This window comes from Manihot esculenta, chromosome 2, assembly GCF_001659605.2.
Source record: "Manihot esculenta cultivar AM560-2 chromosome 2, M.esculenta_v8, whole genome shotgun sequence".
Classification (NCBI taxonomy): Eukaryota; Viridiplantae; Streptophyta; class Magnoliopsida; order Malpighiales; family Euphorbiaceae; genus Manihot; species Manihot esculenta.
The window spans coordinates 16,530,798-16,602,886 of NC_035162.2; the positions used below are offsets into that span (position 1 = coordinate 16,530,798).

At 36.4% G+C, this 72,089-nt stretch overlaps 2 protein-coding genes across 3 annotated transcripts; one reads left to right on the forward strand and one right to left on the reverse strand.

Moving 5' to 3' along the window:
* The first annotated feature begins 27,190 nt into the window (after positions 1–27,190).
* LOC110609636 (prefoldin subunit 1) lies at positions 27,191–31,046 on the forward strand. 2 transcript variants are annotated; one of them, XM_021749371.2, is made up of 7 exons: positions 27,194–27,685; positions 28,537–28,624; positions 28,759–28,812; positions 29,293–29,398; positions 29,626–29,632; positions 29,772–29,856; positions 30,810–31,046. In XM_021749371.2, exons 2-7 carry the CDS (start codon positions 28,601–28,603, stop codon positions 30,921–30,923), a joined length of 390 nt encoding a protein of 129 aa, XP_021605063.1. In that variant the 5' UTR covers positions 27,194–27,685; positions 28,537–28,600; the 3' UTR covers positions 30,924–31,046. The 2 variants fall into 2 exon arrangements, with proteins under 2 accessions (XP_043810285.1, XP_021605063.1); XM_043954350.1 differs by lacking the exon at positions 28,537–28,624 and having other exon boundaries at positions 27,191–27,685.
* Positions 31,047–65,561: 34,515 nt separating this feature from the next.
* LOC110609349 (patellin-3) lies at positions 65,562–68,198 on the reverse strand. The gene is made up of 4 exons (XM_021748866.2): positions 66,766–68,198; positions 66,537–66,661; positions 66,268–66,418; positions 65,562–66,118 (listed from the first exon to the last, which is right to left on the reverse strand). The coding sequence occupies exons 1-4, from the start codon at positions 68,008–68,010 to the stop codon at positions 65,864–65,866; spliced, it is 1,776 nt and encodes a 591-aa protein (XP_021604558.1). The 5' UTR covers positions 68,011–68,198; the 3' UTR covers positions 65,562–65,863.
* Positions 68,199–72,089: the final 3,891 nt, after the last annotated feature.

The following is a 72,089-nucleotide window of genomic DNA, read 5'->3' on the forward strand; positions in this document are numbered from 1 at the left end:
CTAAAACTAAAGCGATCGTACTCGCCCATGGTACGGCTAGTCTGTCTCAAACGGTAGACAGTAAAGACTTATTAAATCCGTTGAAGGCTGTGGGTTTGCCAAAAATCCAAACTACTCATGGATATAATATAAGTTTTCATAAATGGATTATAAAAAATGTATCTGATTTTGAAATTGTTGTTGAAAATGGTTACAACGATGTAAACCCATGGAGAGTTATTAAAAAATATTATCCTGAGAATTGGTACTTTACACCTAAAGATTTTTCAAAATCTCAAGAATACTATCATAGTATTTTAGAAGATACTGAGTCAGTAAAAATAAAACATAATTTTGACAAAAATGATAAAAATGTAATAGCCTACTCTTCCATATAAAATGGGTTATCCATCCTAAGAATTGGCCAACCCCGAACTTGTATACTGGTCTAACATTTAAAACTCTAAAAAAGCATTTTACTTTATATAATTATTTTGATTATATAAATGCCTGGAAAAATATTTTCAATATTCAAAATCCAAATCACACTCACTCATGGCTAATATATTTTGATCAGTCAAAAATTAAAGAAACCACCAGATTTCCAAACTGGTTTTTAAAGTGGTGGCAATACAGAGGTATTTCTGAAGAAATTCTTTCGTCTGAAGTATCTCAAGTATACTAGTATTTCAAAAGCAATTACAAACCCAACTTGAATGAAACCTATATACCCCTTTAATGTAGTTTTGTATAAACTTTTTTATTCCTTGGGTATACCAATGGTTTTTTTATTTTCAGTATATGGCGGGAACTTCTATTCCAGCTATAGTAAAGAAGCATAAAATTAAATGGTGGGGATCATTCAGAAACACCACCACAGAAATAGTTGTTAAGGAATGGATACTTAAAAAAGCATAGTTCCCTACTATGTCTTATGCTGGTAAATTAACACTGCAACAAGGAGAGCCATCATTTGGAGCCCAGAAAGCCCAATGCCAAGCCTTATTAGCAGTAGCTAAAACCCCTGAGAAATTCAAAATAATTTGTCAACAGATGTTCAATCAGCTTACTCCAGAAGAAAAAGAAAAAATAAAGCAATCCTGTGATAAAGAATCGTCAAAAGAATCTACTGATAAAGGATCATCAAGAAAGTCTTCCAGTAAAAAAGTTTCAAAGAAGCAGTCCAAGAGAAAAATTAAAAAGCAGTCTAGTTCTGAATCGGAGTCGACAGCGTCATCCCAGACGTCATCCTCCAGTAAAAACCAGATATCTTCGTACTGTGACAGTAACGAAGATGACTGTTATGGAGTTCTTCCCCCAGTAAAAATTAAAAGTAAAACAGGCAAAAGAAGAGAAAAACAGAAGGCAAAAGTAAAAAAGGAAAAGAAAGGTAAATTGAAGAAAGGTAAGAAAAAGAAGGACACCTAATCTTCATCCTCATTATCAGAATCAGAGTAAAAGACAAAAATAGTAAAAGATGTGGCAGACAAACTATTCATCTACAGTAAAAAGGAGCAGCAGTGGCAGACAAACTATTCATCCACAGTAAAAAGAAGCAGACAGATTACTATTTATGAACAGTAAATGCCGCGTGAAGCAATAGTAAAGCTCTTGTGACTCTACAGTAAAGGCTAAGAATTTCTCTATAAAAGGGAGCATCTCCCCTTGTGAAGGCACACATTTGTAAAACACAACTCATTTTCTCCTCCCCCTATCTCTATTCCTCTGTAAATTCTCTCTATTCATCCCAGAAATTCTGTACTAGTTCTTAGAAGTTTTAAATATATTAAGTTTTATTTTATATTTTATATTTGTTACTCATATAAGTCCGTGTTGATAGCACTCTTCTCTTCTCCCTCCTCACTCTAACTTAACTCTGGGGGTCTCAGGTTAAGGTTGCTGAAACCCTGACCTCTATAATAAAACTAAAACACCATAAGTATGTTCTGTAGTTGCGGCTTAGGCTGATCTTCCACATCAGAAATTTGTTTGCATGTTTTAAATCATTTTATAGTAAAATATACTCTCTAGTATATAGACTGGAAAACCAGACCTCTTCAATCCGGCAAATTGTTGTGCCGTATAAGAAACTTGGGTTACAACGTCACGTACCAGTTATAATATGGTAATTTAAAAAAGTCTGAATCAATTGTGTGTTCGATCCCGTGTGTTTGTTGACAACAGGGCGCATATCATTCTACCAAAAGCTTAAGCTGTTAGTAGAGGCGATAATTTAATCTTATATAGCCCAGTTGTTTACCCCTGCACGCGGTAACGTCTCCACGTTGGGTGCCACATTGGGGACCGGGCCCACTTCTGGCAAAATATATATATATATATATATATATATATATATGTATGTATATGTATATATTATATATGTATATGTATATATATATATATATGTATATGTATATATATATATATATGTATATGTATATATATGTGTATAATTTAGTTTTGTTAATAGAGTTTGTTATCTTACTGGTTGAGATCATTTTTAAAATCATCGGTTCTTATTTTCAAATTAGAGTTGGAGAAAGAAAAAAAAATCAATAGCTATATGCTTGAGATCATTTTTAAAACCCTCAGTTCTTATTTTCGGATTAGAGTTGGAGAAAGAAAAAAAAAAAAATCAATCGCTTTTATTTGAAATGATAAATTTTTAGAGAATTTAAATGAATTGAATTGTTTTTTCTTAATTTTTATTTTGGTAAAATTAAAAATATAAAAATTTAATTCTTTGTTAAAATTTTCAAGATTTTATAAGAAATTATTTTATTTAAAATTATTTATATCAAAATTACTTAATTAATTTTTGAAATTTTATTTTTTTTATCCTTTATTTTTTTTTATGTTAACTTCAAATGTGTTTTTATTTTATTAATTAATTAATATTTTTTTAAGAATTTAATTTAATATATATTAAGTACTAATATTTAATTCATTTATAATTGATATTAAGAAATTTATTATATATTTATTTTTTTTAAGTAATGTCCTTAATTTATAAGTGAAAAATTATATAAATTTTAAATTTTAAATATTATAAAAATAATAATAATGATGTTTAAAAATATTTTCAATAAGATAAAAATGATTGATATTGATAAAATAAATATTTATATTTAATTTAAAAATAATAAGAATAATAAAGAAAATAAATCAATTTAAATTTATTATTTAATTTATTTAAAATAAATAAATTTAATTTAATTCTATCATTTTAAAATTTATTCTAAACAAAATTTTTTTTTTATGAATTGAATTTTATTAATAGAATATTTTTTCTTGCAAGAATTACATTCGAAACAGGGGTTAAAAATAAAAATCTTATTATTAATCAATTAAAATTAAATTCCAAATTTTTAAAAAGAAATATCATATATTTTTAAATTAAACCAAATTAAAATTTTAATTAAATCGACATTATTATATTTGAGGATTTATACAATAATATTGTAATAGTTATTATTTTAATACTACTAAAATATCAGTAGCGTTTAAAATTATTATTTTAAAATTTTTAATATATATAATAATATATTTTAATAATTAATTTAATATATATTTAATAAATATAATTTTAGCCCTTTTTTAATTTATTGTAAAAAAACCGTCTTTTTATTATTGGTTTATGAATATAATTTAAATATTTAAAACATAATTTTAAGCTATTGTCTTAAATTCATTTTTATATCATTTTATTAAAATTTATTAAAATTTATTAACTATTTTAAATATTTATATTATTTAATTTCTCTAATTTAATTATACATATTATTTAAATTTTATAATTTTAAATATCTATATTATTTAGTAATCTAATTAAAATTAAAATAAATTTATTAATATTTTTTGATAAAAAATTTGATGTTATAAAATATAAAAATATTTTAATTTAATAATTTTAAAATAATAATTAATTAATAAATTTTTTAAAATAAAAAAAACGATAGTAATTATCTCAGGAAAGAGGGAGAGAAATTTCTTTTTTTTAAAAAAATAAAAAAAAATAAAAAAAAATAAAAAAAAAAACTAGGATGACGAATATGGTTGGATATTTGCAATGGCTTGACAGAGAAATGTAGGAAAATGATGATAATAATAATAAAAGAAAGTTAAAAATAAAAAAAAAAACGTGGCCGAGATGACGGTGACAACAACAAGTGGCTTTGCCTCCGTATCTATGGTGATCTGTATTCGATTCAAATAGAAAAAATTAATTGAATTAAATTAATTTTAAAATTTAATTTAATTTTTTATTCAATTCGATTTGGTTTATTTTTAATTTTAAAAATTTTAGTTATTTCAGTTCTGTTCGATTTTAATCAAAAAAAAATCAAAAAAATTAAATCGAACCGATTACTAATAATAATATGTTATTTTTAATAATATATGTTATTTTTAATAATATTGAGAAATTAAATTATATTAATATTAAAATATTTTAATTAAATTTTAAAATATTAAAAAAAATTGTAAAAAATAAAAAAATTATTAAAAATCAAAACTAATCAAACCGAACTGAATCAGACCGGTTTGATTCAATTTAATTTTTGATCAAAATCAGTTTGGTTTGATTTTTATAAATACTAAAATTTTAGTTTTTGATTTATTCGGTTCGATTCGATTTTGAACCGAACCGATAATGCTCACCCCTACCATGACCCATGTCCTCAATAATTTTCCCATTTTCCTGCCAGCTTTTTTTATTTTCACTCTTAAATTTTATTAAAAAATTCTTATAAAATTCTAAATTCTAAAAATACCTTATAAAATATCTAAATTATTTAAAAATATATTTAAAATAATTTTATAATCTTAATACAAAATAATATAAATTACAATCAATAGTATGATAATAATAATTATTTAGGATTGATTGAATTTTTCTAATAAAATTTTAGTGGTGTAAATATATATTTCACCTTTAATTTATATTATCCTAATATTTTTAAATATATAAATAAAAATAAAATTTGTTAATATAAATTTAGAAAATATTTAAAAATATTACACTACTTTTTATAATAAAAATGATAATTTTTTAAATTCATTTCAATTGAGTCAAATTTCAAATTTCGTAATTCTGAAAGAGAGATTATTATTAAATTAAAATTCATTAATGCAAAGTTAAATTTATATAGTAATGTTATTTTTTTCAAAAAAATCTTAGATTTTTTTTAGATTTTTTTTTTTAAACTTTTGAATTGGTCCTACTTTTTTTAATTTAAAAATTCGTGAATATATCTTTTAGCACATTAAGGTTTGAAACATTGCTTCAATTGTATGTTAAAATTTTTGAAGCACATAAATTTTAATATGAAAAACTAAATTAAAAAAAAATAAAAGAGAAGACTTAAAGCCAATTAATTAAATTTCTTGCTATGAGTATTAGAATGGATTTGCCTTTTTTTTTTTTTTTTTTTTTTTTTTTTTTTCTCTCATCCCATTGATTTGTTGATAGAAGAGTAGTAGCGTGAGCATCATTCAATTCACATTATTAAATTAATTCAAAATTTTAATTTAATTTTTTATTTATTTTAATTTAATTTTTAATTTTAAAAATTTTAATTATTTTTATCGGTTCAATTTTAATAAAAAAATATAAAAAATGAATCAATTAGTGCTAATAGTATATTATTTTTTATAATATAAAGAGATTATAGTATAATTAAAGTTGAAATATTTTAACTAAATTTTAAAATACTAAAAATAAAGTATAAAAAATATAAAAATTTATTAAAAAATCCAACCAATCAAATCAAATCAAATCGAATCAGAATAATTTAATTCGATTTAATTTTTATTTAAAATTAATTTAATTCGATTTTTACGAATATTTAAATTTTAAATTTCAGTTTATTCGAGTACTAAGAAATTCATCAATAAATAAAGCATAATAAATTTAATTTAATAAATAAATTTTACTTTAATAATATTGAATTTATCTTTAAAGTGGAAGTCAGTAGGAGGGAAAAAAATCATGAATTAGGATGTAAATTAGGATAGCAATGGTTAGGTATTTGTAATTATCTGATTCTATCGAGTCGAATTAAAATAAATTTAGATTTTAGGTAACATTCATAATTTTATATATTACATTTTAAATAAATAAAATTTAATTAGTTTTTAAAATTATTAAAATTATAAAATACAAATATCATGAAAAATATTTTTTATGTAAATAAACTTACATTGATTCTAATATTTTTCAAATAATAATAAACAAGTTTAAAACAAATTTAAATATAAATATTAATCATTTAAAAATGAATATAAATAGTAAATAAATTTATATTTCAATAATATTATTTTTGCAGATAATTGGAGATAAAGTTATCATTGCAGAGATCGTCAAATATCAATTATTGGACATCAACACCATTATCATAATTGGTTGTTTTGAGTTTCTGAGTTATTGTATAGTTATATTTTGGTACGTACATATTACATAGAATGAGTTATGAAGGTTATTTAAGTTAAAATAATATAATCATGTATGAATAGAAAAAGAGCTAAATGTGTTTACATGTGATAAAATTCATGAAAAAATAAAGAATGATGTTGTCATGAAATATGTGTCAAATTAAAGAACAGTAAGATTTCAAATTACAGTTGATAATTATGTATATATTTTTCATATGTATTACAGATTGAAATACTGATAAAAAAGAGGAAATTCTACCAAAATTTTGATTTAAAATCTCACATTTACTTTACTTATTTTATAAAATTTACATGAACTACCTAATAACTTGGTAATTACACATAAAAGAAATGGTTTAGTTTTGAAATATTTAAGAAAATACAGTTTATGACAATTCTTACTCTGTCTACACCTTGACAGGGTAAGGGATGTTACAACTCGGGTGTTGGACCCACTAAATAAGGCCACAAGACAATATCGGCCAAGTCATGTCACAAAGCAATTTTTGTTAAACAATTTAGGCTTAATACCCATTAATCAAGGTCACAAGGTAGATTTTGTCAGACCACGAAAGAAGACATTGGTTCCATCAATCAAGAAACCTACGCCAAACCATCGAAAATGCGGGTGTGCTAGCCTCTAAAAGACAAAGGATAAAGGTGTGAAACCAAAATGACTAAAGTCATAGATCGGGTGAAAGTCCCTTATCACCAAGTCTCCTCAAGACGACAGTCCATTAGGCTACAGGTAGGGGTGAGCATTCGGTCGGTTCGGTTCAAAACCGAACTGAACTGAATCGAATAAATCGAAAATTGAAATTTTAGTGTTTATGAAAATCGAATCGAATCGATTTTGGTAAGAAATCGAATCAAACCGAATCGGTCTGATTCGATTCGATTCGGTTCGATTTGATCGGTTTTGATTTTTAATAATTTTTTTATTTTTTACACTTTATTTTTAATATTTTAAAATTTAATTAAAATATTTTAATTTTAATATGATTTAATTTCTCTATATTATTGAAAAAATATATTATTATCACTAATCGGTTCGGTTTGATTTTTTTTGTTTTTTTCTTATGAAAATCGAACCGAACCGAAATAACCAAAATTTATGAAATTAAAAATCGAACCGAACCGAAATGTATAAAAAACCGAATCAAATTTTCAAATCGGTTCGGTTCGATCGATTTTTCGGTTTGAACCGAATACTGCTCACCCCTAGCTACAGGCCAAGGTATTAATCTTATTTTTTAGGAAATTCTTCAAATTATTTTATATCTATTAAATCGGCTGTTAAAGTCCTGCAAATAAGATATACTTTAGCCATTTTTTAGCAAAAATGGTGGCGATAAGGGAAACAGACAAAAATATACGAAATACATATTTTCATTACAAAAAATTACAAGGGGACAAAAAGTGTAATACCCGGCTAGATTCAGGCATTAGAATTCTTACCGTCAGGTAGAATCTCGAATGTTGGAGCTTTCTAGAAGGGTAAAACAAAGGTTTTCTTAAATGTTTTTACGTGTTTGATGGTTTTAAATTGAAAGAAACTTTAGTTTTTAAAAGAAAAGACCAAGGAAGCATTTGTCAGGTTCGGCCGCCGAAAGTGAAGTTCGGCCGCCGAACATGAGGCTGTTTCGGGGGTGCTTTTGGCCTCCGAAAGTTTTGATGGAACAAACCAAGTTCGGCCGCCGAACCTCAAGTTCGGCCGCCGAACATGGGGGTGTTGCGGGTGCAGCTTTGGCCGCCGAAAATGGTTGACCATGCCACCTATAAAAGGCCCTTTGTCCGGCAAATGGGTGAGTTTTCTCTCCATTCTCGGGCTAAGGTGAGTTCATGCTTTCCTTTGGTTGTTTTCATGTTTTTTTCTTCAAATCTCTCAAGGTTTTCATAAGTTTTATCCTTGTTTGGAAGAGTTTTGAGTTTGGAGCAAAGTTTGTAAAGTTTGGAGACTTTTAGAGCTTGGATCCTCCATATCTTCAAGTTGGGGTCACACCAACTCTCGTTCTTCAAGAGGTAAGTGTAGATCCTCATCTTTTATGGTGTTTTAATTGAGTTTTATAAAGGGAAAAGGGTTAGGATTGCATGGTTTTGCATGGTTGTGCATGATAGGGTTTATGCACTCTTTATGCCTATGTATGCTTTGTGATGATGTTTGTGGGAGTTTAAGCTTGATTTAAGCTCCTTTGTGCATGGATAAGGGCTTTTGCATGTTTTGGAGAGGTTGGATGCATGTTTTGGGTGTTTGGAAGGTTTGGGAGGCTTGAATGCATAAGAGGCTGAGTTCTGGATGAACTCAGGTTCGGCCGCCGAACCTGCCTGGGATGCATGGTTTGGCCGCCTAACCTTGCCCCCGAAAGTTGAGTTTCGAATTTGGAGCAGACTTTCGGCCGCCAAAGGTGCCGCCGAAAGTGCCTGACTTTCGGATCTGGAGGAGGGGTTCGGTCGCCGAAGGTGCCCTGTCCAGCTTTCCTTTGCCTGTTTTTCTATGCATGCTTGAGGATGTTTTAGGGGGTTTCTGGGGGAATGTTTAGAGTTATGTTAGAGTTGTTTGGTACCTCATTTGAGTCCATCTGTGTAGGATCGAACCCGAGGGACCGAGGGGCCTTCAGTGTTAGCTCTTGCAGAGTCAGTCCAGCGTCTGCCAGAGGTGAGTGGAACTAAACTTAATCTTTTTATTTAAGAAATCAAATGCCTAAAGCATATTCATGCATCATGGTTATATGTAATAGGTTGCTTGCACTAGTTTCACGAATATGACGCATTGCATTATTTATTGTTGATGTGGATTGGACCCAGGCGACTTCAATAGCCTATAGATCTGTCACGATTGAAAGTCCTGTGTGAGCTTCTTTGGGGGCCGGGCACCGACAGAGGGAGTTTTGAAGTCATGTCCAATCTGTGATGTGAAATGTTTATGCTGTGGCGCATTTTATGAAAGCATGTAATTAATGAACTGTTTTTATTGTTATGCTCACTGGGCTTTAGTAGCTCATCCCTCTCCCAAATTCCCAGTTTTGCAGGGCCAGTCAGAGATAGCACGGGATAGCAGCTAGAGTGAAGTCTATGTAATAGTGTAATGGACATGATGTCAGTAAGGTTATGTTATGTAAAGACATGTATTTTAAAATGATGTATAGGCCTGTGATGGTTATTGATGATAGAATTGTGCTTGGCTCTAGAGTTGGTATCTCCTTTTTGTGTACATGATCTGGCTATTATTATGTTTTAGAATGTCATATGTGTTGAACCAGGCTTAATATATGTAATGTGGACCCAACTGTAGCATTTGCTGAGGGCTTCAATAAGGGGTTGCCTCATGAGTACGGTGTGCTGAGCGAAGACGCTCAAGGATCCAAGGTATCTCACATCGAACTTACAGAGAGGTTTCAGGTTAAGCTTGGTATATAGAGAAAAGTGTTCTATTTTTATGTTTATGTTTGATCATGTTTTGGATTATACCAAATTGTACAGGATGTATAGTAGGCTTGCTACGGGTCCCGGCGGCCTTAAGCCTATCTGGATCCTAGCGCCGGTAGCGGTCCGGTTTTCGGGTCGTTACAGATTGGTATCAGAGCCCTAGGTTCATATGATCGGACCTATAGAGTGTTTTGGGCTCATAGAGGTTATAGTAGGGCAAGCACAATAGGAAAAATCATGTCCACTAGGATAGGATGCAGAGTCCTGTCTTGATTGATGATGTGAAATGCCATGATTTTATGCATGTGCATTAATGTTATGCTATGTTTGATGCAGGTTCACGTGTTTTCACATGGACCATATGCTATTAATGTTTGTCTTGTGTTGTGTTTTCAGAGAGTAGTAAGAATGCGAGGCACTCGTCGACCTGTGGAGTCGACTGGGGTTCCGTCTGAGAGGGAATGTAACAGCCCGGAAATCGAACTGCCACCGGCACTAGGATCCAGATCGACTTAAGGTCGCCGGGACCCGTAGTAAGCCTGCTATCCTGTCTGTATACCTGTGAAATCCCATACATGATCATACATTTGCTGTAAAACATAAAACTGTTCTTCATTCCAAGGCTTAACCTGTGCATGCACTCTCTCTGTGCTCTACTAATCCCTACTACATACACCTGCGCCAACTTGTCCACAGAGTAGTTACTCCTAACTGGAATGAAGTGAGCAGATTTAGTGAGTCTATCCACAATCACCCAGATGGAGTCTAGTCTGTTAGACGTTGCCGGTAACCCCACTACAAAATCCATCGCTATGTTTTCCCATTTCCATTTTGGAATCGGCAGTGGGTTAAGCATTCCAGCCGGCTTCTGGTGCTCTAGCTTCACCCTTTAACATGTCTCGCAGGCTGACACGAACTGTGCCACTTCTCTCTTCATTGCTGGCCACCAATACACCCTTCTCAGATCTTGATACATCTTGGTGGCTCCCGGGTGAATGCTATACCGCGTATTATGAGCTTCCCTCATAATGTCTGTCTTCAAACTGCTATCATCTGGTACACATAACCTCTTACCGTGCCGAAGAATCCCCTCACCATCAAATCTGAACTCTGCACTGTTGCCAGACTGAACAGTCCTAGCAATCTTCACTAACTCGGGATCTTCGTGCTGTTTCAGAGCCACTTGCTCTAGAAACACTGGTGTCACTCTCATCTGTGCGATCAAAGCACCTGTACCAGATAACTGCAACTGTAACCCTTCTTCCATGAGCTTGTAGAAATCCTTCACCACCGGTCTTCTCTCTACTGCAATGTGGGATAAACTGCCAAGTGACTTTCGGCTTAAGGCATCAGCTACAACATTAGCTTTGCCCGGATGATACTGAATCTTACAATCGTAATCACTGAGCAATTCTACCCACCGTCTCTGCCTCAAGTTTAACTCTCTCTGACTTAAGATGTGCTGCAGGCTCTTATGATCCGTATAGATCTCACACTTTACCCCATAGAGGTAATGCCTCCACATCTTAAGTGCAAAGATAACAGCTGCCATCTCAAGATCGTGTGTCGGGTAATTCAGCTCGTGCTTCTTCAGCTGTCTAGAAGCATAAGCTATCACTCTGTCATTTTGCATCAACACACAACCTAATCCCACTCGGGATGCATCACAGAACACTGTGAAATCTTCAGCACTGATCGGCAGAGCTAACACCGGTGCTGAAGTTAACCGTCTCTTCAACTCTGTAAAACTCTCCTCACATTCCTCTGACCACACAAACTTCTGATTCTTTTTGGTCAGTCTGGTCATAGGAGCAGCTATCTTCGAGAAGTCCTGAACAAACCTCCGATAGTAGCCTGCCAAACCCAGAAAACTCTTGATCTCTGTCACTGTAGTGGGTGTAGGCCAGTTGGCTACTGCCTCTACCTTTTTGGGATCTACTGCTATACCTTCCTCTGATACAACATGTCCCAAAAAGGAAATGCTCCTTAACCAGAACTCACACTTGGAGAACTTGGCATACAAGCCATGCTCTCTCAAGGTTTGCAGCACTATCCTCAGATGCTGGGCATGGTCCTCTGCATTCCTGGAGTACACCAAGATATCATCAATAAAGACGATCACAAAACGATCCAAGTACTCCCGGAAAACCCTGTTCATGAGATCCATGAATGCTGCAGGGGCGTTCGTCAACCCGAACGGCATCACAAGGAACTCATAATGCCCATATCTGGTTCTGAAAGCAGTCTTGGATACATCTCCTTCCCTGATCTTCAACTGATGGTATCCGGATCTCAGATCTATTTTAGAAAAACAACTTGCTCCTGCCAGCTGGTCGAATAGATCATCGATCCTGGGTAACGGATACTTATTTTTGATAGTGACTTTGTTCAACTGTCTATAGTCGACACAAAGTCTCAGAGGTCCATCCTTCTTTCTGACAAATAATACTGGAGCACCCCAGGGTGAGGTACTCGGGCGGATGAAACCCTTAGCTACCAAATCCTGTAACTGTTCTTTCAACTCTCGCAACTCTGCTGGTGCCATCCTGTAGGGAGGAATAGAGATCGGTCTAGCATTGGGCATCAACTCAATCTCGAACTCTATTTCCCTATCTGGTGGCAATCCTGGAAGCTCTTCAGGAAACAAATCTAGGAAGTCTCTGACAACTGGTACTGAGGATGGTTCCCTAACCTGACTGTCTAGCTCTCTCACATAAGCTAGGAACCCCTGACACCCCTTCCTTAACATCCTACGAGCCTGGAGGGCTGATATCAAACCCCTAGGTGTCCCTCTCCTGTCTCCTCTGAAGACACACTCTGACCCATCCTGGTCTCTGACACTGACTACTTTGTCTCTACAGTTCAGGGTAGCATCATACGTAGATAACCAGTCCATCCCTAGAATGACATCAAAATCTGTCAACTCTAGAACCACCAGGTCAGCTGGAAGGTATCTACCCTCTATGTACACTGGACTGAACCGACAGACTAACTCTGCCAAAGATGGATCACATTTGGGTCCACTGACCCATAGAGGACACTCTAACTCAGACACCATCAGACCCAACCTCTCTGCAGCTCTAGAAGAAATGAAAGAGTGAGAAGCACCGGGGTCTATTAAAGCATACACCTCTGAACACCCAATGATGAGATTACCTGACACCACCGTGTTCGACGTGTCTGCCTCCTGCTGAGTCAGGGTGAAAATCCGTGCTGGGGCTGACGGACCTGCACCTCGGGAACACATCCCTGATGAAGAGGCTGCCCCTCTTCCTCTTCCTCTGCCACTGCTTGGTGGTATGGCTGAAGCTACTGGCTGTACTACACTGCCCGTACTCATCTGCTGGGATGGTGCAACTAAAGTCACCTGAGGACATTCTCGTGCATAATGTCCCTCCTGCCCACATCTATAGCAGGCTGTGGATCCCAACTGACAAGCTCCTCTATGCTGTTTGCCACACCTCTTGCACACTAGAAAATCTGCACCAGAACTGGAGCCACTACTCATTCCTAGACCCGACTTAAGCCTGTTCCAGAACTTGCCTCTCTTCCCTCTGAATTTCTCCCATCTCTTCTTACTTGCACTTGCTGTACTCTGTGAGGAGGAACCTGGTTTAACACCAGAAGACTGTGCCTTGACTACACCTTGACTTATGGCACTGGCCTCCATCTTTCTAGCAGCATCCACAATAGAGTGGAAACTTTCCTTCTCCGCATGAAGAATCAAAGAGAAATACCTGGGATGAAGCCTTGTGGCATATCTCTTTGCCTTCTTCTGATCTGTATCATATGCCTGACCGACATATGGCAACAATTCCAGGAACTTATCTGTATATTCATCAACACTCATCTCCTCCGTCTGTCGCAACTGCTCAAACTCCACAACCTTTAATTCCCTGGAACTGTCAGGAAAAGCCCATCCAGCAAATTCATTGGCGAACTCTTCCCATGTCATACTCTCAAGTCTCGGGTCCACATAGTTCTTGAACCATTCTCTAGCTTTCTTACACTTTAAAGTGAACCCTGCCATCTCAATGGCTCTATCATCATCTGCTCCCAACTCACTTGTTATCATTCTGACTGCACTGAGATACTCAAAGGGATCATCTCCTGTATTGAATTTCGGAGCATCCAACTTTAAGTACTCGGTCATCTTCACCTTACTTCCCCCTGACGAACTGGGTTGCTGTGCTTCCACAACAGGGGCTACTGGTTCAGGAGGTGGTGGTGGAGGAACTGGTTCCCTCACTACAGGCTGTACTAGACTTGGAGGAACAGGTGGGGGTGGATACATGTGATATGGTGGATAAAAGGAAGGATAGGGCATATATGGCATGTAGGGTGGATATGGGGCAAAACGGGAGTAATCCGACGTGCCTCCCATCGGATACTCTGGGCCCTGAGGAAAGGGTGGATAGCCAAACCCCGAGGCCTGCATGCCTCCCTGGGACTCCCCCATACCTTCTTCTGACCTTCCTACACCCATGCTTACATCTCTACTCTGATCCTCTTCCATCACACCTCTTTCTTCTACTGACCTTCCCCCTCTGCTTACTCCTCTCCTGCTCTCGTCAGAAGACCTTCTAGGGTCTCGTGACGTTCCTTCCCTGCTTGACCTGTGAGATCTTGCCCTTGGCAAGGCAGGTGGACGAGCAGCTGTACCCTCACTTACAGGTGGGACTCCTGTCAATCTCGCGGATCGACGAGTTCCTCGCATCGTCTCTCTCTGGAAAACAACATCACTTAACACATCAGCAACATATCAAAAACATGCACATGCATAACTCAGGGCATTACACATCAGCATAACATCCTATCCTCGTGGACATGTTTTTTCCTATGGTGCTTGACCTGCTAAACCTCTCTATGAGCCCAACTCTCTCTATAGGTCCGACCATGTGAACCTAGGGCTCTGATACCAATCTGTAACAGCCCGGAAACCGAACTGCCACCGGCACTAGGATCCAGATCGACTTAAGGTCGCCGGGACCCGTAGTAAGCCTGCTATCCTGTCTGTATACCTGTGAAATCCCATACATGATCATACATTTGCTGTAAAACATAAAACTGTTCTTCATTCCAAGGCTTAACCTGTGCATGCACTCTCTCTGTGCTCTACTAATCCCTACTAGAGCTCCTCATGGCTCTAGGCGGATCAAACTCATAATGTTAAGCCTGGTTTTGCTCATAAACATACAACAATAAAGAAACATATATAAACTGATCATGTGACTCCACAAAGGGATTACAAGTCTTATAAGTCAAGCACTATGCTATACACTGTACATATACACGATCTCTTTACATTTACATGTCCACACTAGCTATTACAAGACTCTGAACTCTTCCTATACCCTGCTGACCTGTCTCTGACCTCTGAACCTGCACAACTGGAGTTAGGGGAGAGGGATGAGCTACAATAGCCCAGTGAGTAGAATAGGCAAATACAGGTGATAAAACATGCTCTCATGGAATGCAACACATAATCACATAACCTCGGCCGGACGGATCAAAACTCCCTCTATCTCATCTGGGGTACCTAAGTACCATGTGCCTGGTCCCCGTAGGGCTGTTCCAGGTCTTTATATATGTGCCTGGTCCCCGTAGGGCTGTTCCAGGTCTTTCCTCTGAGGGCTAATGAATCCTCACGAAGTCCGTGCCGTCTCACATAAGCAATGTACAAGGAGCAATGCCAAGTACAAGGATAAATGCAATGCATCATCTTTGTGTACACTAATGCACTCACCCTATAGCATATTCATGATGCATGAAGCATGAGAAAATATTCAGTTCTCATATTAAAACATTAAGTTAATTCCACTCACCTGTAGTTCTCTCTGAACTGACTCTGCAGGTTTTGACTCTGGACTCACTGCTGATGTCCCTGATTCCTCTGGTCCGTACCTACACAGGTGGACTCAAATGAGGGACTAAACTCACTCAAGAACATCTCTAAGAAACTCCCCAAAACCCCTCTAAACAATCCTCAAACCATCACATAAAACATGCAAAAGAAAGCTGGACAGGGCACTTTCGGCGGCAGGTTCGGCGGCCGAAACCCCACTCCAGAGACGAAACTCATGCATGTTCGGCGGCACCTTCGGCGGCCGAAGGTCTCGTCCAGAGACGAAACTCACACATTTTCGGCGGCCGAACTTCTTCTTTCGGCGACCGAAAGTCTCTGTCTAAACCGAAAGCCTAGCTTTCGGGGGCAACCTTTGGCAGCCGAACTGCCTCCACAAGGGGTTCGGCGGCCGAACCTTCCTTCGGCGGCCGAACCTGGTTTTGCCCGAAGGACAGAACCCTGCTCTGTTTCATGCAAACTTCGCCCAAAAACCTACAAACATGCATATCAACTACGCCCAACTAGCATATACCCATAGATATGCACAAAGGGGTCTAAAACTATCCTAAAACCCCAAACAAACATAGCACATAACACTTAAACATGTTTGAACACCACAAATCACCAAAAACCTCACCTAAACCTAAACATGCATACTACCCATACAAACTTCATAAAACCTTTCAAAATCATCAAAGAAGCTCAGGATCGTCACTTACCTCTTACACAACTTGAGGCTGAAGGATCCTAACGTGGAGATATGAAGAAAAGCTCTTCCAAAGCTCCAAGCTTCAAAACGTGGTTCTTTTGCTCAAAACCTTCATAAATCACCAAAACTCTTAAAACTCTTGAAAGATTTGATGAAAATCATGGAAAACATGAAAGTCAACGTAGGAGAGGCTGAAACTCACCTCTGGCTGCAAGTGGAGGAGAAATAACCTCCTTCCACCGACCCTTGGCCCTTTTATAGGTGGCTGGCCAGACCACCTTCGGCAGCCGAACGTGAAGCCGCAACCATGCAATGTTCGGCGGCCGAAAGTGACCTTCGGCGGCCGAACCTTTGCATTTCTCCCTTGTTGCTTTTCTTTAAAAACTCAATGCTTCTCACACTTCAAAACATGAAAACAAGTGAAAATACCTTGGAAAACATATGCATTACCCTTCTCGAGGGTTCCGACACCCGAGATTCCACCGGACTACAGGAATGCCGATGCCGGACTCGAGCCGGGTATTACAGGGAAGATATGGACACCTTTCCCCCTGCTCTGCTAAGAGCGCCGTCGAGTGGAGTCGGCAGATGGGGAACATCAAGGGACCTTGGAAGGTCTTTTGATGAAAGCAGAGAAGGAATGGATCTAAGGAGAATGTCTGTAGACAGGAGGGAAGTAGAAATAGATGTGCAGAGGAGAGATAGAGATTTGGATGTGAACATGCTTTAAGAAGGCATGGGAGAGTCTCAAGAAGGTGTTCAAACTTAGGATTCCAGAATCTCAGGTTTAGGAGGGAATGATCCCTCCACTCGGAGTACAGCTACCTCGAGAGGAGTGAAGTGGGAGAAAACCGCTAGAAAAGGGGACAGAGGCTTGAGAAGGTCAAAGAAAAGCAAGGTTTGGAAGAGGTTGAAGGCTAGTCTGGGTTGTGGTGCTGGTTCAAGCTCTGGCTTAGGCAGTTCAAGATGTATGAGGTGTGGGAAACCACACAAGGGAGTCTGTTGGTATGGGACAACAGCTTGTTACAGGTGCGAACAGGAGGGGCACATAGCACGTGAGTGTCCTACTGCGCCTTTAATGGTACGGTCCCAGCGGACATTTTCAGGTAGAGCGGCTCAGCCAGCAGCTCCAGCTGTGTTGCAGACCAGTAGGCGAGGCAGAGGGAGAGGTGTATCCTCTTCTTCAGCAGGTTCTCGTGGAGAAGGTCCGTCAGCTCCGGCTCGGATCTTCACCCAGGCTCAACAGGAGGCAGACACATCAAACACAGTGGTCCCAGGTATGCTCACTTTTGAATGTTCTGATGTGTATGTTTTTGTGAACCCTAGTGTTTTTCTTTCCTTGTTGCTTCGTGAGCCGTAGTGAGGTTGGGTTGATAGCTTCTAGGCTTAGAGTGACCTCTTTGGGTCAGTAGACCTAAGTGTGATCCATCAGTGGCAGAGTCAGTCTGCCAGTATAGTTCAGAGTATGTTGTGAGTAGATGCCTTCCAGCCGACCTTTTGGTTCTAGATTTGACTGTTTTAACGTCATTCTAGGGATGGATTGGCTAACTACTCGTGGTGCTACCAAGTTTGCAAAGATAAGGTAGTCGGGATCAAAGATCAGGATGGATCAGAGGTAGTCCTTGGAAGGGACAGAGTAGGAATGCCTAGAGGTTTGATGTCAGCCCTACAGGCTCATAGGTTGCTCAGGAGAGTTGTCAGGGGAGTTTCTAGCTCCTGTTGGCGAGTTTAGCAGTCAGGTCGAGGAATCAGCCTCAGTGCCGTAGCTAGAACGTGCTTCGATGGTTTTCCCAGACGAGTCGTCAGGTTTACCACCTGTCAGGGAGATAGAGTGTAGAATAGGAGTGGTGTCTGGACCTAGAATCATTTCTTTCCTTCCCTACAGGATGGCACCTGCAGAGTTGAGAGAGTTGTTAGAGCAGTTGTGAGACTTGGTAGACAAGGGTTTTATCCGACCTAGTACCTCACCCTGGAGTGTTCCAGTGTAGGTTATGGAAAAAGAAGGATGAATCCTTGAGACTTTGTAGCGACTGTAAGCGGTTAAACAAGGTCACTACCAAGGACAGGTATTCCCATGAAGGATTGATACCTGTTGAGAGTTAGAGAAGAAGCCAAGTTAGTAGAAATGAAGAGAGAAGGGCAAGGATCAGAGTGCGCAGCGGAAGCTTATGGAGTTCAAGAGAAGGTTGGGGTATTGCTTGTGGTATCTTCTTTAATCAAGTGGTGATCCGTTGTGAGTCGAAGGGTAAAGTGGCTCCAAGGTACATCGAACCCTTTGAAGTCCTGTAAAGGATTGGGGATGTATGATTTACCTACTCCGATGGAGAAAGTCCATTTGGTTTTCCATGTTCCTGTATTATGGAAGTTTGTGTCAAATCCAAGTGAGGTTCTTAAGGAACCAGAGGTGGAGATCGTAGGGAATCTCACCTATGTTGAGCAGCCAGTGTGGATCATAGACACACAGGTCAGGAAGCTAAGGAACAAAGAATCCCGGTGGTGATAGTCCTTTGGAATCACCACAGTATGGAAGTGTGCCTAGAAGACCCGGGAGTTCTTACTCCAGCGGTACCTGTGTCTTCTTTGGAGAGAGGTTTTAGGCTTCGCTTACTTGCTTGCTTGTTTGTTTGTTGTTAGCAACATTCGGGAACGGATGTTTTTTTTTAAGGGGGGTAGATTGTAATACCCGGCTAGATTCAGGCATATGAATTCTTATCGTCCGGTGGAATCTCGAATGTCGGAGCTTTCTAGAAGGGTAAAACAAAGGTTTTCTTAAATGTTTTTACGTGTTTGATGGTTTTAAATGGAAAGAAACTTTAGTTTTTAAAAGAAAAGACCAAGGAAGCATTTGCCAGGTTCGGCCGCCGAAAGTGAAGTTCGGCCGCCGAACATGAGGCTGTTTCGGGGGTGCTTTTGGCCTCCAAAAGTTTTGATGGAACAAACCAGGTTCGGCCGCCGAACATGGGGGTGTTGCGGGTGCAGCTTTGGCCACCGGAAATGGTTGACCAGACCACCTATAAAAGGCCCTTTGTCCGGCAAATGGGTGAGTTTTCTCTCCATTCTCGGGCTAAGGTGAGTTCATGCTTTCCTTTGATTGTTTTCATGTTTTTTTCTTCAAATCTCTCAAGGTTTTCATAAGTTTTCTCCTTGTTTGGAAGAGTTTTGAGTTTGGAGCAAAGTTTGTAAAGCTTGGAGACTTTTAGAGCTTGGATCCTTCATATCTTCAAGTTGGAGTCACACCAACTCTCGTTCTTCAAGAGGTAAGTGTAGATCCTCATCTTTTATGGTGTTTTAAATGAGTTTTATAAAGGGAAAAGGGTTAGGATTGCATGGTTTTGCATGGTCGTGCATGATAGGGTTTATGCACTCTTTATGCCTATGTATGCTTTGTGATGATGTTTGTGGGAGTTTAAGCTTGATTTAAGCTCCTTTGTGCATGGATAAGGGCTTTTGCATGTTTTGGAGAGGTTGGATGCATGTTTTGGGTGTTTGGAAGGTTTGGGAGGCTTGAATGCATAAGAGGCTGAGTTCTGGATGAACTCAGGTTCGGCCGCCGAAGGTAGTTTCGGCCGCCGAACCTGCCTGGGATGCATGATTTGGCCGCCTAACCTTGCCCCTGAAAGTTGAGTTTCGGATTTGGAGCAGACTTTCGGCCGCTAAAGGTGCCGCCGAAAGTGCCTGACTTTCGGATCTGGAGGAGGGGTTCGGTCGCCGAAGGTGCCCTGTCCAGCTTTCCTTTGCCTGTTTTTCTATGCATGCTTGAGGATGTTTTAGGGGGTTTCTGGGGGAATGTTTAGAGTTATGTTAGAGTTGTTTGGTACCTCATTTGAGTCCATCTGTGTAGGATCGGACCCGAGGGACCGAGGGGGCCCTCAGTGTTAGCTGTTGCAGAGTCAGTCCAACGTCTGTCAGAGGTGAGTGGAACTAAACTTAATCTTTTTATTTAAGAAATCAAATGCCTAAAGCATATTCATCCATCATGGTTATATGTAATAGGTTGCTTGCACTAGTTTCACGAATATGACGCATTGCATTATTTACTGTTGATGTGGATTGGACCCAGGCGACTTCAATAGCCTATAGATCTGTCACGATTGAAAGTCCTGTGTAGCTTCTTTGGGGGCCGGGCACCGACAGAGGGAGTTTTGAAGTCATGTCCAATCCGTGATATGAAATGTTTGTGCTGTGGCGCATTTTATGAAAGCATGTAATTAATGAACTGTTTTTATTGTTCTGCTCACTGGGCTTTAGTAGCTCATCCCTCTCCCAAATTCCCAATTTTGCAGGGCCAGTCAGAGATAGCACGGGATAGCAGCTATAGTGAAGTCTATGTAATAGTGTAATGGACATGATGTCAGTAAGGTTATGTTATGTAAAGACATGTATTTTAAAATGATGTATAGGCCTGTGATGGTTATTGATGATAGAATTGTGCTTGGCCCTAGAGTTGGTATCTCCTTTTTGTGTACATGATCTGGCTATTATTATGTTTTAGAATGTCATATGTGTTGAACCAGGCTTAATATATGTAATGTGGACCCAACTGTAGCATTTGCTGAGGGCTTCAGTAAGGGGTTGCCTCATGAGTACGGTGTGCTGAGCGAAGACGCTCAGGGATCCAAGGTATCTCACATCGAACTTACAGAGAGGTTTCAAGTTAAGCTTGGTATATAGAGAAAAGTGTTCTGTTTTTATGTTTATGTTTGATCATATTTTGGATTATACCAAATTGTACAGGATGTATAGTAGGCTTGCTACGGGTCCCGGCGACCTTAAGCCGATCTGGATCCTAGCACCGGTAGCGGTCCGGTTTCCGGGTCTTTACAAAAAGGGACTCGAATAAAGTTTCTATTACATCAGAACCTATCTTATCCTATGGGAAGATACCATTTGAGAAACCATAAGAAGGACTGTCTATCCAACTACATTCCTGGCCTTGCCCTCGGAATCAGTCTTGCACAATCTAACTCCTACTCCCCGAGGTCGTAACACAGTGATGGCAGTGCCAATCTTGAAACCGGTTTGGTACCATTGGACAAACTGTTTGCAGCCGCCAAGGTTAAGCAATATGCTTGCACGTTCATGAAGACCCGCCTTCAATTGCTTTTTGAAGATCATGATGATATCCTCTATATAGATCTGGTTATCCTTAGGGATAGAAAAGGAAGGACCCTTATCCATCTCTTCCATGGGAAATTATTGTAAACCAAAGAAGGAAAATAGAGGTTCTTATATAGCGGAGTAGCCGATAAAACTTTGAATGCGGCGCGAGAAATAGGGCAACCAACATAGCCAAAGGTGAGTGAAATGATGCTCACGGTGAAACCCAACTGAAGCCACACCACATGTCCTAAGCTAGGAAGGAAAACCGCCACCTTCGAACCTAAAAAATCGAAGAACAACAGGGGGACCTCTAATGCTATGTAATGATCATCTAAGATAAGCCATGAGTTGTCACCATAGAATGTGGTAGGAGTTTGACAGGTGAGCGGTGCAATCCAACCTAAAGAAAGGAAGACTCGAGCACCTTAACACCCGGACCACCACTAGAAGACTAGCCCTTCCTCCAACAAGGTGAGCCTTGATATGAAGTTACCATTATCAAACACAATTTGGCATATCTCCATTGCGCCTGTGATTACGGGATTTCTTCCTAAAAACTAGGGAACCCTCGTATCAAGTAAACAGCTACATTACTGTCGGATTATCAAAAAAATACTCACCTCCATCTCTCACAGTATAAAGAATGAAGAACTACAAATGTTAAGGTACGCTATTTCTAATACTATTCAATCTCTCAATAGTCCGTTATATTCTTTCTGTTATTCAAGATACTGACTTGAGTGTTGGGGTAGCTACCGTAGGCACCCACCGCCGCCTCACACTTTCTTTCTTGCAGGTTCTAACCACTCACAGTACAACTCCATTCTGACCACGTCATTAATCTAATATCAGCAATATCAATGAGCTATTGAGCAAACTTTGGGTATGATAATAAAAGTTGGGGATAGGATTTTTCAGTTGAGCAAGTGAGTTATATCAACAATTATAGGCAGTGACACATGGGAAATCCATACTCAAGCACTTACAACCAAGGGTGGAAAAGTCATCCTAACTTCTCTTGGTCTGAACATCTGAAGCAAAATCAAAATTTTCAGCATCAATTTATTTCTTTGCAATAACACTTTTCTCCACCACAAAATATGGGACCACCTGGGTTCCAAGTTTGAAGAAATCAAAACATAAATTTTCAACAATCTTAACCTATTTTTAAGCAAAAGACTTCCATGGAGTCAGTGATGGAGAAGTTTCTACTCCAACAACAACAACAAGAGGAATTGATCAAGCACCTCACTTCCGAGATGGAGCAATTGTCAACTAATAACAAGATGCTTGAAAACTAAATTGCACAATAAGCAAGCTCTTCTAGCAAAGGTCAAGGGAAGCTACCTAGCCAATCCGAGAATCCAAGAGAGTGCAAGGCATTTCATTTGAGAAGTGAAAAATTTGAAATGGAAGAAACTTGAAATTCAAATATATTGGTGCATTTATGAAGAAAGAAGACAACTTTTACACATTTGATCCACTTTAAAAGCCTTTTGAAGGGGGTCAAACTAGTGATTTAAAATAAATACTTATTGGGAGATAACCCGAAATTTTTAATTTTATATTTTTCTTGTTTATCTTTTACTTTTATAATTCTCAAATTTTGAATTTGACATATCTATCTAGTATTATTTTGCGGGTGTTGAGTTTAAATGGTCGATCGATGACTTAGAGATAATATATAAGAAAGAAAGAAAGAAAAGTTCTTTTTTTTTTTTTTTTTGAAATAGGGGGTGGGGGAGTCGAACCTTTGACCTCACAAGAGGCTACAAGGATGCACTTTCCACCAGGCTAAGCCTTCTTTTTAATTTACTTTTTTGAAAATATTATTGAAAATATTGATTTATTGATATTTGATTGAGCTTGAGATTAATGAGGTGTTGATTTGTGCATAATTATTGAGAATTTGGATGAAAAATGATTTATTTTGAGAGTTTTAATTCATATTTAAATGGTTTAATAAATTTTTAAAATATTTTTTGATATTAATTTGACCAGAGTATGTTTTATATTAGTGCTTGTTAGAATTCTCTGCGTTTCCCATGCTTTTGCTTTCATGTTAAGAGGAGAAATTTTAAATTCAGTAGATTACATAAGCGTTTTACATAACCTTCTGAGTTCTGAAAGAAATTTTTAATATAAAATGAAGAATTAGATCAGTAATAGCACAATTGTGTCATGACTTATACTATTTTTTAAGCTCTCAAAAAAATTTTAATATAACTTTTTAAAAAAAATTAATTTTTCAAAACTTTAAATATAAAAAAAAATTAGAAAAATTTACTAATTAATTTATTGATATTAAAATTACCCTAAAATATTTTTGACATTTTAAAAATTTATTAATTATTTTTTTTATTAATTTTCTCATTTTATATTTTTTAAAAAATTTATTAATTATTTTAAATTTTTAAAAAATTTAGTAATTATTTCTTTTATATTAAAAATATTTTAAATTTTTTATAATATTTAATTATTAAAACTAACAAATAAATTAAATTTTTTAAAATATTATAAATATTTTAATATATTTTTTAAAATCTAAAAAATATTATAAATTTTTTAATATATTTTAATATATTTTTTAAGGAGGATGATGCTAATACTCGTTTTTTCCACCAGTCTGCCAGTGCTCGAAAAAGGAAAAACACGATTGTCAAACTGCTGGATGATTCAAATGTATGGCGGGATAGGAATTCGGGGTTGGAGGGTGTGATGACTGATTACTTTATGACTCTTTTTACTTCCCACAGTTGTAATTCTGAACATGTTTTGCAGTGTGTCCCGACGTTGGTATCACAGGATCATAATGCTTCTCTCTTAGCGCCATACAGTTGTGATGAGGTAAGGTCTGCAGCCTTTTCCATGAAAATTGATAAATCCCCTGGGCTAGATGGTTTCAATCCTGGTTTTTTCCAGCAGTATTGGGATATTATAGGAGATGATGTATCTAGTTTTTGCATTGAGTGTCTGCATTCCGGGTCTATTCCTCTGAAGTTGAATGAGACGGCTTTAGTTTTGATTCCAAAGAAGTTTGTGCCTGAGCGAATGAGCGACTTGCGTCCTATAGCCCTCTGCAATGTGGTCTATAAGATCATCACTAAGATGATAGTTAATCGGCTTAAGTCCCTTCTGCCCACCATCATCTCGGAGAGTCAGAGTGCTTTTATTGTTGGTCGTAGTATTCAGGATAATATAATCTTAGCTTTTGAGGCCTTGCATGGTTTTAAAGTGCATCAAAGGAAAAAAGAGTTTTCTGGGGCCCTCAAAATGGATATCAGCAAGGCCTATGATAGACTTGAGTGGGGTTTCATTCGGGATATGCTTCTTCGGCTGGGTTTTGCGCAACAATGGGTTGCTTTGCTGTTCTCTTGTATCTCCACTGTTCGTTATTGGATCCTGCATGATAGCAAGGAGTTAGGCCCTATTGTTCCTACAAGGGGATTGAGGCAAGGAGACCCCTTATCGCCGTACTTGTTTATTCTTTGTGCTGAGGGGCTTTCCCGTCTCCTGTAAAATTGTATAAGTAGTGGAAGCCTTCATGGGTATAGGGTTTCTCGGGGTGGCCCGCAGATTTCTCACCTTTTTTTCGCAGATGATAGCTTGATCTTCTTCCGAGCAAGTGTTCAGGAGGCTTTGGAACTCAAGCGTATCCTTCGCATGTATGAAAATGCGTCTGGACAGGTGATAAACCTTCAGAAATCATCTATCTCCTTTAGTAGGTACACTCCTGTGGCTCTTCAGGACTCTGTATGCTAGTACTTCAGGTTGAGGAGAAACCAGATTTTGGAAATTATTTAGGACTTCCTTCTCATGTTGGGAATAATAAGAGGGAAGTGTTCAGTTTTGTTAAGGATAGATTGTGGAAAAGGCTGAATTCTTGGAAGCATCGGGCACTATCTCAAGCAGGTAAGGAGGTTCTCTTGAAAACAGTCCTCCAAGCTTTGCCAAACTATGTGATGAGCTTATTTTTACTTCCTCGGACTCTTTGTGATGAACTGCAACGCATGATGACTAGATATTGGTGGAGTAAGGGGGCGGATCAAAATCGGGGTATTCATTGGCTGGGTTGGCACAGAATGGCAAAGCACAAATCTGATGGCGGGCTAGGTTTCAAAATTCTTCATAAGTTTAACTTGGCCATGCTTGGGAAGCAGGGCTGGCACATTATCAACAGGCCTCAGTCCTTAGTGGCTCGTGTCCTTAAGGCCCGCTATTTTTCGACACAATCTTTCTTTGAAGCTCCTTTGGGAAGTAACCCTAGTTTTTTGTGGCGCAGCATATGGGAAACTTGGGGTCTGATTCGAGCTGGGGCTTACTGGAGGATTGGGAATGGTCAGTCAGTTTCAGTCTGGGGGCAACCCTGGTTGAGAGAGCTGCCTGAGTCTCTGATTTCCACAACCCCTCCTTTGAATTGTGCTAGAGTTATTGTTTCAGATCTCATAATTAACCACAGATGGAACGAGAGTTTAATTGCACAGATGTTCAACGAAAGAGATAGAAGTTGTATTTTGAACATCCCTCTTAGTCTTTCATCGTGTTCTGATACATGGTGCTGGAAATTCGAGTCCAAAGGTTACTATTCGGTTAAGAGTGCATATAGGTTCCTGGTTGATGGCTTTCGACACAGGGAAGGGAGCGAGATATGGAAAAGGTTCTGGAAAGCTAAAGTTCCCCCAAAAGTGCTCAATTTCTACTGGCGGGCTCTAGTTAATGTTGTCCCTTGCCTCTCGTCACTTCAGTCCAAGAGAGTCCCAGTTGATCCTTCATGCCCGTTGTGTCATGTAGCCCCTGAGAATGTCTTGCATATTCTGATTCAGTGCCCTTTTGCCCGCAGCTGCTGGTTAAGCTCGCCGTTGGGTTGGCCTGCGCCTTCTGCATCTTCTTTAAATGAGTGGTTTTCTTTAGTCTTCTCTTCTGCTTCTGTGGAAAATGCAGGAACAATGTTGTATGGAAGGGCCAGGGTCAGACTGCGAGTGGTGTGTTCTTCATGGCTCTGAATTTTTTGCAGCAATGGAAAGCAGCCCGGGTCGTGTCCTCAGTAAGCACCATTGTCGACCCGGCTCGCCCGATCTGGTCTCCTCCGCCGCACGGTTGGATCAAGGCGAACATTGACGCCTCTTTAAGCTTGCAACGAGGTTCGGTAGGTTTCGATTGTGTAATCCGGAAGGATGATGGGAGTCTTGTGGCTGCTAGAGCAGGCTCTTTTTATAGTCAGATGGATGCAAAGTGTGTTGAAGCTATAGCATTCCGGGAAGCATTGAGCTGGATTAAAGAGTGTGGATGTGATCGAGTTCTTTTCGAATTGGATGCTCAGGTACTTGTGATGTCAGTTAATTGTGTTTTGTTAGATGATTTATCGTCTTTTGGCCTTTTGGTTCAAGATTGTAAACTGCTTCTATCAAGTTATGAGGAAGCAAAGTGTGTTTTTGTTCATAGATCTGCGAATGATGTCGCTCATATTCTAGCAATATCGGCTTATTCTGAGTGAGGTCAAGGAGTTTGGATTGATATCCCTCCTCCTCACATTGTTTCTTTATTCTCTTTGAATTAATGAAGTTTTTTAGTATTATTTCAAAAAAAAACTAAAAATTAATCAGTGAATTTTTCCGAAATACAACGACTAACTAGTAATTCCATTTTTTAAAAAAAAAAAAAGTAACTAGTAATTTACCTAATATAAAATGATAAACCCTATTCCATCTTTACTTTTCTCTTCCTCTTCTAGCCACCCACTCTCCCCCCCTACTCCCTGCTCTCCCTTCCTCTCCGCCGACCAGCCTCTACCGACTACCGCCGACCACCACCACACCCGAGCAGCACGGCCGAACAGTCTCCATCACCGCCGTCAGTCTCCACCGCAGCAGCTAGTAGTGCCTTCTCTGAAGCGCGCGACGGCGCCAGCCTTCCCATCCCCGAGCGCCAGTTTCTCCAGCCATCTCCACCGTACGAGTGACAGCCTTCTTTCGCCGTCGGCAAAGTCTCCACAAGCAGATCAGCGACAAACCAGCGGCGTGTTCCTCTCCACGAACCAGATTCGCACGACGCCACAGCTCCAAATAGCACAACCAGATCGCTATACCCAGCGCCATTCTCCATCTCCAGGTCGCGTCAACAGACCCCTGCGAGCTCTCCTCCACGCCTACCAGCGCCGTTCCTTCACCTGACCGGCGGCAGAAGCATCGGCCCTTGTTAGTCTCTTGTCATTTTCCATTAAAGACACCACTTTATGCGAATCAATATTAACATATATTTGTTTTAGGTGCTCTTGGATCTTGAATGGGTGAATGATTTTGATATATATCTTGTGTATCTTGATTTATGGTTGAGATCTTGTTCTTTGATTGATGTATAGTTTGAAATGCATAAATATTTATTTTGATTTGTGAGCCTAATGTGTTTGTTATTTTCTATTGTCCATATTATTTTTATGTTCAGAGGCTTCCTGCATATTGGTGAGTAAATTTATTACTTGTTCAGAATTAAATTGTTGTAATTCATATTTGGTGCTAAATTTTGCCATATCCTTTACATTTTGCGTTTGGACATTGAGGACAATGTCTGATTTGAGTTTGGGGGTATTAGGCAAAATTAAAAAAAAAAAAAGTTTTATTATTTCTCATGCATCAAATAGGATGTACATAAATTACATGAATAATTGAAAATGCATTACATATAGATCTAACATATAACATGTAGTTATATTTTCTCATGCATCAAATAGGATTAATTGTGCATGATAGGTGCAAGGATGTGGGTGATTGCTTTAGTTTTTGCTTCCTGGTTAAAGGCTAGTTAATTAATTTAGGTATGCTTTTATTAATGAGTTACAAGTTGTTTTGAGTGCTCTAGGCAAGATTTGATTCATTGAGGTTTCACCATTCCTAGAACAAAGCTTATAGATTTATTGAGGCAAAATTTTTAGCTTGCACTTGAAAATAGATAGGATTTAGGCATTCTGGAAAGATATTGTATGCAAATAAACAGAATTTGAACTAAGTTATTGGGGTCGGATCCTAACCCGTTGTATATAAAACTGTAGGTCCGTGTTAGCTCCCTTGGATTTACACTAACTAGTTCCAATCTCTCACCACAACCATTCTGCAATGGCCGATGAGTCCAATAGAACTGTAAGAAAAATTTCATGTCGCTCTCGCATTCTCCCAAATAGAATCTTTAATTCTTTTTCTTTTGATTTATTTTTCTTTAAATTAACAGTTTTAATTGATATGATTTCTGTTTTGTAATGTGAAAAAATTTGTAGGCGTTTTTAGAGATTCAGAGTCGCATGATCGAAACTACTGCCAAATTGAAGCAGGTATTTTTTTTTAAAAACCTTGTGATCTGTGACAATTTTGATATTTTAAATTTTTATAGAACCTCCTTTTCTAATAAAAAGCCTGTCTTTGCAAATCTTGTGTTATTCAAATAGAATCTTAAATTACTTATTAATACATTTCCGGGCTAATTGAGTTCATCTTTGTCCTAAGTTTGATTTATTGTAGTTAAGGTAGATCTAGCACTTTGAATAGTGTTGCTTTTACATAAATCTATGTTTTTCTGCTAAATAATCAGTGTCCTAGCATCTTTTTTGATGAATATATATATATATATCATTTAGTTCTTAATCAGTTTGTTTCCTTTTTGTGTTTCTTCAAATTTTGGTTCTGTATACTTCCATTTGATCTTACAGTCAACTTATGGATGTTTAGTTAAACAATATGTTCTGCAATGTGTGGTCTCGTGCCTTTTTATTCTTAAACGATTTGAACTAAAGTGAGTGTACTAAGTATTGCAGGTGCAAAACCAGATGCGAACAAAGGAGGGAGAAAAGAAGCGAGCTTACTTAACGTTGGAGGAGTTACGCCAACTGCCTGACGAAACAAATACATACAAATCTATAGGTAAAATGGCAAATACATTTTCTTTTACAGTCATTAGTATGCTATAAAAGAACCCACCAGTTTGATTATTGAGTTGACCCTCAATGCGTGTCATTCCATGATGCCTTATTTCTACATTAACGAAGAACAAGTTTCTTCACCTTAAACATTAGTTGTCTGTTTGGATGAGTCAATTTTCCGTCTTGACTTTTTCAGTTGACTGTTTTTTTCCCTTTTCCTTTTTGCAGGGAGAACGTGAGTAGTGCATGAACCAAATGAATTCAGTTATATCATGATTTACTTGGTATTTGGAATTGAATAGATGCATGTTCTGATGAATCTTTCCCCCCCCCCCCCCCCCCCTGTCTCTGTCTGTATCTTTGTGTGTGGCCAGGTTTATCTTGGAGCCAAAGTCAGTTTTAATGAATGAACAAGAACAGAAGCTCAAGGATAGTGAGACTGCACTAGCCTCACTGCAGGTATATCTAGTGTGTGTGATGTGGGTAATAGTTGGCTCTTTATTATAACAAATAGCTATTTCATCCCATCTGTTGGAATCCCACAGCTGTACTTTATTTATGTTTTTCTATTTATATTTGGATAACTTGCTTCCATAACCTACCTAATCATGTTTACTAATTATCTCCTTAGGTCCAGATTCATTAGTCAAATAAAATGGTAGGTTTTGACAATGACATAATCCATGGATGTCCCTTTTTTTTTTTCCAGTTCATTTTCTGAAATAACTATAGTTGTGTTCATGATGTTGAGAAATTAGGCATGTGAATTTAAAAAAACAAATGTTCACACACACACACACACATAAATATATATTCGGTAGTATCAATAAAAAAACATTTGTACACGGAGAGACTTGAGTATGACAAGTGATGCTTAGTACAATTAAATAAGACTCCTACATTTGAACCTCTTACATCCACAAGGACTGATTTCTTGTTTTCACTCAACCGTTTGTGTTTTTATTTCCTGCTTGAATTTTTTTCCCACTTGATTAGTGTATATACTGCTAGAAGTTCTCTCACTTGATTTAATTTAGATCCAAAGACTGTAGAAAATGACAAGTGAGTTGGTTAAGAAAGAAGGAAGCTTTGTGATATTATTCTAGGATGACATTCTTTAAGAGACAAGAACACGCAGAAATCTGATGAAATTATCTGGAGGGATTATTAGAAATGTAGAAAGGAGGTGACGGTGATAAAGATCCAAGAGAATTTCTCAAAGGGGGAGCCAGTTACTACAACTGCATACATCTAATTTTACTCACCAATATTGAGTACAGAGGAATGGGAGAAAGTTTAATTTGTCAAAGATTTTATAAACTTAACTTCAGTACATGAGCTATCATTCAAGTAATGGGCCTCTCTTGCATGTAAGTTTGTGAAGAAATAAACAACTGTTGTGCTTTGAACAGACCTCAAAAGAATACTTGGAAAAGCAAATGGCTGAGGTGGAGAACAACTTAAGGGAGCTTTTGCACCAAGATCCAGGTCTTGCTCGTCAGATAATGTCCATGAGTGTAATGTAAGTTTGTTGTTTTTCACAACTTACACACAGTACATTCTGTTTTACATTTGAATGAGGTAGTAACCTGATAAGAAATGTATTGAAATTTCTGCAATGAATGCTTGTGCATTTTCTTTTCTGGATATTTAAATTGTCTGCAATGAAGGGAAAGATAAGTCTACTTATCTTTCCAGAAAGCCTAGAGTTCTTAATAATTAATATATTTATAGTTTTGTTGTTTCTAGTAATTTATACATATTCATTTAATATAAATGGATTAACAAAATTAATAAAATATATAATTTGTTAGTAATATATTTCATGTATTAATTTAAAATTTTTGTTAAATACTCTTAAAATTTTGTTTCATTTCAATTATTACTTTTAAAAGTCTTTTGACTTTGTTTCAACTTGTTCGCTGTTTATTTTGCATTGTGGTTTTTTTATTTACATAATTTTTTTTTTGTTCTTCCTAAGAAAATGCTAGGCAAGCTCCTTAACTTGATGAAAAATTTAGTACAATGTGATTCTAAAACAAAGTATAAAAGATCATTTTAAAATAAGTTCAATGGGTACAACTTGATCACAAGTAAGAATATATATTTGGACAACTTTTTCTTTCAATGAAAACTTAGATATTCAATGCATTAGAACTAATTTTAAAATTAATTTGTCATTACAATATTTCAACATTTTAAATTATAAAGTTTTAACTATTTCAAAATTCTCATTTAAGTCTTCACCCAACTAAAATCGTTTTTCCAATGACAAGAGCACTGTATTGTATGAAAAAGTTTCATCAAGTGCTTGAAACTTTACAAGTTTGATTTTAAGTGTATCTCTTTGGTTTGACAATAATTTATTTTGTAAATTAATTTTATGAACATAGAATTTAAATGATTTTTTATAAAATCATGAAAAATTTTTAAGTTTAAAAAAATTAATTCTAAATAAGATAATTTGTTAAATAAGAAATCAATTAAATTTAATTTCTATAAAATTATTTATTGGATAGATTTTTATTGTAAAGCTATTATTCTCATAAACTCAGAATTATAAGCTTAAATATTACTAATATGTGAAGAAGATTTGCCAATTTTAAGAATAAGTATTGAATAAAAGTTTTAAATAAGGTGCTTCTATAGATCTCTTAAAGTTGCAATACTGCCATTAAAATAATTCTTTAGACTAAATACTTAATTTAGTTTGATTTTTATATAAAAAGTTAGTTGACATCTTAATTATTTTGTTATTAACTTTTGATCAAAGGATTTTATAAAAATATAACTATTTGGACATCTTAATTATTTTGTTATTAACTTTTGATCAAAGGATTTTATAAAAATATAACTATTTTAACACATTATTCAATTCTTAAATTTTATAAAATTTAATTATTTAATTTTTGAAATTTTAAAATGTATTTAAGTCAGATGTAAGCATCTGAAGTTAGGTGTTAAAAGTTAATAATTATAAAGTTAGTGTGCCCAACTAACTTTGTAGATAGAAATGCGGAACTAAATTATAGATTCAACCTAACTTTGATGTAAGATTTGAAACATCAAATTCTCAGCCATAAAAGTTGACTAGCGGTCAGTTGAAAATTAGACTGAATTCGATATTTGAAAATAATAGAGTTTAACATTGGATATCTCTCCAAAATAGAAAAGAAAAAAACTGGTTATTTAAAATTAAATTGGTTTTAAAGTTTGTATCTAATTTTAGCATTTCATAAAATCAGACATTAAAACATATATTTAATTTTGTCCTAAACAGAGATTGACTTTCAAATTTTTTATATTTGAAAAACACATCACTGAAAAATTATTTTGATTATTCAAAAACTCCAAAACAAATGTTGAAAACTATTTTAAACTTTTGAATTTTGGAAATATACCCCTTGCATTTGATCTAGATAACCAAATTTAACCTCAACTCTATCTTGAATTTGATTCATTTTATGTTGTACAAGATATAAATCTTATCTTAAGATATGTATCAAGTACTATGATGCTTTACTAAAGTTTTTCTTTTAAGTGCAACATACAAATATTTAATATTATGCACAATTGTTAAATAAAAGTTCAAGTATTTAAATAAAGATCAAGTTAAAATAAACTTGGGTATTATAATTTGGACACTCCAAATCATAAGATTATATTTATTTATATAAAATTTTAGACGTTGTATTCTAAATATAATTCTATTATATTAAATGTTTCTAATAGTTTTTTAAAATGATTTATCTGCATATAATATTTTATGTAAAAAATATTTTTTATAGAGAAAATAACGTATTTTTTATTATTTAATTTTAATTTAAAAATTAAATATATTAAAAATTTTTATAGAGATATTAATAAAATTTTTATAGTGCAAGACTTTTTTTTTCTAATTAAAAGAATATTTTTATTAGCTAATTTTTTTAATTATTTCAAACGGCAATCAAAGCAAAAACATGTTATTCTAAAAAATATTTTTTTTAAATAAATGAAAATTAATTATATAAAACACGCTATATAAGGAGTTTATGAAGGAGCTTATATTCTTCATATACTATATATACTACATTAATTCTAGTTAAAATTTAAGAGTATAAATTATGTTTTTTAAAATATATTTAATCTTATTTTTTAGAATTTAAGAAGATAAACTATACGTTTTTTAGTATATTTGATCATTTTGATCATATTTAACTTTTTAACCATGATTTTGAGATATTTAAATCGAATGAAAAAATTTAGTAGTTTTTAATTTCTGCTGATAAATTTAATAGTAAATTATTTTTTCAAAATATAATATAAATACATTTTTGATTCAAAAAAAAATATAAATACATTTATTAGTGTATAAAGTAAATTTTGAAAAAATACATACCCCAATCAATTACACCCTTTTAATGCAAATTGAAGGCAATGGATGGGGATGCGTATGGGCAATGGCAGCAGCAGCAGCAGCAGCCGCAGTCGCAGTCGCAGGGAACAAACACCCACGTGCTTAGCCGCTCTTTTGTCTCTATAAAAAGACAATAATTTTGCTGTTGCATGTGTTTGTTGGATTGTCCTCGTCTCCACGTTTTGTATTATCTTTTAAATTCATGAACAAACTATGTTTCGCTATAAACAAATAAAAATCAAAAATCAAAAAAATAAAAAATAAAAAAATTAACTATTATAATTTAATGAAACTAACTACTTACCCATTTATTTTCTGAAATACACTAACGAATCACTATTTTAAAAATTATTAACTATCTCGATCATTTGTGATCACCTCTGGATTTCTTCACTCCGATCAGGAGCCAAGCCCTCGATCACGGCTCATCGCTCGGAGGCCCACACGACCCCAATACAAATAGGTCCAGCCCGTTCGAACCTTGATACAGGGTTCATATGGATTTCTCAACCAGGCCGACCCAGTCCTCATTGCCTCTCAGGCCAGCCCAGCCCTCACTGCTTCTCAGACTAATCCTCCTTGAACTCAGTTTTATTCCTATCTCCCGGCCCAGCCCAGAATCGGAAAGAAGGCCCCACCTTCAGCCTTGTAGACCCATCCACACATGCACGAAGGGAATCAAGGGGCCGTTACGTATGAGACAGGTATCGGATATCCTCGTACAATCGTATCAATATGGTAGAGACATGTGCTCCAATGATAGCCGGACCGTTACACGTCACTGACAGATGATCCTCCCCTAAGCTCTAAGTTTTTCCATTATTCCAAAAACCTCTGTAAAACCCTATTTCTCTGGATCTCAGATCATTAATTTGTAAAAAAAAGTCATTTGTAATTTCACCACGTAATTTTTTTTTCAATTAAACTCTATTTTAGAAAAATTAATAATTTTATCCTAAAGATATTTCTGTTAATTTTAACAAATATAAATAATAATAGAATATAATTGGAGTAATTTTAAAAAATTAAATTTTAATTAATAAAAAAAATATTGAGTGTAATGGCAACAAAATTAAATTACATAATTTTTTCTCTTTTTATATTTGGTTTTTATTAAAATTTATTTAATTTATGTCTTTATATTTTAAGTTCAACACTATATTGTTCCATAAATTTTTAAAAATTTTAATTAAATAAAAAATAAAAATATCATTTATTTTTTAATATTAAATAATTACATTTTATATTTTCATATATTTTAAATTTATTAATGCTAAATTTAATATATAACTTTCATATAATATATTATTTTATGAATATTAAAAATATTAAATTGTATCCAAATGTGTCAATATATTTAATATTAAATATATTGATTTATATCAATTCATATTACATATTTGATTGTAAAATTATTATCAAAAGGAAAATATGGGACTTGCCAGTTAAACTAATGTTGAGCTTATACTTATGTTTTTGCATATTTGCTTTATATGGATGTGAGTTAGTTTAACACAAAATCATTGATAGTTAATGCTTTATGTCTATTTTTAGGATGAATGTTATGTACTAATCCATTTCTTTGCCTTAAATTCTATGAACTTCTTTGTTAAGATCATTAAAAAAAAAAGTGAAGATATTATTATGAGTTTTTATTGATAAATAGTCGATATTTTAAACGATCGATAATTTATTATTCCGGTCACCTAAGTCTCATCATTTTTTTTTCATATACAACTTTAATTTCCTAGATGGTAGAAGAAATTTAAAAAAAAAAGTTATCTGGTATCTATTTAACTTTGTAGAACTCCATATTATCTCTATGAAAAATTTACTTATTAATACTGTAATTGATTTTAAAATATCTCAAAATAGTAATTTGTGTCGTTAGTTAATGCAGTTTTATTTTATTCTATTTGAGTTAATTATATTATTCAATTTTTTACCTTTGTACATAAAATATTGAGATTTCACCTAATATTGAGGTATACAAGTGAAAAAGAGAAAGAGCGACAATAAGGTTAGCGAGAATATGATGCATGAGCTCAGATTTTTCTGTCTTTCGCAATAGGATCCTAAAATTTTTAAAATTGTATAATCGTTTTATTTGAGTTCCGTTTATGGTTTGGTTGGATTTTTTTTTTTTAATTTGGCTTTTGTTTGTTCAAGATCAACAGTGAATTGAAGTCAATGGTTTGACATTGATAAATACTCGTCATTGTTGGGTCATGAGCCAGTTTCTTCTCTCCGGTGGATGTCGGCGGTGACCGCTTGAAGCTTGATGGCAGGTGTCGTTCTTCTAGGTAGTGTGGCTAGTTATGGTGGTTTTGGTTGATGTTCTTCCTTTGTGCTTTGATTCTTCTTTATTTAGTTCGTATGTCGTTTGCGTGCAAAGGAAAGAAATTATGGTGGTGGTGGTCCATTTCTAGATATTATCAATTTGGTTGAGATTATTTTATAAATTAATTGTTGTTTTATTTTCTAGTATTCTGGTTCGATAGAGTCAATGATTTGTTTCCATCAGTGCATAGGCTACTACTGCTGTGGGATTTTATTTGTAAGTCATCTATTTTAATTTTTTGTTATTTTAATCTCCTACTTTAACCCGTAGGTTCATGTTGAAAAGCAAATTGAATTTGCATCAATTGGAAAAAAAATTGATTATCTCAATACATCTATTGAATGATATATATACAAACAATAGAAAAATAAATTTTCAATTAAATTAATATATTATCCTTAGTTTGGGAAATAAAAACACTACTATATTTGATGGTTTAAATAATAATATTTTAATTATAGGTGTGAAATTATTGATTAATACTATTAAAGTAACGATTTGACTATAATTTAAATTGGATAAATTTCATCTATCGTCCATGAACTTATAGTGTTGTAATAGTATCGTCCTTTAACTTTATTTTGCATCATAAAACCCATTAAACTTTAAACTTTATAATAGAAAAGCCGAAATTACCTTTTGTAGCTTGTTTTTCGATTTTTATCTGATGTGTATATCTAACGTCTCAATAAAGATAATTTATTTCAGCATTCTCTCTCTTCTTTCTCATTTATTGCAGTTGACGAAAATAATCTCTCCTTAGCTAATAAATCACAACCCTCTGCTGCACTTTGATACAACTCCCAAACTCTCTCCAACACACCAACCTTACTATTCTCCTTAATGCAACCATATGCCAAGAAGTGATAATACACTGGTCAACACTTCTTATCAAATGGACTTACTATGTGTATATGTGATAAAGAAGCAAAAATCATAATTTTATGGACAAATACTCATTCTTGAAGGAGGTTTTATGATGCAAGAATTATGAGTTAAGTAAACAGTATAAAAATCTAAAATAAGATTGGGCTATTGGATACAAAAGGAGTTGGGTAAATTTATTATTTTTGCGATGAAATTTTTTTTTTCATATTGCAAAAATCTAACTGTTGTAATTTTTTTGATCCAACTAATAGTTTTCTAGACAAACTAATACTTGATTGTGGGCTTATTGAATCATATTAAAAGAATAGAGTTTGAAAAGGAAGAAGAAGCAAAAAAGGAGAGAGAAAATGGAGCTTGAAATTGGAAATGGATTTTGGCTTGTGTTGGAAAAGTTTGTATTTGGAGGAAAGTGAAAATATGTTGAATTGGAGATGATAATTTTGCTTTGAAAGCATAACAAAATTATCTTTGTACTTTTAATAATATAACAATATCGTCCTTAAACTTTTGAAAGTGTAACATAATCATCATTGAATCTATAACGTAAGTCATTTGAATTGTTATAATATTTTCTGTCATTGGGATTCATATTGATTGAATATTAAACTAAAAGATAATTAATAAAGTCAATACGTAAATAAAATACTAATAATGAAAATATATATCACATGAATATATATTTATTTGCATTATAATTTTGCTTCAACATTGAATCAAAATGAGACCTACTTGATCCAATACTTGAAGTACAAAACAAATTACATGTACTATATAACCTTGATAGCACTTGTTTCCTATATCAAAACTCAAAACCCCTCAAATGAAAAAAAAGGCCAAAGACACTAAAATTGGCTACATGAAGGTGGCTGTAATACCCGGCTAGACTCCGGTATCGGGATTCCTACCGTCCGGTGGAATCTCGGTTGTCGGAGACCTCTAGAAGGGTAAAACTATTATTTTATGAAATGTTTTAATGTATTTCATGTTTTTAAGTAAGAATTAAATGAGTTTTTGCATGAACAATCTTTGGAGGAAAACCCAGGTTCGGCCGCCGAACTTTGAGGTTCGGCCGCCGAACATGCATGCTTTCGGAGGGACTTTAGGCGCCCGAAAATTTTGAGTGAGGGAAATGCAGGTTCGGCCGCCGAACTCCAAGTTCGGCCGCCGAACCTTGCATGCATGCGGAGGCACCTTCGGCCCCCGAACGTGGCCTGGCCAGCCACCTATAAAAGGGGCACTTAGCCGAAATGGGAGAGTTTTCTCCCATTTTCAGCCACAGCGAGCTTCCGACCTCCCTCTCCCAAATCTTGTGTTTCTCCTTCAATCCCCACCATTTTCTTTGAGTTTTAAGGTTCCACAAAAGTTTTTGAGTGTTTTTAAGCAAGTTTGGAGCTTGGAAGTCTTGGAGCTAAATCCCTCCATTTTCCGAGCTAGGGTCGTTCTTCCTCTAGATCTTCAAGAGGTAAGCTTCGATCTATGCTTCTTTTATGTTTTATGAAGGTTTTATGCAAGTTGATGGGGTAGAATGCATGTTTAGGCTTGTTGTTAGGTTTATGGGTTTATGTTGTGATTTGAACAATGTATGTTGGAAATGTGTTGTTTGAAGTGTTGTAGTTGGGGTATATTATAGTTTGAGACCCCTAGGTGTGATGTATGATGTGTATGCATGTGTAGAAACAAGTTTATGCATGTTTTGAGGCGTTTTGGAGGCTGTGGACACAAGGGAGCCAAGTTTCTGCCCTTCGGCAGAAACTCAGGTTCGGCCGCCGAAGTGACTTTCGGCCGCCGAACCCCCTTGTGGAGGCAGTTTCGGCTGCCGAAACCTGCCCCCGAAACTCAAGTTTTGTCTCTGTCTGGGAGGTTCGGCCGCCGAAAGTGCCGCCGAACCTGCATGACTTTCGGCTGCAGAGGGACTTTCGGCCGCCGAACCTGCCGCCGAAAGTGCCCTGTTCAGCCATTTCTTACATGTTTTCATGTGATGTTTTCAGGATGTTTTAGGGGGTTTTTGGGGAGTATTTTAGAGTCATATTCATGTATGTTTGGTCCCTCATTTGAGTCCACCTGTGTAGGTTCGAACCCGAGGAACCGAGACCCCCAGCAGTGAGCCAGCTGCTTCAGAGTCTCTTCAGAGCTAGCCAGAGGTGAGTGGAATAAACTCTAAGTTTTAAAGCAAATTAATGAAATGTTTTAGCATGATTCACGCATCATGAATGCCATGAGCTATATTAGGTTGCTTGCATTAGAATTCACGAATATGTTGCATTGCATACTTGTTGTTGATGTGGATGAATGTTGAATGATCCATTAGCCCTTGTATGTCATGATAGCCTATGTGAGTCCAGGTGTGCCTGCTACGGCTCTACGCCCCTGGCACTATGACTGATTATGGAAGTCCGGGTGTGCCTGCTATGGCTCTACGCCCCCGGCATGTATAAGTAAGAAAGATAGGGGCTAAATGGTGACAAATTCATCCTTGTTGTGAAATGTTTGTGTTATGGCGCATACATGGAAGCATGATTTAAATTAATGTTTTATTATTCTGCTCACTGGGCTCTAGTAGCTCACCCCACTCCCTTTATCCCCAGAGTTGCAGGTACAGGATAGATCGGGAAGTCGGCTAGAGTGAAGTTAAGTCATGTATGTTGTAATAGATAGTAGTGGACATGAACATGATGTAATGAGTACTTATGACCATGTAATGTAATTAATGATTTTGATGATGTATTGAGGATTATAGTAGTGCTTGACCTAGAGGTGTGTGAATCCCCATTATGTACAGAGTATTTAATGAGTAATGATGTTAATGACCATGATTATCCAAGCTGATATGTATGATGATAATACCCCATTGGAGTATTTGATGAGGACTCCAGTGTGGGGTTTATGTATGATTTTGTGCATGCACAGGTTTTGCTTGGATAAGAGAAAAGAAAAATTTTTACAGATCATGTATATGTTGTTATGTATGGGATTCCACAGGTTTACAGGAAGTATGTAGGCTTGCTACGGGTCCCGGCGGCCTTAAGCCGATCTGGATCCTAGCGCCGGTAACGGGTCGGATTTCCGGGTCGTTACAGAGTGGTATCAAAGCCCTAGGTTCATATGGTCGGACCTAGAGTGTCGGGCTCATAGATGTTATAGAAGGTCAAGCACACTAGGAAAATCATGTCCACTAGGATAGGATGTAGAGTCCTGTCTATATGATGATATGATATGCCATGATGATATGCATGTGCATAAATGCTATGATGTGATGCTATGTATGTGATGAGGGTTCATGTGTTTCCACATGAATCATATGATGCTAATGATTGCTTGTGCTATGTGCTGTTTTTCAGAAGATAGAATGAGAGGAACTCGTCGATCTGCACGATTGACTGGAGTGCCACCTCAGGACGAGGGCACTGATGCCCGTCCTTCAGCATTGCCTAGGGCAATGTCCAGTAGGTCCAACAGAGACAGAGTAGCTAGAGACCCTAGAAGGTCTTTGGATCTGGGTAGAAGCAGATCAGTAAGGGGAACAGTGCAGGGAGGAATGTCTGAGGATATGGAAGTAGACCAGAGGAGGGATGGCAGTCTCGGTGTGAGCATGCCGGAAGAGGGCATGGGAGAATCAGAAGGAGGCACTCAGGCCTCGAGTTATGTCCAGCCACATCACTACCCACCCTATTCACACCATCCAGGGTATTCGATGGGAGGTACATCGGATAACCCCAGTTTTAGCCCTTATCCTCCACATATGCCATACCCACCTTACTACCCACCATACTCTCAGTACCCCATGTACCCACCTCCACCTCCCTATACCAGTACAGCAAACCCTACCCCAGGGGATGTTGCACCTCCACCACCACCAGTACCTACTGTCCCGGAAACACAAGTACCCAAACCTACCTCATCTGGAGGGAGCAAGGTCAAGATGACCGATTACATGAAGTTGGGTGCTCCTCAGTACAGAGCAGGCGATGACCCATTTGAGTATCTGAACAGGGTCAAGACTATTACAGATGAGATAGGGGCTGATGACAGTAGAGCCATTCAGATGGCTGGGTTCACACTGGAGTGCAAGAAGGCACGTGGTTGGTTTAAGAACTATGTGAACCCGAGAGCGGACAGTATGTCCTGGGAGGAGTTCGCAAATGAGTTTGCAGGATGGGCTTTCCCTGAGAGCTCTAGAGAGCAGAAGATGATAGAATTCGAGCAGTTGAGGCAGACTGATCAGATGAGTGTGGAGGAGTACACAGACAGGTTCCTGGAGTTGTTGCCATATGCTGGGCAGAATTTGGACACAGATCAAAAGAAGTCAAGTAGATATATTATGAGGCTGCACTCCAGGTATTCCTCTTTGATACAGTCAGCAGAGAGGGAGAGTTTCCATGCCATAGTGGATATGGCTAGGAGAATGGAGGCTTGTGCCATCGTTGAGGGGAAGGTAAAACAGTCAGTGGCACAGTCTTCTGGTTCCAAGACCCCAGGTGGGGAAAGGTTAGACTCTTCTTCTCTAAGTGCAGCAGTTGCAGGCAGTAAGAAGTGGGACAGAGGCCACAGAAAATCTAAGAAGAATAAGTTCTGGAACAAGATCAAGTCAGGTCTGGGTTTAGGCAGTGGCTCAAGCTCTGGCGCAGAGGTTACAGCATGTATGAGATGTGGGAGACCACACAAGGGAGTATGTCTGGCAGGGACAAACACATGTTTCAGATGCGGACAGGCGGGTCATTTGGCTCGAGACTGTCCTAGAGCAGCCTTTGCAGCACCGTCCCAGCAGACAGCCTCCGGCAGTGTGGTGCAGCCAGTAGCTCCAGCCGCAACACAGGCCAGTGGCAGAGGCAGAGGGAGAGGGTCAGCCTCTTCATCAGCAGGATATAGAGGTGAAGGTCCATCAGCTCCGGCACGGATCTTCACTATGACTCAGCAGGAGGCCAACACATCCAACACCGTGGTGGCAGGTAATCTCATCATTGGTTGTTCTGATGTGTATGCCTTAATGGACCCGGGTGCATCTCATTCTTTTATTGCTCCGAGAGTCATGGAGAGGGTAGGATTGATGGTCTCTGGGTTAGAGTGTCCCCTATGGGTCAGTGGACCCAAGTGTGACCCGTCAGTGGCAGAGGCAGTCTGCCAATGTAGTCCAGTTTTCATAGAGGGAAGATGCCTTTCCGCCGACCTTGTGGTTCTAGATTTGACAGATTTTGACGTCATTCTAGGGATGGATTGGTTATCGACCCATGGTGCTACCTTGGACTGTAGAAACAAGGTAGTCAGATTCAGAGATCAGGATGGGTCAGAGGTCGTCTTCAGAGGAGACAAGAGGGGTACACCTAGAGGTATGATCTCAGCTCTTCAGGCTCGTAGGTTGCTTAGGAGGGGATGTCAGGGGTTTCTAGCTCATGTGAGGGAGTTAGATAGTCATGTCAGAGAGCCCGCCTCAGTGCCTGTGGTGAGTGAGTTCTTAGATGTTTTCCCAGACGAGCTGCCAGGGTTACCACCTACTAGGGAGATAGAGTTCGAGATTGAGTTAATGCCTGGTACCAGACCGATCTCTATCCCTCCCTACAGGATGGCACCAGCTGAATTGAAAGAACTGAAGGAACAGTTGCAAGAGCTGGTAGATAAGGGTTTCATCCGACCGAGTACTTCACCTTGGGGTGCTCCGGTTTTGTTTGTGAGGAAGAAGGATGGATCCCTCAGACTTTGTATCGACTACAGACAGTTGAACAAGGTCACTACCAAGAACAAGTACCCTTTTCCGAGGATCGACGATCTATTCGACCAGCTAGCAGGAGCAGGTTGTTTCTCCAAAATAGATCTGAGATCAGGGTACCATCAGTTGAGGATAAGGAATGAAGATGTACCGAAGACAGCTTTCAGGACCAGGTATGGGCACTATGAGTTCCTTGTGATGCCGTTTGGGTTGACCAACGCCCCTGCAGCATTCATGGACCTCATGAACAGAGTATTCAGTCAGTATCTGGATCACTTCGTTATTGTCTTCATAGATGATATCTTAGTGTATTCCAGAAATGCAGAGGAGCATGCCCATCACCTGAGGACAGTTTTGCAGACCTTGAGAGAGCATGGCTTGTATGCCAAGTTCTCCAAGTGTGAGTTTTGGCTTAGGAGCATTTCATTCTTGGGGCACATTGTGTCAGAACAGGGTATTGAAGTAGACCCCAAGAAGGTAGAGGCTGTAGCTAACTGGCCTAGACCCACCACAGTGACCGAGATCAAGAGTTTTCTGGGTTTAGCAGGTTACTACAGGAGGTTCGTTCAGGACTTCTCAAAGGTTGCTGCTCCTATGACCAAATTGACAAAGAAGAATCAGAAGTTCATATGGACCGATCAGTGTGAGGAAAGCTTTGAGGAGCTTAAGAGGAGGTTGACTTCAGCACCGGTGTTAGCTCTGCCAAGAAGTGATGATGACTTCTCAGTATATTGTGATGCGTCCCGTGTGGGACTGGGTTGTGTGCTAATGCAGAATGAGAGGGTGATCGCTTATGCTTCTAGGCAGCTGAAGAAGCATGAGCTGAATTACCCCACACATGACCTAGAGATGGCAGCAGTGATCTTTGCACTCAAGATGTGGAGGCATTACCTTTATGGGGTAAAGTGTGAGATCTTCACAGATCATAAGAGCCTGCAATACATCCTGAGTCAGAGAGAACTGAACATGAGGCAGAGGAGATGGGTAGAGCTGTTGAGTGACTATGATTGCAAGATTCAGTACCATCCGGGTAAGGCGAATGTTGTGGCAGACGCCCTAAGCCGGAAATCACTCGGCAGTCTATCCCACATTTCAGCAGAGAGGAGGCCGGTGGTGAAGGAGTTCCACAGACTTATGAGTGAGGGATTACAATTGGAGTTGTCTGGCACAGGTGCCTTAGTGGCTCAGATGAGAGTGACACCCGTGTTTCTGGAGCAGGTAGCTCAGAAACAGCATGAGGACCCAGAGTTGGTCAGGATAGCCAGAACGGTTCAGTCAGGCCAGAATAATGAGTTCAAGTTTGATGATAAGGGGATCCTCCGCTACGGGAACAGATTATGTGTGCCAGATGACATTGGTCTGAAGGGAGATATTATGGGGGAAGCCCATAATACCAGGTATAGTGTTCACCCCGGAGCCACCAAGATGTATCAGGATCTGAAGAGAGTGTATTGGTGGCCAGCTATGAAGAAGGACGTGGCACTGTTCGTGTCAGCCTGCGATGTGTGTCAGAGGGTGAAACTAGAGCATCAGAAGCCGGCTGGAATGCTTAACCCGCTACCTATTCCAGAGTGGAAATGGGAGAATATAGCTATGGACTTCGTAGTGGGGTTACCGGCGACGTCCAACAGATTGGACTCCATATGGGTGATTGTAGACAGACTCACCAAATCTGCTCACTTCATCCCTGTCAGGAGTGGTTACTCTGTGGACAAGTTGGCGCAGGTGTACGTAGATGAGATTGTCAGATTGCATGGGGTCCCGGTATCTATAGTGTCAGATAGAGGGCCCCAGTTCACCTCCAGGTTTTGGCGGAGTCTGCAGAACGCTATGGGTACCAGATTAGACTTCAGTACTGCCTTCCACCCACAGACAGACGGACAGTCAGAGAGGACCATCCAGACAATAGAGGATATGCTCAGAATGTGTGTGCTAGATTTTGGCGGTTCTTGGAGGCAGCATCTACCTTTGGTGGAGTTTGCCTACAATAACAGCTATCATGCTAGCATAGGGATGGCTCCATATGAAGCTTTATATGGAAGGAAGTGCAGATCACCTATCTGCTGGGAGGAAGTAGGAGAGAGGACTCTTGCGGGTCCGGAGTTAGTAGAGCTTACCAGTAGGGTAGTACCCATAATCAGAGAGAGGATCAAGACTGCTGCTAGTCGGCAGAAGAGTTATGCAGATATCCGCAGAAGACAGCTAGAGTTTCAGGAGGGGGATTTGGTTTTGCTCAAGGTGTCTCCTATGAAAGGAGTGGTTCGGTTCGGGAAGAAGGGTAAGTTAGCTCCATGGTACATCGGTCCTTTTGAGGTGCTTCAGAGGGTCGGTAATGTGTCGTACAAGCTAGACTTGCCTGCTTCGATGGAGAGAATCCATCCGGTTTTCCATGTTTCTCTGTTACGGAAGTACGTGTCGGATCCTGGAAGGGTTCTTAGTGAGCCTGATATAGAGATCCATGAGGATCTCACCTATGTAGAACAGCCAGTGCGGATCCTAGACACTCAGATCAGAAAGCTGAGGAACAAGGAAATCCCGATGGTGAAGGTCCTTTGGAACCACCACAACTTAGAGGAATGCACCTGGGAGACCCGGGAGTCTATGCTCCAGCAATACCCCCATCTGTTTTGAGGTGAGTGTTAGTTGTTTTGAGTGTCAGTATGTATGCTATGCGGTATGTTATGTTTATGCCATGTTGATGCCATGTTTCATGTGTTAGTTGAGGAACATTCGGGGACGAATGTTCTTAAGGGGGGGAGAATGTAATACCCGGCTAGACTCCGGTATCGGGATTCCTACCGTCCGGTGGAATCTCGGTTGTCGGAGACCTCTAGAAGGGTAAAACTATGAGTTTATGAAATGTTTTAATGTATTTCATGTTTTTAAGTAAGAATTAAATGAGTTTTTGCATGAACAATCTTTGGAGGAAAACCCAGCTTCGGCCGCCGAACTTTGAGGTTCGGCCGCCGAACATGCATGCTTTCGGAGGGACTTTAGGCGCCCGAAAATTTTGAGTGAGGGAAATGCAGGTTCGGCCGCCGAACTCCAAGTTCGGCCGCCGAACCTTGCATGCATGCGGAGGCACCTTCGGCCCCCGAACGTGGCCTGGCCAGCCACCTATAAAAGGGGCACTTAGCCGAAATGGGAGAGTTTTCTCCCATTTTCAGCCACAGCGAGCTTCCGACCTCCCTCTCCCAAATCTTGTGTTTCTCCTTCAATCCCCACCATTTTCTTTGAGTTTTAAGGTTCCACAAAAGTTTTTGAGTGTTTTTAAGCAAGTTTGGAGCTTGGAAGTCTTGGAGCTAAATCCCTCCATTTTCCGAGCTAGGGTCGTTCTTCCTCTAGATCTTCAAGAGGTAAGCTTCGATCTATGCTTCTTTTATGTTTTATGAAGGTTTTATGCAAGTTGATGGGGTAGAATGCATGTTTAGGCTTGTTGTTAGGTTTATGGGTTTATGTTGTGATTTGAACAATGTATGTTGGAAATGTGTTGTTTGAAGTGTTGTAGTTGGGGTATATTATAGTTTGAGACCCCTAGGTGTGATGTATGATGTGTATGCATGTGTAGAAACAAGTTTATGCATGTTTTGAGGCGTTTTGGAGGCTGTGGACACAAGGGAGCCAAGTTTCTGCCCTTCGGCAGAAACTCAGGTTCGGCCGCCGAAGTGACTTTCGGCCGCCGAACCCCCTTGTGGAGGCAGTTTCGGCTGCCGAAACCTGCCCCCGAAACTCAAGTTTCGTCTCTGTCTGGGAGGTTCGGCCGCCGAAAGTGCCGCCGAACCTGCATGACTTTCGGCTGCAGAGGGACTTTCGGCCGTCGAACCTGCCGCCGAAAGTGCCCTGTTCAGCCATTTCTTACATGTTTTCATGTGATGTTTTCAGGATGTTTTAGGGGGTTTTTGGGGAGTATTTTAGAGTCATATTCATGTATGTTTGGTCCCTCATTTGAGTCCACCTGTGTAGGTTCGGACCCGAGGAACCGAGACCCCCAGCAGTGAGCCAGCTGCTTCAGAGTCTCTTCAGAGCTAGCCAGAGGTGAGTGGAATAAACTCTAAGTTTTAAAGCAAATTAATGAAATGTTTTAGCATGATTCACGCATCATGAATGCCATGAGCTATATTAGGTTGCTTGCATTAGAATTCACGAATATGTTGCATTGCATACTTGTTGTTGATGTGGATGAATGTTGAATGATCCATTAGCCCTTGTATGTCATGATAGCCTATGTGAGTCCAAGTGTGCCTGCTACGGCTCTACGCCCCTGGCACTATGACTGATTATGGAAGTCCGGGTGTGCCTGCTACGGCTCTACGCCCCCGGCATGTATAAGTAAGAAAGATAGGGGCTAAATGGTGACAAATTCATCCTTGTTGTGAAATGTTTATGTTATGGCGCATACATGGAAGCATGATTTAAATTAATGTTTTATTATTCTGCTCACTGGGCTCTAGTAGCTCACCCCACTCCCTTTATCCCCAGAGTTGCAGGTACAGGATAGATCGGGAAGTCGGCTAGAGTGAAGTTAAGTCATGTATGTTGTAATAGATAGTAGTGGACATGAACATGATGTAATGAGTACTTATGACCATGTAATGTAATTAATGATTTTGATGATGTATTGAGGATTATAGTAGTGCTTGACCTAGAGGTGTGTGAATCCCCATTATGTACAGAGTATTTAATGAGTAATGATGTTAATGACCATGATTATCCAAGCTGATATGTATGATGATGATACCCCATTGGAGTATTTGATGAGGACTCCAGTGTGGGGTTTATGTATGATTTTGTGCATGCACAGGTTTTGCTTGGATAAGAGAAAAGAAAAATTTTTACAGATCATGTATATGTTATTATGTATGGGATTCCACAGGTTTACAGGAAGTATGTAGGCTTGCTACGGGTCCCGGCGGCCTTAAGCCGATCTGGATCCTAGCGCCGGTAACGGGTCGGATTTCCGGGTCGTTACAGTGGCGTTTTCCATTGAGGAGACTGATAAACTGAATCGGAGCAATAAAAAGTTTAACTAGCGTGATGGTGGTGGTGAGAGAGTGGGTGGTGATGAAATTGAACCTCAACAGCAGGAGTTTCTAGTGTAGCGGAGGAAAACATCATTTCGAGATATGGTAGTATGTGATGTACCCATGCAAAATGCCACTGAGGATGACCAATTTGGAGGAGGAAGAGCTGGGGAAGATGATGATGATCCTAAATGTACTACAATTACAATATTGAAGGAGTATAAACAGATGCTTAATGCACCATGGAAGATGACCTTGATTTTCAAGATTCTAGGATGTCCGATCGGGTATAACTATCTCCTAAGATGTATGAAGAATAAGTGGAATTTGAAATCGCCCTTTGATTTGATTGATTTACCAAATGGATATTATATGGTTCGATTTACGAATTAATATGAGTATGATCATGTGCTAAATGGAGGTCCATGGGTAGTGGCTAACTGTTACTTGACGGTGAGACAATAGGTTCCTAACTTTGATTCTGATAGTGTAACGATCGATAAGACCATTGTTTGAGTTAGGGTTTCAAATTTGTCAATAGAATATTACTCTAATATTTTATTATTATGTTTGAGAAAGAAGATTAGTAAATCTTTACGTATTGATAACATAATAAAAAATGCACTTAAAGGGAAGTATGCTAGTATGGAGGTAGATTTGATCTTTCCTAGCCTTTATTGTCCAAGTTTCATTTTCATCGTCACATTAGAAGAATTGAGTGTGAGGGTTTACAACAAATTTGTTTTCAATGTGGTAAATTTGGTCACAGGAAGAGGGGTTGTTCGGAGTTGAAATCAACTCATAAACTCAGTGAAGTACCCATAGATGATGCACAACCGGTGGAGATGGGGGAGGATTTGGAGGAGATTGTTCCGGCAAAAGTCTTGCAACCATTGAGTCCTTGGATGGTAGCTAAAAAGTTGGGGCATAAGTATCCCAAAAAATCTTCGGCGAGTTCCGTATTAGATATGAAAGGAGGAGGGAGTTAACCAATAAGAATCCCATGACATCTGTAGTGACTCGAAAACCGGTATCCCTCTGTAACGGTCCGAACGGCCACCGGTGCTAGAATCCAGATCGGATTAAGGCCGCCGGGACCCGTAGCAAGCCAAACATACCTCCTAACACCTGGTCAAATCCCATACATGATCAAAACATAAACATAAAAACTGAAACATCTGATGTAAGTACCGAACTTAACCTGTATGCAACATAACTGGAAACATAAGGAACCCCCCTACTAGAGCCCTCATCAAAACTCTAGCTGGGTCAACATAACATACATCAAGCCGGAGTCACATCCAAAGAACTAGAACCTAACCTGTGCATGCATCAAAACCACAAACATAAGACCTCCACTAGGGTCCTCATCATACACTCTAGCGTGGTAAACAACACATGCCACCAGTTTAGTTCAAACAACTCAACATCTAAAACATTACATACATCATGTATTGAACAGGGACTAACCAAGTCTTAGGACCAAGCACAGTTCTAATCCATAAACATAACTCTACTTAACTTTACATTACATTCTCTTACAAATCATTATGTCAATTTACAATACATGTCCACACTAAAAGTACTAATCTAATACTATTACATAAGCAAAACCTTTACTCTTGAGACTTCCCGATCGACCTCAAACCTGCAACACTGGGGTTAGGGGAGAAGGGTGAGCTAAAGAGCCCAATGAGTAGAAACAAAGAAAACAGTTTATTAATTACATGCTTTCATGAAATGCGTCATAGCACAAATAAATCATATCACGGATTGGACCCAACCACCAACATTCCTTCCAGTCTCAGTATGCCCGGCCCGGCCGGGTCTTACAACCTTCGTATGCCTGGCCCGGCCAGGTCTTACAACATCTCTAGGGCTAGTGGGGTCGTCCTTGGTCTAATCTCCATCAACAGTAAATAATACAATGCTTCATATTCGTGTAACTAGTGCAATCAACCTATTACATACAAACATGATGCATGAGCATGCTTTAGGCATTTGATTTCTTTAAGGTAGGGATTCCGATGCCGGAATCTAGCCGGGTATTACAACATCAGCTCGTAATAATCAAAATAATAGCATGAGGAAGAGATAAGAGGAGAGTTTGAAGATGTTGAAAACATGGATCCTAATATAGTCCTAGTGGATGTTAACTCCCATATGGAAAATGGGCTGCAGGCCCATAATAATAATAATGGATCTAAACAAGTGGGTCAACAAAAAGTCCATGAAGGCAAAGAAGTGATGAATGAGCAGCCTAAGGCCTAAGGGGAGCCCAAGTCAATTCTTAAGAATTAAAAGTCTTTAAAACAATAATCTTAACGTCTATCTCTTGTTGCGAGTACATCTCATGGTCCTGATGTTACAAAACTTGTTTCTTCTAATGTTTTTCCCTCGGATTCTATTATGGTCCCATCAAGAATCGCTGCAACTCAGGATATACATACGGTAGTTTCTGGGAAGGCAGGTTGTGAGATAACTGAAACTAAAGAAGTTAGTGAGTCTATGGAGATCTTTAATCCAAGCAATCAAAACTGTAATTCTCTTGAGTTTGTACCAGATTCTCTTGCGAATATGGATTCGATAGGTTGTGCTACAGAACAAGTTGGAGGAGATGAGGTTGCTCATATGGAAGATGATGCCATTCTTAATGATGGTAGCATCTAAAGCTTGGTTATGAGGTTTGATTTCCTATTTTACACTTTTTTTTTAAATGTCAATATTAATATGGAATATACAAGGTATTGTTGGAAAGAGAAGCCGGTGAGCCCTAAAGAATTATTGTTGACAATTTTAACCTAAGTTTATGCTGATCAGCTAAGGATTTCTCATTTTCAAGAAGATATTGTCTCACAGAATCTTGGTTTTGATCAATGGACTCGAGTGAAATCGATGGGTTATAGTGGTGAAATTTGATTATTTTAGAATTCTGGAATAATTTTAGTTCTCTATATTAATAGCTTAAAGAGTTATAAGGATGTGTTCATCCCTCTGGAGTAATAAGGTGATTGCCGTGTGCTAGAGCATTGGAGTGATAAGGTGTATTTTTGTAAATATGTTTTACTTTGAATGTGTCTAAGTGGTTATGATTCTGCGAGTGATGAGTTTGATTGCCTAAGTTAGTTCAGTTATTTTCTCCCGTTTATTTGCTACTATGGTTGTTTTTCTACTTATTTAAAGCTGTGTAATTTAGCTCATTGATATACTGAGCTACATTCAATTATAATAAAATACATTTCTTTATAATTTCCTTTTGGTATCAGAGCCAGAAAGAGCAAAAGTATCGCTCTTTTTTTTCTTTTTTTTCTGTCCACTCACCATGGCTTCTTCTACCTTGAATGTAGCGAATTTCGTTACACTAAAGCTGAAACAAACCAATTACCAACTTTGGAGAGAACAGGTGTTGAGTTTAGCTGAGAGTCAAGAATTATCCGATCATTTAGTGGCGGAATTTCCAGCAGATCAGAAATTCACTCCTCTTCCAACACCAATTCCAGAAAATTATCAACCACAGCAGTCAAATGAATTTAAGACATGGCAAAAGTCCAACCGATTGCTTCGAGGGTGGATCTACGGAACCCTTAGCGAAGAATCTCTGGGACTTGTCATTGGGCTAGAAACTGTGTGTGCTGTTTGGAGTGCATTAAAAGAGGCCTATGCACAAGATTCACAAGAAAGGGTATTTACCCTACGCCAACAGCTAACTTATTTTCGAAAAGATGAAAATAAAACAATCACAGAGCACTTACGCTTGTTTAAGGAGATTTGTGATAATCTGACTGCAATCGGGAAGAAAGTTTCAGACTATGAAAAGATCTTCTGTCTTCTCACAAGTTTAGGTCCGCAATATGAGATCTTCACCACCACCATGCTCAAACCACCACGACCAAGTTACAACGAGCTGGTTTCCCAATTAAAAAATCTGGATCAGAGGCAAAGTTGGTTCTCCAATCAGTCGGATTCTGCGCTTGACCAGATCGCGCATGTTGCCTTTTATGGTAATCAACAGAAACAAGCCAATTCCAGTTTGAATCGACGCAACAATTTTGATTCTCATGGACGGGGGTTTCAGGCCCAACAAACTCGAGGACAGGGTCAGAACAGAGGATCATACTCCTCTCAACGTTGCCCTCCACCACCTGGTCAGCGAAGAATGACTCCCGCTGAACGGGAACTTTATAAGGATGAAATTTGCCAATACTGTGGCAAAAAGGGGCATATAGCCAAAATCTGCTGGTGGATATCTAAAGCACAACGTGAAGATCCTCCACAAGCCCTTGCAGCTCTCACGCTTAACAATGGAGTCGTGGAAACGGACTGGGTAGCTGATTCGGGCGCGTCTGATCACATGACAGGTAACAAACTTCTTCTAAAAAATATTGATAAGTATGATGGACCTGATTCAATTACGATAGGGGATGGTACCTTCCTGCCAATTGATGGTGTAGGTACAGCCTGTTTAAACCAAAAATATAATTTGCCTATCTCTAATGTGTTATCTGTTCCTGATTTAAAACAGAACTTGTTATCCATTAGCCAACTGACTGATGAATATCCTGTAAACTGTGAATTCTCTAACGTGTCTGTTAATGTAAAGGATCGGGAAACGGGACAGGTGCTCTTAACAGGACCAAGGAGGCATAATTTGTATACGTTGTCTGGAGTACCTACAGCTTATTTCTCGAATCGGTTTAGGACTGGTACCGCTGAGATTTGGCATCAACGATTAGGACACCCACAAGCTTCTGCAGTTTCAGTTTTATTTAATAAAAATCTAGTTGATGTAAAAGGTTCATTGCAATCTAAGTTTTTGTGTGATAGTTGCCAGTTAGGCAAATTGAGTAAGTTTCCTCTTAATTCTTCAGAACATACTAGTTCATCTAGTTTTGATAAGATTCATTGTGATTTATGAGGACCAGCCCCTGTAATTTCTTTTTCTAAGTTTAAGTTTTATGCATGTTTTGTTGATGACTTTTCAAAATATTCTTGGATAGTTCCTTTAAAGAAGAAATCTGATTTCTTTGTTACTTATTTGGCATTTGAACAATTTATATTTCGACAATTTGGGAAGCGAATTAAAGTTTTTCATTCCGATGGAGGAGGTGAGTTTGTTAATAATGCTTTGTCTTCTCATTTTCTTGCACATGGCATAAAACATCACATTTCATGTCCATATACTCCTGAACAAACAGGTGCCGTTGAACGGCGACATCGAGTAATACGTGAACTAGGTTTAACTATGATGTACCATAGCCATATGCCGTTATGTATGTGGGTAGAGGCTTTTCAGACTGCTGTCTTTCTTTTGAATAGGTTACCTACTACTGTGTTGGGCAATGAGACACCATTTTATATGCTACATGGATTCCATTTTGATTATAGTTCATTACGTGTAACGACCCGAAAATCGGACCGCTACCGGCGCTAGGATCCAGATCGGCTTAAGGCCGCCGGGACCCGTAGCAAGCCTGACTTATAACCTGTAAACCTGTTTAAATCCCATACATGATCAACAATCATACATAAAAATTAAAATTTTTCTTTTCCTCATACACCAAACTCAACCTGTGCATGCACTAAACATAGCCATAATCATAAACTTGACCCCTCTGTGGGATCTCATCAATGCCCCAATGGGCGATACATCATAAGTTGAGTTGGTTAAACATAAACATCAATAGACATCAAGATCATGTATATAACAAAAAGGGATTACAACCGACTATGGTCAAGCACACTTCTAAACCTTAATATCATCATTACATAACATGGCTAAACATAACATTAAATCATTACATAATTTGTCATGTCCACTTTCTATCTATTACAAAACAAGGACTTCTTTACTCTTGCTGACCTCCTGGTCTACCCTGTACCTGCAAGCCTGGGGGTTAAGGGAGAGGGTGAGCTACAAGAGCCCAGTGAGCAGAATAGTAAAACAATTTAAAACATATGATAACATGGAATGCATCACAACACAACTAATCACATCAAGGATGAATTTGTCACCAATAGTCCTCTACATGGACCTACTGTGCCAGGGGCGTAGAATGGGCCTCACTGGTCTTTCTCTTACATAGTGCCAGGGGCGTAGAATGGGCCTCACTGGTCTTTCTCTTACATAGTGCCAGGGGCGTAGAATGGGCCTCACTGGTCTTCCGTACCGTATCATCATCATCATAGCATAGGGGGACTAATGGATCATTCAACATCCATCCACATCATCAAACATAATATGCAATGCAACATATTCGTGAGTCTAATGCAACACCCTATTATCTCATGGCATTCATGATGCGTGAATCATGCTGAAACTGATTTATTTATTTAAAAGCATAAAAGTTATTCCACTCACCTCTGGCTGAAGCTCTACTGACTCTGAAGTGACTGACTCACTGCTGGGGTCCTCGGTTCCTCGGGTCCGAACCTACACAGGTGGACTCAAATGAGGGACCAAACATACATGACATAACTCTAAAAACATCCCCCAAAAACCCCCTAAAACACCTCAAAACCATCATGCAAAAACATGCAAAGGAAGGCAAAACAGGGCAGGTTCGGCGGCACCTTCGGCGGCCGAAAGTCCCTCCAGAGCCGAAACCCAGGCAGGTTTGGCGGCACCTTCGGCGGCCGAAAGTCCCAGACAGAGACGAAAGTCTCTTTTCGGGGGCAACTTCGGCAGCCGAAAGGCCTGCCTCCCCAGCCATGTTCGGCGGCCGAAAGTGCCTTCGGCTGCCGAACCTGGTTTCTGCCAAAGGGCAGAAACTTGGCTCCTTTATGCACATTTGCCTCCCAACTCTTCCAACATGCATATAACTCATTCAAATCATGCAAATATACATACAATGGTTCCTAGGGGCTTCAAACTAACTTAAACCCCAACTACAACACACAATCCAACCTACATTGCTCAAAACATAACATTAACTCAAAAACCTAACTATGAGCTAAACATGCATTCTACCCCATAGATCTTGCATAAAACTTACTTTAAACATAAAATGAGCTTAAGATCGGCTCTTACCTCTTGAAGATCGAGAGAGAGACGTCCTAAACTCGGAGGTGGAAGATTTTGAGTTCTTGAACCTCAAAACTCCAAAACTTGCTTTAAACTCGAAAATCTTCAAAACAATGTAAAAGCTTGTGAAAATCTTGAAAGATTTGAAGGAAAGAACTCAAGGATGGTGAAGAATGGCGGAAGGACTCACCTTGGCCGAAAATGGGGAAAAAGCTCGCCCATTTTCGGCTAAGGGACCCTTTTATAGTGGCTGGCCAGGCCACGTTCGGGGGCCGAAAGTGCCTCCGCATGCATGCCATGTTCGGCGGCCGAACTTGAGGTTCGGCGGCCGAACCTGAACTTTCCTCACTTATGCCTTCGGGGGCCTAAAGCACTCCCGAAGTGCATGCATGTTCGGCGGCCGAACTTTGAGTTTCGGCGGCTGAACCTGAGTTTCCTCCAAGGGTGTTTTCATTCAAAAACTCATTTCCTCTTTACTTAAAATCATTAAAAACATTAAAACATTTCATGAAAACATGGTTTTACCCTTCTAGAGGTCTCCGACATCCGAAATTCCACCGGACGGTAGGAATTCCGATACCGGAGTCTAGCCGGGTATTACATTACGGGTCTTTGGTTCGAAGTGCTTTCCATACATTTGGGATTCTAGAAGTCATAAGTTTAATCCAAAATCTTGCTTATGTGTTTTTGTTGGTTACAGTGAAAAACACAAAGGTTATAAATGCTTTAACCCTAGAACTAAAAAATTTATCATAAGCCGTCATGTAAGTTTTGATGAGGCAGTTTTTCCTTTCAAGTCGTCATCTTTTGATAAATCCTTTGCTCTTAAAATTATGACTTCTTGGCTACCTGATTATTCTGGTTTAAATACCCAAACTAATGTAACTGATTCTTCTCTTAGTTTACAGGAATGTGCACCATTTATTTCAGCTATTGATGTAGCAGGTATTTTGCCGTGTGAAGAAGAGTCTGATGTGCTGCCCCCGCCAGCAGCAGGCACACAGTCAGCAGTAGTGTTACAGTCACCAGCTGACCCACTAGCTGCTCAACAAACAGCCACTGCTGTGTCTGCTGGACAGCCCTTGCAAACGGACCAAACTGCTGTTGTACCAGCAGCAGCTCAGGAAGCTGGTTCATCTACAACATCTCAACACCAATTAACAGACCACGTTCTGTCTTATACTTCAGATGTACTAGCCGATCAGTTTTCTGCAGTTGGGGTATTTGCAGAACAACCAGAAGCCGAGTTGATTCAAGACCAGGAACCAGAGGAGCTTCTTGTTGCCGCTCCGTTGCTCCATGATCAACCCATCACGGATCAGCACATGATTGAATCTAGTGCACAACAGGAGCAGTCTTTAGAGGTTCTACACATAGGTGATTCGGTTAGTGCAGGAGCAGGTAATTCTTCTTTAGCTGAATTTAATGTACCTGAGGAGCATGTTGAGGATATAGCACCTAATCATTCTATGATTACTCGTTCAAAATCAGGCATTGTTAAACCCAATCCACGATATGCTTTGAATGTTACTATGTCTTCTGTTATTCCGCCTGAACCAAAAAATGTTAAACATGCTCTTGCTCATAATGGTTGGAAAAATGCTATGCTTGATGAATTTAATGCCTTGACTAGAAATAAGACTTGGACTTTGGTTCCCCGTACATCTGATTTGCATGTTATAGGGTGTAAATGGGTGTATAAAGCTAAGTTGAAACCAGATGGCACTTTAGATAGGTTAAAGGCCCGTCTTGTTGCTAAAGGGTTTCATCAACTAGACGGTGTAGATTACACTGAAACGTTTTCACCTGTTATTAAACCGGGCACAATTCATTTGGTTTTAACTGTTGCGTTGGTGCCTATTCGTCAGTTAGATGTGAAAAATGCTTTCTTGCATGGATTTATTTCTGAGAATATTTATATGGAACAGCCACCAGGAATGATTGATTCTAATAATCCTTCCTATGTTTGTAAGCTCCAACGAGCTCTTTATGGATTGAAACAGGCGCTGCGTGCCTGGTTTGATAGACTGAGTGTTTTTTTACTGAAATATGGGTTTTATTGTAGTCTTGCAGATCCTTCTCTATTTGTTTTCCATTCGGCAGCTGGTACTTTAATTCTTCTAATTTATGTTGACGATATGCTTCTTACAGGCTCTTCCAGTACTCTTGTTCAGTCATTTTTGCAGGTTTTAAATTCAGAATTTTCTATGAAAGATCTTGGTCCTTTACATCACTTCTTGGGCATTCAGGTTCAATCCACAACCACTGGACTTCATTTATCCCAGACTCATTATGCCTATTCCATTTTGGAGCGTGCTCAAATGCTAGAATGCCAGCCTATGCCCACGCCATTGGTCCAAAAATCGGTGTCTACATCCGTTGACACACCTGTTGATGATCCAAGTTATTTTCGTGTGCTTGTAGGGTCATTGCAGTATCTCACGCTTACTCGTCCAGACCTTTCTTTTAGTGTTAATTATGTTTCCCAATTTATGCACTCTCCTCACATGTCCCACCTCAAATATGTTCGCCGTATTTTACGTTATTTAAAAGGCACTCTTGACTTAGGTCTTTCTCTTACAGCAGATACGTCACTTGCTCTTTCTGCTTTTTCTGATGCAGACTGGGCCGGCTGTCAGATGACAAGACGTTCCACAACTGGTTACTGCACTTTTCTAGGGTCTAATATTGTTTCTTGGTGTGTCAAGAAACAGACTACTGTTGCCCGTTCCAGCACCGAGGCAGAGTATCGAGCTATGGCTCATGCCGCCGCAGAGCTAACTTGGTTAGGATATCTGTTGGATGATTTACGAGTTCCTCAACGTAATCCACCTATACTTTATGGTGATAACTTAAGTGCTTTATATTTGACTGTTAATCCGGTTCTTCATGCCCGTAGCAAACACATAGTTTTGGACTATTATTATATGAGAGAACGAGTTGCTCAAGGGGTCTTAATCACTAAGCACATTCCGTCCACTTTCCAACTGGCTGACATATTTACTAAGTCAATGACTAAAGCTCGCCTGGCTCAATTTCGACACAAACTTTGTCTTCAGCCCCGACAAAGTTTGAGGGGGGATAATAGCTTAAGGAGTTATAAGGATGTGTTCATCCCTCTGGAGTAATAAGGTGATTGCCGTGTGCTAGAGCATTGGAGTGATAAGGTGTATTTTTGTAAATATGTTTTACTTTGAATGTGTCTAAGTGGTTATGATTCTGCTAGTGATGAGTTTGATTGCCTAAGTTAGTTCAGTTATTTTCTCTTGTTTATTTGCTACTATGGTTGTTTTTCTACTTATTTAAAGCTGTGTAATTTAGCTCATTGATATACTGAGCTACATTCAATTATAACAAAATACATTTCTTTATAATTTCCTTTTATATCAATTCACAGTTTATTCACTGTAAGATAAAGGAAGATAATGGGCAAGAATTGGAGTTTACTGCAATCAATTTCAATTCTCTATACCAATTCACAGTTTATTGAACAATGACGAAACTAGGCTGCATATAGTGATGAGAAATAGTGTTTGAAGTTTGCATTCTGTTCATCCTTGCGGGTGGGCCATTACAAGATTCATCAACACTCAGAAGTACTCATTCCTACTGTTTTATTTATTGTGTTTTAGGGAAGGCCCTTTTGATGTTTCTCCTTTTTTTCCAAACCTTTTCAAGGATTCAGCTCTCTACTTTTTCATAGAAAATCAATTTTTGTTAACAATCGATTCAAAAAAATTAAATAAAAAAAAAGAAAATCATTGAGAGAGTAATTTCAAAAAACATAAAAAGAATTACAACGTACCAAAAAATAGAGTAATTTCACTTATCAAATTCTCTTGTCATATTTGAGAAAGAAAGATGAAGTTTTATCAATAGACTAGGAAAGATAAGGGAGTAGAGAAGAGGGACATTGCATATAGGAGAGATGAGAGAGTAAAGATTTTTTTTTTTCTTCAATCAATTCATAAGGGAGACTATTGATGTAAACTATTTTTATTAACACGTCAGATACGCGACATCGGATGAAAACTAAAAATATGTTATAAGAGATTATTTGTGCTTTTCTATTATAAAATTTAAAATTCAAGAGATTTTATGATACAAAATAAAATTAAAGGATACTACTATTGCAACACTATAAGTTTAAGGACGATAGTGATTTACTCATTTAAAATTATTATAAAGAAAATTCAGTTTTTATTACATATAGCAAAATATTTTAAAAGATGACTTTATTTTTTTTTTAATAATGATTTTTATTCGTTATGGAAAAATAAGTAAACTCATATTTTACAGGCCTATTTATATGAAAAATTCAAAAATTCTTGATATTTTATAATTTAATTCAAAATTTTAAAAATTGATAAAATTGTCCAAAATTATAAATTTTGTTATAATTATATGTAAACTTAAAATTTGAATTGAGGGGAGTGTATCTTGATGATGTGGCAAAATGATGTAGATTATTTTATGATACTCATATGCCACGTAAATAAATATTATTGATAAAAAAATCCAAAACTTATAGCTATTTTGTAATTTAATCCAAAACTTTTAAAATTGATATAATTCAACTAAAAAATCTCTAAATTTATTTTTCTTCATCTCCTATTGGCCTGGTATAAAAAAGTACAATTTTAATTTTTTTCTATTTATCACTAATTCCAATAAATATTACAATAAGTTTTATATTTATTGATTCCTTACTTTCTAAATATCTTACGATAAATTTTATTATATCCATTATAAAAAATTATGTCAATATAATAAAAAATAGAAATTACAGTTTTACTATTTACGGTTATACTATTAATCTTTAATTACTGATTAACTGTATAAGTGAACGTTTGAAAGTATAAATATAGACATTGAGTAGACATTATTAAAATCCGAAAAAATTAAAAGAATTAAAACTAAAAAATAGAAAAGAGTAATATTATAATTTCTTACCCCAAACAGATGGGAGTGAGGTATAATAATAGAGTCTTAGAAATTTAGTAGTAAAATATGATAAATTTAAGAATTTTGAGTTGAATTATATTAATTTTTAAAGTTTTGGATTAAATTGTAAAATATTTAAAAGTTTTAAATTTTTTATATTGATAGATTTATCTACATATATTATAAGTATAAAAAAATAATTAATGTCATCTTGCTACGTCAACAAAACACACTCTTTTCAATTTAAATTTTAAATTTGTGTATTACTACAACAAATTTTGTAATTTTAGAAAATTTTATCAATTTTTAAAATTTTGAATTGAAATTATAAAATAATGAAAATTTTTAAATTTTTTTATGTAAATAACCCTATTTTATATTATATCAATGGAGATATATATAGTAAATTTGATTGTAATTTAAATATATAAAATAATAATTTATAATATCATCTTAAATATGAAATGAGGATTATTTTGAAAAAGATGGAATGGAAACCAGCATATGGGCGAGAACTATCCCTTTCCCAATGAAACATGATGATCCATGCACAAAAGATAGGCCCACTAATTAGTCCAATAAAAATATTTCCAGACAATATTGCTTTGCTGCCCTAGTTATTGGATCACAGAGGCCCAATTTTCTTGTTCATTTTCATGGTTTGAGCCCATTTTCGGCTATTAGCTAACCTGGATTTTGATAAATATATTTTTTATATTAATTTCTTAAACATCAATAATTTATTATTTAAAATTATATCTCTAAAAATTAAAATTTTTAATTCAAAGAGATAAGACAAAATGATATGAGTTTCTTATTCTTTGATGAATAGTCTCGAATTTAAATTCTGTTTTTAAAATATTTTTAATGGTTATATTAAACGTGAATAAAAATATATTGAATTAATAGATTTTTAATAACGGATTTTAAGAAAAAAATTATTAATTTTTACGAAAAAATTAATTATTATCATTGAATATATCTTAGATTTTATTTTCTTTTAAATAGAAAGCAAATTGCTTATTTCACACTTAATTAAAAAAAAAATCCTTTGTTCACATTCAAATAAAATTTTATTTAAGAAAATACAACAAATAATTCTTATATTCTTCACATTATTATGTAAATCAAATCATTAATTTAAATATATTGACCTTTAATTTGACATCTTTCTTTATAAATTGATGATCTGAGATTAAGAAAATAAGACTTTACAAGAGTTGTGTAAGCTTAGTCTGAGAGGAGAATGCTTCTCCCTTTTATTCTTTTCCTTTATCTGTCAGGAACGTGTAACGGTCTCACTGTCATTGGACCACCTGTTTCTGCCATACGGATACGGATGTACGAGAATATCAGATCTCTGCTTCATGCGTAACGGCCATTTAATTCTCCCTGATACACATGCGGATGGACCCACAAGGTGAATGGATTTGCCACCTTTTTTCTTTTGGACCGAACTAGAAAGTGAGATTAAGACTGAAATCTAGGAAAGGTCTGTGCTGAGGGCCGAAAAGACTGAGTCGGCCTAATTTGAGAGGTTTAAAAAGGGGTCCAGTCTTAAGACCGAGTGGGCTAGACTGATTCATACGGGCTTAAAAGCCTTCAGGTAAAGAATTGTCGTTATGGGTCAGGTCTGAGACCGGGATAATGAAATCCGGCTGTGGTCATAAATTAATTATTTTTCAATTCAAATCGGCCAAGTTTTATTGAAAAATTGCTCAAATAAATTACTACGAAGATTTAGAAAGAGAAAATGCTCTGGAGTGTTTAGCTTCTGTCGACTTCCTCTGCCCTTCAAAGCAAAGGAGCCTTGTTTTTATTTGACCATAGGAAGACTTTCCTCTCCACGACTTTTTGATTGGTATATAAGGTTTGCTTTTACCATAGATCTCGCACTGAGAAAGGAAAGTTTTCTTCGGATCTGTGCGTTCTAAGTTTTGGTTTCTTCTATGTGCCATCCCTTCTCCGTTAACGGCTACATGTGGTTTTCAATGGTTGGTGGAACAAGCGCCAAAATTCTTCAGCATTGATATGGCCCTCCACAGCTGAATGAGACTGTGACTGCTGTGGTGCCGTTTATTGCACCTGTAGTCAGTGATATCTAAACCGAATTCTAAGAAAATCTGTTTTAATGAATATTTTCAAGGAGACTTTTAGAATTTAGATTATACTTTGATTGCGGCTCCTACTTGAAGCTTCTAGTATATAGAAAGTCCTCATCAACAATGGCTAGTAGTTTTTTCCTTTATTGTTGTTCTTGGTCTGAGGTGGTTTTGGCCCCTAATTTTCAGCGTAGCCGAGACTGTTTCAGTGGAGCACCCCTAATTTTTTTATATTTTAAAAATTTTATCAACATTATTATATATAAATTATTAATTACTTTTACCTTTTAAATTATAATAAAAAATAAAAATAAATTATTTTTTCTAATATAATTTTCATTAAAAAAATATTTTTCATAAACAAATTAACTTTACAAATTGTTAACACTTAAATTTTGATATTCAAAATTATTTTTAATTAAATAATTTGATAATTTATAAAAATTGAGAAAAAAAAATCTAATCATGCATACATAATAAAAATTGAGAATTATTTTTGATCCTTAATTAATTATAAATTCTGATTTTTATATTGAAATTATATTTAATTAGTTTATTTTCTTTATAAACGAATCAAACAGTTTATAAACTATTCGAAATTCGACTCGATAAAAATTCGATTCAACTCGACTCGTTTTCTAAAAGAATCAAACTCAATCTTACTTTTTAAATTTGTTTAATAAACAAGCTCGTGAGTAAGAGGATATGAAAAATTGTGATTTTTCTATAAAAGACAATACTTCACCATTTTTTTTATTAATTTTGAGTTTAAAAATTTTTAATTAAATAAAAAATTTAATTTAAAAAATTCTTAATGATTTTATAATTTAAATTTTATTTTTAATTTAAATAAATTTAAATTATATTGAATTTATTTATAATATAATCGAGTTTAAATGAACTCAAATTTGATGCTTTTCAGTGAAATTTGAATTGATTTATTAATGTGATAAATAATATTATTATGAATTGAGTTCGAGTTTAATATTTATTTTATAAATCAAATTCGAATTTATAAATGAAATTGAAGTTGAGTTCAAATTTTTAAATTTATTTTCTAATCGAAACTTCACGCATTAAAATTCGGTTCGATACGATACGATTTGATTTCGGCCTACTCATTACTTAATTAATTAATTACTAATAATAATTAATAATGGGAAGAAAAAGCAAATATTAATTAAATTTGAGAAGTAATGACCCCTAATGATGCTTCCCATGTGAGGCATCACACTAAACTCCAAAGGCATTCGTTGTCTTCACCGACACTGTTGCATTGCCTTCAAGCATGCAACTCAGATTTCATCATTCCTGGAGTTTTATAAATATTTTAAGAAAGATTAATATATATATATATATATATGATTTTATTTAATGAAAAATGTGAAAAATATATTTTTAATTGAAGAATATCGAAAACGTTAATTATAATGTTTTGAGTATTATACTGAAATTATTTCTAAATCTATAAAATCTGTGATAAAGAATTAATTAAACTCGATCAAGAATTTTAATAAATATTATTTGGTTAAAACGATATAAAAGAAAAACTAAACTGAAAGATAAATAATTTTATTGAAAATTTTAAATATAGCAAAAAATGAGTTTCTAATAATTAAGGGAGACTATTTATAATAAAAATAAAATTTTAATATGTAAAATTATGAAAATATTTAAAATATCAAAAAAAAAATAATTAAAATATAAAATTAACTCCTAAATAGTGAAATTTTCATATAAAATTTTATCATATTTTTAAAAATTTTGCATCTTGAAATTTTCTTTTCGAAAAGTTACCATGAATCTCTATAGGATATCGGCAGCAAAAGTTAGAGTTGATTTAAATCTGCCGTAAAGTTCAAGCCTAGTTGCTCTATGTCAATTTCAAGTTTGAATTTACTTGGAGTTGGTTAAATTTCACATCTGTTTATAATAAGAGTAATATGTCTCTCTTGAACTAGCTTTCTATATGAATCAAATCTGACTCAAATTTAATAGAGTTTTTGATATTTAAGATTTTGTATTAGCATGTATAGAACATTCCAAAATGAGGGTAAAAAGCCCGTAAGTAAATGATGATGATGCGAAAAAGTCCCCCAAAGTATTGAGTTTGGTCACTCACGCTTGTGCAGAAAAAAGAAGATAGTGAAAGAAAAGGTAAAAAGCCAACCACTTAACCTAAAAAATTGAAAGCCCAACAAATTAATTCCATTCAATGAATGCTTGCTGGGGTTTGTTTAATTTCTACACCTAAGCTCTGTAATCATAACTAAATTCCCACAATTTTAAATTCTTAATCATATGCCAACCCAATAAAGCACTTTTTATTTCAAATTCATGAGGGTCCAATTAAAATTATTCTGATTTTAACAACAGCATAATTTCTATATCTATATCTAACGCCCAATAAATTTAATTTTTTTAATTGAAAAAGTTTAATTTTGACTATAATTATATTAAATTAAAAAAAATAACTTTATCAAATATAAATGTAAATTACTATAAATACTTTGATTTTTTGCAAATACCTCTATTTATTAAAAAATAATTAAATTAAATTTTTATAAAAATTTTCATGCCAAAACGAAAATTTTATATTTATAAAACACAAACACTAAATAGGAATTTTTTTTAATCCTTTAACTACAGTTTGGATGAAGACCCTATTCCAATTATTGAGTGAATTCTCTATTGATGATTAAGACATTAGCAAACAGAAAAAGCAACTGTCTTCCCACAAATATGGTCCTGGCAATGGCCGGGAAGTGAACAAAAAGAGAACTTGTACATTCTGGAAGCCAACTCTTTTTACATTGAAACCAGAATTCACCAGATCCACAGGCATATTTCTTTTTACAATGTGAGGGGTGTGATGAGATCCATTAAAGGATCTAATGCCCTGAAGAAAAGGGTTGCAGAGTTTTGTGATTAGATCAGTGTGCGTACCACCTAAGATAGGCTGCCACAAGAGCCAAGTCAGTCCATCCGATGCTGAAACTATGGGATAAGCACATTAAGATAGACTGCCACAAGAGCCGAGTCAGTCCATCTGATGCTGAAACTATGAGATAAGCACATTGAATCGCTAAGACAAAAACATGAGCATTCTGACTGATCATATCGACCATCTACACATGAGCATTCTGACTGTATTGATCATATGGACTAGGGATGCTGCACGCTCCAAGCACTATTTGGAGAGTGCTTGGAGAGAGGTAATGACCTAATTATGTTGGGAAAAAATAAATTTTCCTGCAAGGGGTGAATTGTATTGAGGTGGAAAGTTTGCCCTCCAAATTATGAATCATGATCATGACTAAACTCAAGACGCATATATAATTCACAACTTGCCATTTCGGCTGGATAAGTCTTCTCCGCACCCAGGTGAATGCACCCGGCCAATGGTTTTCCATTGGCTAGGTATATAAACACAGCATATAAACACCTTACTGCGGATAAGAATTTGTGTAAACTTTATCGGAGTTCTAAGTGTGACAGCTTGGTCGTCATTATGATTCGTGACTAAGCCTAGTTGTGATTAGCTCGTCGATTTTTTGAATGGCAACTACATTATTCAGCTCCGACTCACTTGTTTGATCTGCGACTCGGAGGGAGACCTTTCCACCTCAATACGTTTCGTCCCTTTTCCGGGAATCTGTTTTCTCCCACCCATTCCATTGGAAAAAAGTCATTCATCAACCCCTTGAAGGAAAAAAGCCCTGAACAAACTGGGTTTGGTGCTGAAAATGGTTTTAAAATATCAATCAATAACATAAACCCTTTAGTGTACATTACCAAAATGATCCCAAAATATAGACATTCGCATACAAGTAAATGTACACCGCAAAACATCTCAATAAGTTCTACAACCATGGCCAAACCCATTTTGCTATTCACCACCAGCACCAGCATGCCACTCACCATGAAGAACTCAAGCCGAAAAAGTAGAAATAAGGGAAAGAAAATATCACCAAGAAAACTAGAGAAAAATTAATTCAATTTCCACATCCAACTATTTGAAACTCAAGGCATTGAATATAGTGAAATCCTCAATCTGAGAAAGGATTGATCTTGAACCTGTAGAGAAGTTTCTTCTTTTTTGAGGTTGAATTGTCCACTGTGAGCAAGATTTTACCCAGTTCACTAACTTTGAAGCTGCTAGTCACCACCGGTTCATCAGTTGGTGCCAATTTCGTCGGCTTTTGTATAATGACTGTATACGCATCTTTAGCATCAGGCACAAACTCAGCACCATAGCTCACCTCCCACCCCACAACTCGGATTTCCCAGACAATTACACATTTCTGCAATTCACCAATTTGAAATTAGTAAATACAGAGCAAAAGTTCCATTCATAACGAAAAATTATCACAATCATAGCCAGACAAAGAATGAATATACCAGGAATAATTTAGCATTACAAGAACAGACAAAGGAGTAAATTCAATTGCACCTCATAAATTATAATTTCCACAGTTTGTTTGGTTGCTGGTTTCACAGTTATCTCAGTTGCAGGATCGGCGACGGTAAATTCTGGGTTGCAATCACAGTAGTCCACACTCAAGCCACCGTACTGAATAGGCACTTGCTCAGGTGATATATATCTGTTTAACCATTAAAAATTTAGTGCTCAAATCAATCAATCAAACTAAAATTAAAAAAAAAAAAATCCTATATAGAATAGCAATCTAGCAAAATTAAATAAATAGAGAGTAGACTAACTTGAAAAGGGTCTCAGCAGATTTTGATGGGCCTGCAAATACAAATTTGCTTTTGGTCCTCTGGGTCATGAATGGACTGATCATTGTATAGAAAGCAATATACCACCAAGGAACATTGATGAACACCTATAGAAATCCAAAACAAAACAAATTACAAACCAAAATATAATATCCAATTGCAATTCAATCATAACAAAATCAAGAATGCAAGCTTATGAGCAAAACCATACCTGTTTAGCTACAAACTCAGGATAATTGTCCTGAAGCAATTGGACAGCCTGACGGGTGGCCAACCTCAGCTCCCGTTTTCCAGGTCCTGGAGAATTCTTCAGATCATTAACCTGAAAGATGGTAGAAATCCCACCAGGACTAAAATCAAGCTTCCTGATACTCCTCTCTAAGAACTGAATCCGACACCGTAGAAACTTCATTCGCTTCTCCTCATCAGCAAATGTCTTCTGATACAATTCCTTATTCTGAAACTCCCCATACACATTGTAGCACACGGGATGCCCTTCCCTGTCATGACCATGCATAAACACCACTTTATCCAAATCATCACCGAGATCTTCATCAAGAAGTTCATCGATTTTAAACTCCTGCCTCCATCGGAGAGTGTTCTTGATCATGGTAAATGCATCTTTCACTTTGAACTCCCTGGCTCTCAAGAACTTCAAGAGTATCACATCACTCCTATCATCCTTAAGCAGAGGAATCCCCCATATGGAGACTTCTTCAGGGGGAGATGTAACCTTTGGCTCTTCTTTTTTAGCTTCTGCTTGAGATTCCTTGAGTTGGGTTCCTTCTTCAACTTTTGATTCTTGGGCTAGTGGTGGTTTAATCTCTGTACTGACATCAGATTCTGACAAGGGTGCTTCAACTTTTGGAGGAGCATCCGAGGTGGGTTCAGAGGACACAGCTGGAATTTCTTGGGTACTTTGTCCTTGTGGAGGAACACTCTGTTTCTCTTCCTCTTTTGCCGACGGTGGAGGAAAGATAAACTGATGGGTATTGAGAGCTTCCTGAACCAACTGCTTCAGTTCTTCCAAAGCTTTCCTCTCAAAATCAGAGAGATCAGCCACTATGTTACTCTCCTCCTTGAACGAAACCAAAGTCTGAGGAATCTTTTGCTCGTCGATTTGCTTCTCTTTACCAGCCTCAACCACAGCAACCTCTTCTTTATTAACTACAGGCTCGTCCATTTCCTCACCTTTCTCCTCCGCAGCTGAAGACAGCAAAGGAGAAGAGAAAGACTCTTCTTTCTCCATCATCGCAGCCAGTGATTTAGACTCTTGCGGCGGTGTACGTGGCAGTGGAGGCTCCCCTTTCTCTATTATGGCCGGTGATTCAGATTCCGCAACAGATGGTGGAGCTGGCGCAGAGGCTTCTATTTCCTTCTCTTCAGCCACAGGAGGAGGTGGCGCAGCCTGGACTTCTGGCGGTGGAGGAGTAGAAGCAGAAGAATCTTCGGCCATGTTTGGAAGCGGAGAGAGAGATAAGGCAGTGTTTGGTGTGAGAAGAAAAGAGAAGAAGTGAGAGAGAAAGAGAAAGGAGAGAAAAGAGTAAAGTGAAGTGAAGTGAAGTGAGAGAAAGAAGAAATAGGAGAGCAATGTGTATCTGCTCTGATGAAACGAGTCACGCGGGTCTGAGTTCTGCGTTCCGACTGCTGTTTTTGTAAGCATAATATTGAAAAAACAGAATTGTTTGAAAGAGTAAGAAAAATCTGGAATCCTATGCTATTTATTATTTTATTTCATATAAATACAAATTATTATTTTTATTTCTATTTTCTTTTATCTCTGTGCATTTTCTTGAATTCGGATTTAATTGCCGTTATAAATTTTAATAATATTAATTTACTGATAAGAATATACAATTTTGGTGTGTTCCAGGCGAATTAATATTAAAATTTTAAATTTTAATTTAATAATAATTTTTTTTCATTTTATAATTTTTTATTAATTTTTCAGTTATATTTATTTTAAATATATTAAATTTTATTAAATATTAAAAAATATTTTAAAATTTTCTTAAAAATAAAATAAAATAAAATATAATGATAATGGTCCATTTATATATTATTTTAATTTAAAAAATAGATAATAATTTTAAAATAATTCAAAAAATAAGTGTACAAAAATTATGTGACAGAGATAGTATTATTTTACTTTTTTGAAATAGATAAAAGTGAATTATTATTGAATTCTTAAAATTTAAAAGAAAATTTATTAATTTATTTTATTTTAAAATTAATTACTTAAATTATTTTTATATTTTATAAATTTAATTTTTAATTTTTTAAAAAAATTAATTATTTGAAATATTAATATATATTATCAACTTTTTATAATTTTAATATTTATATTATTTAGTGTCTTACTTGATTTAATGCTTAAAAATATATATATATATATATATAATTCAAGTGCAAACTAGTTTTGAATCTCCACTATTTTAATTTTCTATTAAAAAAATATTTATACTATTTAATTTTTATAATTAAATATAAATTAAATTTATTAAATTAAAGAGTTTTATTTTATAAAATATATAAATATTTTAGTTAAATAATTTTAAAATATGAATGAATTAATAAATTTTTTAAAATTATAGATATCTGATGGTAATTTTCTCAAATATAACTAGGATAATACTTAAGATGATATGATTTAAATTTGCTAAATTTTTAGAATGTCAATTAAACTAAATTTTAATTTTTTTGTATTGTTTAAATTAGTTCTCAAATTCATTTTAAATCCCATTTAGTAAAATGATTTAAAAGAATTGAGTTTAACTTCTTAATTTATTAAGATTAAAAAAATTAAGAAGATAAATTTTAAATTAACATTTTCTATTAATTTTGATTCTATTTTAATTTTTAAATTAAAATACATATGTTTTTTTGTATTTTTATGGGTTATTTTAGAGGAGAATTTGTATTTTTGAATGTTGAAAAGTGAAAACCTTCTTCATTGCTTAGTGACGATCCATGACCCGAAGGCCCAATTCAAGCCCACAATGCAAAATTATCAAATGTCAAAACTACATATACATAAAGCCCAGCTCTAAGTTGAAACAAAAATAAAAATATATAATACTAAAGAGGCCTAAATACAAAAATGCCTTTTTGTTAAATCTTATGATATACTTTTGATTTTGATATTCTGATAAATAAGAAAAGGAAAATTATTGATTATTTTATTTTGATAATATAATTTAATATCTATTTTCATATTTTACATTTTTGAAACATATGGATTATAAACTTTTACTAATAATAAAATGTTTAATAAATTAAATTAAATGCAATTTATGTTTGTAGTATAATTTATATAATTCTATTCCTATTAAAAAAAATAATCTTTTAACTAATTATTTGTTGTTTTACTTTAAGAATTTTCTTTGCAAAAATTTAAAATATAATATCTTATATTTGAATCTCAATTATATAATTTTATATTCAGAAAAAAATATATAATTCATTTAGTTTTAAATTTTAAATAAGTTGATATGTATATATATAGTTAAAATTTTTGACATGCCACGTGGAGATGTTTGAAGAAATTTAGTTCCTAATGCAAAAATATTACATCATATCTTTAATGCCGGACGTTAGGCGAATAGTATTCAATTAAAATTGAAACAATCGATTAAACTAATTAATTTAAAATTTTAGTTCAATTTTTTATTCATTTCGGTTTGATTCGATTTTTAATTTTTAAAATTTTAATTATTTTGATTTGATTTTATAAAAAATTAAAAAAATTAAACCGAATCGAGTAGTGATAATAATATATTATTTTCAATAATATAGAGATTAAATCATATTAAGATTAAAATATTTCAATTAAATTTTAAAATACTAAAAATAAAGTGTAAAAAATAAAAAATTTATTAAAAATTCAATATAATCAAATCAAATCGAATAAGATTGGTTCAGTTGGATTCGATTTCTAATCAAAATCGATTCGTTTTGATTTTCATAAATACCAAAATTTTAGTTTTTAATTTATTCAGTTCGATTCGATTTTAAACTAAACTGACCGCATATTCCCCTCTATTAACAACAACAATTTTCACTTTATGGCTAGGAGGAGCTCTTTTCAAGCATTGTTTATGAGATTTCAGAAAATCTCCCATCCTTAAAAATGTTTATGAGAGCAAAAATAAGCTTTGGCTCATGGGACACCGTTATGAGGAAGAGGTATGAAAATGCTTGATAAAAATTTTCAAATGTGGGTTAATACTTGAAATAAAATTATAAATAATTATTTTTTTTGTTATTTATATTTATAGATTTTGACTTGCACTAAATATATTAAATTGAATCTTGGAAGGTTTTAAATTCAATACCAATCTCTCATTTTTTAAAATTTTTATTATTTATAGAATTAATATAAGATTTGATAAATATAAACATAAAATTTTATATTATATTATAGTATTAAAATGACACACATGTAAATGATTAATTAAAGTCACCCTAACTTGAAATTATCAGAACTACGGGATGATAATTAAGTTGGATGTGAGGAAAGCTTACGAATGTATAGAGTAGCAATATTTATAACATATTATTGTAGCATTTGTCTTTGCATGTGAATTTTGTGGTTGGTTTTAAATTTAAAGCTTTGGTTTATAGGTTTGTTTAAAGAGAAAATTCGTATCTCCTTGATTTTTGGATGTATATTGTTGTTTTTGGGTCTTTTGAGTTGTTTAGGACCTTGTAATGTTGTTGCATTATGTTTTCTAAAGTGTTATTGCATTTTGATGTTATTTTGGGGGTTGATATATTAAGACAGAATCAAGTTTTACATTGCTGAAAAAATTAAGTTTGGCTGCCGAATTTGCTAAGGAAGGCTGCCATCTTTAGTAGCCTAATCTGCCCCCGAAGAAAAAGGTTTTGGAGTCCATTTATGTAGGATCGGACTTGAGAGACCGTATAAACCAATAGTAAGATAACTATTTCAAAGCAAGGCCGATATCCGCTAGAGATGAGTAGAACTAAACTATACTAAACTCTTTTTTTAATCAAATCAAATATTTTAAGTATGCTCATGTATCATAAATGTCTTATATAATTGAATAGATTGTTCTGTATTAGATTCACGAATATAATGATTGTATATTTAATTATTATTATAGATGGATATTTGATGATCCACTAGTCCTCAATCATGATATGATATATTATGTATGACGGATATAGAAATCTAGGTCAAGCTCCATTCTATACCTCTGACTAGAGTGCCTATTTTCCTATTTTATACTCTGCCACTATGGATATGTTATATTTAAGGGCAAGTCCCAAAGAACACCCGTTGTGGGCTAGAAATTATTGGACTTTATGGAGGATTACTGGTGACAAGTCCATCTTGATGTTATTTATTTGTGTTATGATGCATGTATGCGAGTATATATTTTATTAAACTATTTTATGCTATGTTTTTACTCACTAGGCTACATTTATTTATCTTTCTTCCTTAACACCAGGTTTGCAGGATCATAGTTAGCGTGAGAGTTCAACAGTTTCTTTAGGTATAATTCTTTATGT

What these genes read in the sequence shown, in the direction of transcription:
- LOC110609636 (XM_021749371.2), top strand. Translation starts at nt 28,601, where the DNA reads ATGGCCGATGAGTCCAATAGAACT. An exon ending in CCGATGAGTCCAATAGAACT is followed by an intron (nt 28,625 to 28,758) that starts GTAAGAAAAATT and finishes AAAAATTTGTAG; the next exon opens with GCGTTTTTAGAGATTCAGAG. An exon ending in CTGCACTAGCCTCACTGCAG is followed by an intron (nt 29,857 to 30,809) that starts GTATATCTAGTG and finishes TGCTTTGAACAG; the next exon opens with ACCTCAAAAGAATACTTGGA.
- LOC110609349 (XM_021748866.2), bottom strand. Translation starts at nt 68,010, where the DNA reads ATGGCCGAAGATTCTTCTGCTTCTACTCCTCCACCGCCAGAAGTCCAG. An exon ending in CTGAGTTTGTAGCTAAACAG is followed by an intron (nt 66,662 to 66,765) that starts GTATGGTTTTGC and finishes GGATTTCTATAG; the next exon opens with GTGTTCATCAATGTTCCTTG. An exon ending in TCTGCTGAGACCCTTTTCAA is followed by an intron (nt 66,419 to 66,536) that starts GTTAGTCTACTC and finishes ATGGTTAAACAG; the next exon opens with ATATATATCACCTGAGCAAG.